The sequence below is a fragment of the Adiantum capillus-veneris genome, chromosome 5 (genome assembly GCF_014529385.1).
Source record: "Adiantum capillus-veneris isolate H3 chromosome 5, ASM1452938v2, whole genome shotgun sequence".
Taxonomy (NCBI): Eukaryota; Viridiplantae; Streptophyta; class Polypodiopsida; order Polypodiales; family Pteridaceae; genus Adiantum; species Adiantum capillus-veneris.
The window spans coordinates 62,773,300-62,845,388 of NC_140935.1; the positions used below are offsets into that span (position 1 = coordinate 62,773,300).

The 72,089-nt window shown below is 41.2% G+C and overlaps 2 protein-coding genes and 1 pseudogene across 2 annotated transcripts; all 3 read left to right on the top strand.

Annotated features, from left to right (window-relative positions):
• Positions 1-22,375: 22,375 nt before the first annotated feature.
• Positions 22,376-33,489, top strand: LOC147457416 (uncharacterized). The gene is made up of 5 exons (XM_086513319.1): positions 22,376-22,595; positions 22,682-22,760; positions 22,843-22,960; positions 33,174-33,301; positions 33,384-33,489. Exons 1-5 carry the CDS (start codon positions 22,376-22,378, stop codon positions 33,487-33,489), a joined length of 651 nt encoding a protein of 216 aa, XP_086369445.1.
• Positions 33,490-47,045: 13,556 nt separating this feature from the next.
• On the top strand, positions 47,046-49,011 carry LOC147457417 (arogenate dehydratase/prephenate dehydratase 6, chloroplastic pseudogene; annotated as a pseudogene).
• A 10-nt stretch (positions 49,012-49,021) lies between these two features.
• Positions 49,022-53,659, top strand: LOC147457418 (uncharacterized). The gene is made up of 3 exons (XM_086512294.1): positions 49,022-49,107; positions 49,206-49,280; positions 51,905-53,659. Exons 1-3 carry the CDS (start codon positions 49,022-49,024, stop codon positions 52,020-52,022), a joined length of 279 nt encoding a protein of 92 aa, XP_086368420.1. The 3' UTR covers positions 52,023-53,659.
• Positions 53,660-72,089: the final 18,430 nt, after the last annotated feature.

Below are 72,089 nucleotides of genomic sequence, written 5' to 3' on the forward strand. Positions count from 1 at the left end.
AGCTGCATTGAGTTATTCAATTTTTTTTGGAGGGGATGAAATAAATGATTTGAAGTTTGAATATAATAAATTTTTAAAAAAATTGATTCTCTTTTATGTACCATTAATTATTTGAAAATTGGCTAAATTTCATAAAAGCATGGCACATTGCATATAGGCAAGGCCACCCCTTTATATAGAATAAAAGTCTTCTGATTTTTCAACTGCAAGAACCTTTTCTTTGTCTACACCCTTCACTTTTGAAACCCCAAAAACGTATTCATTTTTCAAATTCGACCCGGATCTCTGAATCCTAAAGGAAATGAAGCCTCCCCTTGCCTCGTCCACACAAAGCTTTGCCACACCTCTCTATTTTTATCTCCGCTATTCCTTCACACATACTATTTTCTTTGGTGTTTTTGCCATCATGCTCGTACATATCAACTATCTCTCTAATTGTGCCCTTATACTAGGCCATGGCTCTCAACCATGCCCTCAGACGCCAAGGCTCTCTGTATCTTCCACCACAAAGCAGAGTTTGTTCCTAATTAGGATGCCTAGCATTGCATCCTTACAAAGCCACTAAAAAATTGTTGATGAAGCACCATCTCCAAGGACCCCCTACATTCAGATGACATTGATAGCCAAAAAAACTCTCTTGTCTCTACCCACCATAGCTTTGACACACGCCATCAAGATGATCGTGATAGCAAGAAATCCCTCTTTGTCTCTGTCAATCTTGACCCTGACACACGTCATCTCTCTCTCTCTCTCTCTCTCTCTCTCTCTCTCTCTCGTGTACGTGTCATTTCCTCTCATTTTTTCCTCAAAGCCCTTAGGGCATCTTTGTAAATTCCTATTGAAACAAATGGGTTCAAAATTAAGCAAACTTACTCACTTTGGAATTAAGACATTTGGTGAAGGGTTTTGGCTTTTTATTGTATCCAATAAAACAAAAAATAAAATACAAGGTTCATTTTAGTCAAGGCAAAAAGAGTGAAGCAAGTTAAATAAATGCCCCTTGTGCATGCCAAAAACGAGTTAATGAGAACTTTTGATCTCATATTGTGAATGTGTTTTTTTTTTGCCAAACTCACAATTGTGAGCGTACGATTTGTCGGATGATTTGAATGTTGGACGTTGGTAGTCTCATATTGTAAATGTTAAACCAAACATCTTTTTAAAATAGATTTTTAAATCTCTCTCTCTCTCTTTCCCACACACACATATAAATGTAGTCATCTCATCAAAGATTTTTTGTGAAAGAGTACGTGTATATAATGACATGCATGATTCTATAAGGCTCCAATCTCCCTCCATGGCAGATGAGATACATCAAGTTGTATTGTAAGGAGGCATGCTTTTAGATCCCTTTTAATGAGGTTCTCTAAGAACGCATAAGCAAACAATTAACAGCTCAAAGTCTTTTAAAATGTGTATTTCTAAGCTTTATAAGTGAATTTTTAATTAAAAATGATAATTATCCATTTCTATTTTTTGTACCTTATTGTTATGGATAAAGTCTGTGCATTTTTAATCATTAATAGCAATCAATAGCTTAAATTTTGCAATCTACCCTTTACATTAAGGGCTAAGTAAAATGTTTCTTTTAAACACTACCTTCTCTCTCTCTCTCTCTCTCTCACACACACACACACACACACATTAATATTATGAGTTTTAACCTTTTTAAAGTAGATTTGTAACTCTCGTGACCTCTCAATAGTCACTTTTTTGCCTTTTGAAGGCCCATGTGGAGACTTCAACTCGATTCCTTTATGTGTCCACTAGTATGCTAATCACAATACTTTGCATATATATGCACATTAGAATTTTGCCACCTAGACATCTTTCTTTAAACAACATTGCATATACTAAATTTCATAGTACATGCAAGTTTGGCAAAAAGTCAAAATCCTCCCCAACTATGTGAACTCATATTTCTTAATTGATCTTTTTGGGTGGCTCCTATGCTTCATCTTCCTCTTCATTGAATGGGTGATTGGAATGGAGTGAGCTTTGATTTGACTTTTTTTCGATCATTGCTTAGATGTCGTGTTTTTTTTTAAATGTTTACTCACGAGACGATTGGAGCTCTTGGAGCGGGTTTTTGGGAGAGAGCTTTTTTTTAATTTTTATTAATATTACCTCTCTCTCTCTCTCTCTCTCTACATATATGTATATATGTATCTCTAAGCACCCACTTGACCTTGAGAGAGAGAGAGAGAGAGAGAGAGAGAGAGAGAGAGAGAAGAAGAAGAAGAAGAAGAAGAAGAGAGGGAGAGGGAGGTATATGTAAAGGGGGAGGGGAGAGAGAGAGAGAGAGAGAGAGAGAGAGAGAGAGAGAGAGAGAGAGAGAGATTGAAGGAGTGGAAGATAGGGAGAGGTAGGGGGAGACAGAAGGGGAGTGAGAGAAGAGAGAGAGAGGGAGAGAAAAAAAAATTCCGCTCTGTAAACTTTGTTTGGAGCAAGCTTCCAGAGGTATCACATGTAAATAATTGAATACAATAGGGTCATTTTTAGCAGGGCCTGCTTATCCACTAACCATTTTTGAGAGAGAGAAGGTTGAAGTACTTTCTCTTCTCATCTTTATATAGCCACAAAAAATTATCAAATGGAGAAAGTGGCATCAATTGAAATTGGCCTACCAACATGTGCTCAGGTATTTTGACCAAGCAGAATGTTATCATGTATATTGCATTGACATGTGTGAACACACTTAGGGCCGTCTGGACACTCTTTTCCCTCACTAGGAGGTTTTTCTTCGCATGCTTTATATATGTGCCCATCACTCTAGGGCTATCTTATCTTGTAGTCACAGACTTATTTATACATTCTTCATTGTGTGCCTTAAGCTTCTTCTTCATCTCCAAGATGTGCATGCATTCTTGCAACCCTCACTCCAACCATTGGTATCAAAGCAGGTAGCCTCCTCCCGAGCATAGTCACCAATACCCCTCCGATAAGTTTCTTTGTTTTAGGTGAGCTTTGGTGAGTGTCACAAGGTTGATATATACTTTGGGTAAGCTCGTAGAGCTTGGTGTGCTCAAAATTTTGATTCGAGGTCGTTTTGGGCTTTGTTTCCACTATTGCATATGCTACGTAGGCAATCTTTTTCTTTTGTGCAAAATTTTATCCACTGCAAATGTTTGCATACCAAGTCTTCCATAATCTATTGTGGTTTGTGCTATATAGCATGTGCATTTTCCCTTCAGTTTCTACTAAGTTTGGGCATTTTCTACATCAGGTCCAATCTTTCACTATGGCTGGTAGCAATGATGTTTTCAAAATGTTGTCTGCTAGTGACAAATTGGATGGAGACAACTATCCATTGTGGGCTTACATGATGCAGCATTTACTTGTTTCCAAGGGTCTATAGAACATTGTTAAAGGATTTGATGTACACCCAGGTTCTATGAAGGATGTTAAAGGTTCTAGTAGCTCTCCTCCTATTGCTCGTGTTGTTATACCTACAATAGAACAATCTCGTTGGGATAGTAGAGATACACAAGCGCATGCATTGATTACAATGTCTAGTAAGTTCACCATTACTCCTCTCATTCATTCAACCAAAATAGCAAAGCAAGCTTGGACATTCTAGCTGCATTGTATGCATATCGCAATGAGGGCAACAATATCATTTCTGCATAAATAACTAGGATTAAAGGTCGTGCATGAGGAAGATGAAAAGGACGTTTTTCTTGCTAAAATCAAAGATATCAATGAGCAACTTATTTCTTTAGGAGGTGATATCATACCCGACCATTCACTTGTGCAGACTATCCGAGATGCAATACTAGATTTATATTAGAATTTTGCTTCTATTTTGAGGCTTGTTCCACACAAAAATGACAATGTTGTTACTATCACAAAAGTCTATGTCAAGAAAAACAGGGCTAAGTAATGTGCTATTGATCATGCTTTTGTTGCTGCACAAAGAAGAGATAATAATGACAATGCTGTCACTTTGAGTGTTCCTTCTTCAGATAGCAAGCCAAATGCCTTCCATAACAACAATGCATTTGGTAAATCTATTGAGAGAGGAAAGAAAAAGTTGCATTGTAGTTATTACATAGCTACTACTCATATGATAAAGCAATATCTTAAGATAAAGGCTAAAGAGGCACGTAAGAAATAAGCGGATCTATTAAATGCAACCATTGTAAAATTTGCAAATTTTGTTGTGGATGCAGATTGGGATCTTAGTGCGCGATGTCAATATGACCCTTTTTTCCATGATGCATGCATGAATGATGATGCATATTCACGTGTGGCATTTTGACAGTGGTGCTACAAAGCACATTACATCTCATTATGACTTGTTCACTTCTCTTGATGTTGTCCCGAATGGTAATATTGTCACTTGTGCCAACAATGCCTCTTATCCAATTCAAGGATTTGGTATGATTGTACTCACTACATTTAAGGGTAGTTCCTTCAGACTTTTTGATGTACTTTTTGTGCTTGGAATCAAGAAGAATCTGTTTTCTATTTATGCATTAGCAAAATTTGGTCTTGTTGTAAAGTATGTGGATAGTAGATGCTTTGTTCACGACCTTATTTCAGGTGATACTATTGTTGCATCAGGTACCTTTGTCTTGTGGGTTGTACAAGCTCAATTTTTATGATAAGTGTGTGGAAAACTTTACAAATGCATTTACAAATTCTAAGGCTATTTTAGATGCTAAACTATGGTATGCTCATTTTGGGCATATGAGTTTTGCCAAGGTTTAGTGCATACTACTCACGAGTTGCAACTTGTTCACAAAGGCTTTTGTGGCCTGATGTATACCTTTTTCAAGTAATAATTTGTACTTCATGACTTTCATTGATAGTTACTGACGACATACATGGGTATATCCGCTTAAGACTAAGTCTAAAGTGTTTATGTGCTTCAAAGAGTTTTTGCTATTGACTGAAAATGTATCTGATCGTATTGTGGGTAACCTTTGTTCTAATTGAGTGGGCTCATATGTCAAAAAAATTTGGTGTATTTCTAGCTTGTCATGGCACTCCATATAGGGCATGGCATGATAAGGACCATCTATTATTGATCACTTGCATGTTTTTGGTTGCTTGGCTTTCACTCTAATGCTACAACAACACGACAAAAAATTGGATGATAAAGTTGTCAAATGCATCTTGTCGGTTAGAATACTAAGAGCAAGTGTTGTAAGTTATATCATTTGTAGTCAAAACGTACCTCGTCTTCTTGAGATGTTATTTATGTGGAAGATGCAAGTCACCCTTGTTGTCATGTGATAAAGACACAAGTGTAAGCTTACATGACACTTTTCACACCTTGATGCCTCTTTTCAATGGTGGGAATACAAATGTAGCTCCAAATGGGGTAAACATTTAGCTTACATAGATTTCAAGTGGTCACAATTTAGCCTCTTTTTGATGCAGATGTAAATGATGTACTTGATAAAGACATGGCTGAAAATGAGGAAGCTAGAGGGATGCCAAAATGGGTGGTGCATACTTTGCATGACAATAAGTTGAACACACCTTTGTCTTTTACTTATTCAGGTTCTCATCATGATTCTTGTGCATCAGATTGTTATGCTTTGGCGTCTCAAGTATGTGTGAGGATGAACCTCTTACATTTGATGAAGCACAAAGTTTAGAGAATTGGACAGCTGCTATGCAAGATGAATATGATGCATTTGTGAAGAACAATACTTGATCCTCATATTGGTAAGAAGGCCATTGATACAAATAGGGTTTATAAGCTGAAATGTAAGCCAACGGATAGTAGTATTGATCGCTACAAGGAGAGACTTGCTGCTGTTGGGTTAAAGGCCCGTGTGCCCGGCTGCCCGTTGTTCAGCCGCCCATGTACAACCATTCATTTACTCATTCATAATAACTATACTCATAACTACACATTGTAGTGTGAGTACCGCCCCGCCACACACTGTGTCTATCTCCTTCTTCGTGCTGGCTCTCTGTGTGTGTGCTCTCCGATCCCAACAAGTGGTATCAGAGCTTGGTAGTGAGAGCATTGAGAGCTTCATCATCATTGTTGAGTGTGTTGAAACTTGCTGCTGTTTCATTGCCGTTTTTCGGTTTCGTGCACGCGCGCATTTCTAAAGAGCAGAAGGTTTTTCTGAGCTTGGCATTGGAAGGTTCAGCACTCCGCGAGTATTTTCAGCAGGTGTCCTACGGTTTAACCCCCCTTTCGGAGCCATTCGTGCCATTAGAAATCCCATCCGAGCTACAGACTAGGAGTTGCGTTTTTCAGCTCTCTTTGGTAGTTTTCTGCTGCCAGAGCTTCCATAGCCATTACAGGTGCCATTGTTGTAGTGTCTTCCACTTACGTGAGCCCACAGCTCATTTGAGAGTGTGTAGCCTCTTCTTGGAGTGGCCTCATACACACAGATAGAGTGGGAGTTTGGCGACATTGTCTTCTTCGACTACAGGTACAGGTACAGGTACGGGTACAGGTTACAGGTTACAGGGAGCTTTGGATACAGGTTTCTTCTGTGGTTACAAAACATGTATTTTGACTGTGGGATAGCCATGTATATGGTTGTGGTTTGAGTGGGAGCTTCTACTCTTCTGGGCAGTCTGTTTATGCGTGTTCTTGAGCTACAGGTTTACATCATCTATGTATGTTGATGGATGTGGATATGGCAGTTTGACAGACACTCTTTATGCATGATATTGTGGAGATTTGGTTCACTTATACATAGAGCGGGTTTGCTCTTGCTTGCAGTGTTGCGGTTTGAGTACGGACAAGTACTTGGTTGACAGTAGAGATTGGACTTCGTTGAGCTTGTGTATTGGTTATATGCTCACTTGGATCCATTTATGCTCACGGATTTGTGTAAGCTTGGTCAGCTTATGTCTCTATTGTGGTTATTCAGACATGGAGTATGTTTATGCCTCTATGACAGCTCATTGTTGATGCATTTTGTGGCACGGTTTGCCTAAGCCGGTTGAGTTACAGGTGTCACGGGTTTATGCATTTGTTTGTGGATTTCTACGTACGTTTTTTGACCATATTATGGGCTGATTTATACTCTATGCGTTTGCTCTTTGATTGAGCAGCAGGTGTTGTCAGATTTGCAACACTACTTTGTTGTGGCAGTTTGTTGGTTGGTTACAGGTTTCTCATTGTTGCATTCTTGTTGTAATGGGCACTAAAGAGGACACAATTTTCAATATTGAGAAATTGGATGGTGCTAATTTCTCATATTGGAAAGATCAGATTTGGGATGTCTTGGTGCAGAAGAAACAGATTCGACCTCTAAAGTTGCAGGGAGTTAAGCCAGAGAACATGGAGAGGGATGATTGGGAGGAGTTGGATGAGATGTGCAGGTCTACCATTAGGCTTTCCCTTTCAAAGTCTGTTTATTACAATGTGAAAGATGCACAGGGTGGAGCTTATGAGCTATGGCAGCGGATTTGCGATATGTATGATAAGCATTCGGCTGCTTCTATGGTGTATTGGATTAAAAAGCTTATTGATTTGCGAATGGAGGAAGGTGCTTCCATGAATGCGCATTTGAATGAGTTCAATACAATTTTCAGCCAACTTGCTACGCAGAAAATTACGTTTGAGGACAATGTAAAAGCTATGTTTTTACTTGTCACGTTGCCTGAGTCATGGGACACATTTAGGACAGCCATAAGTAACTCGGTTCCTGCGGATGAGTTGACAAGTACTAATGTGGAGTCTAGTCTTCTCACGGAAGAGATTAATCGAAAGAATAATGCAGGTAGTAAGTCTTCTAGTGCAATGGTTGTCAGAGGCAGGACTATGGACAAGTATAAGTCCAACAGGGGTAAATCTAGAAGCAAGTCCCGTGCAGGCACAAGTAAAAAGGATGTGGAATGTTTTCATTGTGGTAGAAAAGGCCATTTCAAAAAGGATTGCTACAAGTGGAAAAGGGAAAATGGAGATGGTAAGAAGAAAGACCATGATGCTAAGGACAAGCCTAAGTCCAATGTCAAGATTGAGTAGTTACATGCAACACAGGGAGAGTGTAGCTCTCAAGATGACCATGTATGTGCTCCGACTAGTGCTACTAGTGAAGAGCTTGGTGATGTGTTGCTTGCATCCTATTTTGATGACGCTTTTCTTCTCACTCATGAGCGTAGTATTCCTATGGATTGGGTCATTGACAGTGGTGCTTCTTTTCACGTTACGCCTCATAGGTCGTGGTTTCATGACTATGATGCTTCGAGCACAGGTACTGTCAGGATTGCCGATGGGCATTCTATGCAGATTCATGGCATTGGGGATATTCATTTGGCTATGCCAAACTCTACTACGTTTGTCTTGCAGCGTGTGTGTCATGTGCCGACTCTTGCAAAAAGCTTGATTAGTGTGGGTCAGTTGGATTCACTTGGTTTCAATGTATCTTTTGGTGATGGAGGTTGGAAGATCACTAAGGGCAGCCTTGTTTTGGTTAAAGGTGCTAAGAGGAATACGTTGTATTCCCTTTGTGTAGCTAGTGTGGCTGATCACATTGTGGGGATCACTGAGCAACCTCCTGCTTCTTTATGGCATCAGCGTTTGGGGCATATGTCACTAAAAGGTTTGAAGTTGTTGGCACGTGCGGATTACATTCCCGTTTCAGATTTTGGTGGTTTTGAGTTTTGTGAGCATTGCCTTTATGGTCGACATGCTCGGTCTTCTCATAAGAAAAGTGTTCCACATAGATCTTTGGAAAAGCTAGCTTTGGTGCATAGTGATGTATGTGGGCCGATGCCCAATGCTTCTCTTGGAGGTGCTATGTACTTTGTTACGTTCATTGATGATGCTAGCAGGAAGGTATGGGCATACCCCATTCGTAAGAAGGATATGGTGTTTGATATATTTAAGCAATGGTTGGCTCTTGTCGAGAACTAATCAGGTTGTAAGTTGAAGTGCTTACGTACGGACAATGGGGGTGAATTTATGTCTCATGCTTTCACAACATTATGTGTTGAGAAGGGTATACGGCGCGAGCTTAGTGCTCCCTATACACCTCCTCAAAATGGTGTGGCAGAGCGCATGAACAGGACTATACAGGAAAAAGTTCGTAGTATGCTTTCTATGGCTGGTTTGTCAAATGGATTTTGGGCTGAAGCTGTTGCCACTTCTGTGCATTTGATAAATCGTTCACCTAGTGTTCCTTTGGGCTTCAAAGTGCCTGAAGAGGTATGGACAGGTTTGCCACCTTCGTATGGTCACCTTCGTGTTTTTGGCTGTGAAGCTTATGTACATGTACCTAAGGCAAAACGCAGCAAATTGGATCCAAAGAGCAAGAGATGTATCTTCTTGGGTTATGGTAGCTCTGGTGAGATGGGTTATCGATTGTGGGATCCTATTGATAGGAAGATTGTGCGCAGCCATGATGTTGTTTTTCATGAGGACTCTATATATAGAGCATCACCGCGAACGGTTGAGGTTCGGCGTGTGATATTTGAGGAGGATGGTCATCGGTATGATGGTCCCATGGCTGCTCGTGGGCAGCCCATTGACCCTCAAGTGGGAGATCAGCCCTTGTTGGGAGATCATGTAGATGTGGGACAGCCAGATGCACCTCCTGCACAGTCTTTGAGGCGTTCAGAGCGGCGTGCAAGACAGCCTCAGCGTTTTGTGCCTTCTATGGATTATGTATTGTTGACTGATTGCGGGGAGCCATCATGTTATGATGAGGCCATGTCTAGTGTTGACAAGCTCAAGTGGGAGCAGGCTATGCAGTCAGAGATGGATTCGTTGATCCAAAATGAAACGTGGGAGCTTACTCCTTTGCCAAAGGGTAAGAAGGCACTACCATGCAAGTGGGTTTACAAGATAAAATTGTGTTCAATGGATGCAAAGCCTAGGTACAAAGCAAGGCTTGTGGCTAAAGGATTCAAGCAACAGAAGGGCATTGATTTTGACGAGATCTTCTCCCCAGTGGTGAAGATGTCTACTTTGCGTATGTTGTTTGCCTTGGTAGCTACAAAAGACATGGAGTTGAAGCAAATGGATGTAAAGACAGCTTTCTTACATCCGGACTTGCACGAGGATTTGTACATGGAGCAACCAAGTGGGTTTGTTATTCATGGTTCAAAGAAGATGGTATGCCGGCTTCTTAAGACCTTGTATGGGCTGAAGCAATCATCTCGTGAATGGTATCGTAAGTTTGATGCATTCATGAGTTCATTGGGTTATGTACACAGTTATGAGGACCCATGCCTCTATACTCGCAAGGCTGCAGATGGTAGTCATATTGTTTTGGTTTTGTATGTGGATGACATGCTGATTGCAGGGAAGTGTATTTCTGATGTGGATGCCTTGAAACATAGGCTACATGAGACCTTTTCCATGAAGGATCTTGGGGATGCCAGTCATATTTTGGGTATGCGGATCACTCGTGATCGTTCTCGCAAGATGCTCTTTCTTAGTCAGAAAGAGTACATTGACAGGGTGCTTGAGCGTTTTCATATGGAAGGGGGGAAGGCCATTAGTACCCCGTTGCCTCCATATGTAAAACTCAGCCATGATGACTGCCCTCAGACAGATTTGGAGACTACAGAGATGTCTCAGATTCCCTATGCGTCAGCTGTTGGTTCCTTGATGTATGCCATGGTGGCTACGCGTCCAGATCTTGCTCATGCAGTTGGTGTGGTTAGCAGGTACATGTCTAACCCGGGCAAGCGTCATTGGGATGCAGTGAGAGGTATTCTCAGATACTTGAGAGGGACTTCGGAGTTGTCCCTATGTTATGGTGAGAAGGATATGTCTGTTTGCGGATATACAGATTCAGACTATGCAGGGTCAGTGGACTCGAGGAAGTCTACTAGCGGCTATGTGTTCACAGTTGCAGGTGGACCGGTTTCGTGGGCATCACATTTACAGCCATGCATTGCTTTGAGCACTACAGAGGCTGAATATATGGCTGCCACTGAGGCTGCCAAGGAGGCCGTATGGCTCTCACGACTAGTGGGAGATCTTGGTATGGCTGGTGATGCTCTGATTCTACATTGTGATAACCAGAGTGCCATAGCGTTGGCACGGAATCCTGTCTTCCATGCGAAGACAAAGCACATTGAGGTGAGGTATCACTTCATACGAGAGGTGCTAGAGGACAAGCGCATAGAGCTTGTCAAGGTACACACTGACAATAACCCTGTTGATCTACTCACGAAGTCGTTAGCCTCACAGCGGTTTGCACACTGCAGATGGCTGATGGGTATGGCTTGACTTCTTTTGCTGTACTTTGGCCACTTTAAAGGCACACTGCCTTTAAGTGGGAGATTGTTGGGTTAAAGGCCCGTGTGCCCGGCTGCCCGTTGTTCAGCCGCCCATGTACAGCCATTCATTTACTCATTCATAATAACTATACTCATAACTACACATTGTAGTGTGAGTACCGCCCCGCCACACACTGTGTCTATCTCCTTCTTCGTGCTGGCTCTCTGTGTGTGTGCTCTCCGATCCCAACAATTGCACAAGATTATGCTCAGCAAAAGGACATTGATTATGAGTAAACTTTTATTCCCACTTGTCGTATGACTATTGTTCTTTTCATTTGTGCATTGGCAGTTTATTTTGGATGGGATGTACATGTAATTGCTTTTTTGAATGGTGACTTGTATGAGGAAGTGTATGTCATTTAGCCTCTGTTGGAATTAGGGTTGCATAAAAAAACACACATCTTGGAGAAGACAAAGGAAGCTCAAGGTACACAACAGAGTGTAAAACTTAGTGTGCAGTGGAAAGATAGATAGCCCTAGAATGATGGGCGTATATACAATGCACGCGGAGAAAAAAGTCCTAGTGAGGGAAAAAATGCCCCGGCGGTCCTAAGTGTGTTCACACACATCACTACCACATGTATATGGTAACAAATCCCTCCTGGAGTGATGCGGTGAACATGCTGGCACATGAGTAAAGGGAAGTGCCATGCCCTGAGGACACAATCAGTCCACAAAGGGGAGTAAGCCCAAAGCTTTGCAAAAACTTTCGAACTTCTCACAAGACAATGCCTTTGTGAAGAGGTCAGCAAGATTGTCATGTGTTGCCACATAAGCCAAGCTTATCTCTCCTATTGAGAGCCTCTTCTTGACATAGTGGTAATGCACCCTCAATGTGCTTTGTGCCTACATAAAAATTGGGTTCCTCGCAGCTGCCAATGCGCTTTGACTGTAACTGTAAATAGTGTTGGTAGTGTCCTGTCCAACACCCAAATCAGCCATAAGGTGTTTGAGCCATACACAATCAACGGTAGTTGTGAAGAATTCCCTGTACTCAGCCTCACAACTAGAAGTGGCCACAATAAGTTGCTTCTTGCTCAACCATGATATATATGAACTGCCAAGCATGAAACAAAAACCACTTGCCAGCCCAATCTAAGTCCAAAAAAGCATGTAAGTTTGGCGGCAATGATCCCCCCTTGGGATAAAACAAGCCAAGATGTAAAGTGTCACTCAAGTAGCGGAAAATCCTCTTCATAGCCTGCCAATGCTTGGATCTTGGGCTATGCATAAATCTGCTGACCTGTGAGACTGCAAATTGAATATCCGGCCTCGTGTTGCATACATAACTGAGGCATCCAACAACAATTTGGTAAACAGTGACATCTTCAGGATCACTAGGATCATGAAGACTCAATTTCAAACCTGTTTTCATGGGAGTGGCAATAGGTTTGCAATCCTCAAGTCCAAACTTACATAGAAATGTCTCTATGTAACTTTTCTGACAAAGGCAATAGAACCATCACACTGCTTAAATTGCATACCCAAGTAATGATGCAACAATCTCAAATCTTTCATCTTGAAAGTAGCATTCAAATCATCCTTGAATTCAACAATATGTCTCTCATTTGGTCCAGTGATCAGCAAATCATCTACATAAAGAACCACAATGAGAAGTACATCACCCTCACGCTTTACATACAATGTGCTTTCTGTTGGACTGTTACAAAAGCCTCGTTTGACCAAATGAGGGTCAGCCTTCTCATACCAAGCACGAGGATATTGCTTCAACCCATACAAAGCTTTGTTACATTTGCACACCTTATCCTTTTGTCCTTTCTTGAAAAAACCGCGAGGCTGCGTTACATAAAATTCCTCAAATATGTCACCATTCAAGAAAGCAGTAACAATGTCTGATTGATGTACATCGCAACCAAAGTGAGCTACCAATGCACATTAAAAATGTAAAGTACTCATAGGACAAGTGGGAGCAAAAGTCTCTTCATAATCTATGCCTTTTTGTTGTGCATAACCCTTTGCAACAAGTTGAGCCTTATATCAATCAATCTCACCATCCAGCTTGTGTTTCAACTTGTAAATTAACTTCGTACCAATGTCCTTTTTTCCAGGAGGCAAATCACATAAATTCCATGTGTCATTTTTTATAAGTGCATCATATTCTGATTGCATGGCAGCCATCCAATTTTTTGAATTATGTGCTTCATCAAAAGACAGATGTTCCTCAACATCATGTAAGCTAGACACAACCAAAGCATAACAATATGATGCATGGCGAGAGCTTGAACGAGTACGACTAGACAAAGGTGCATCCAATTTACTTTCATGCAATGTATGCACCAGCCATTTTGGCATACCTCTAGCCTGCTCATTTTCAGCCCTTTTCTCATCAAGTACATCATGTACATCTGCATCAGTAATAGGCTAATCTATAACATTTTCAGAAACCCCCATAGGTTGTACATTTGCCTCATTGTAATTTACATTCGTACTTCCACCACTAAAAAGAGGCAATAAAGTGTCATAAATGTCCTATGAGCTTATAGTACTGTCTCTACTACATGATAGCAAGGGCTTAACAGAATCTTCCACAAACACCACATCCCATGAAACCAAAATACGCTTTGTTTGTGGATGATACAACCTGTAACCTTTGCTTTTAGCACTATAACCAACAAAAATACATTTGACAACCTTATCATCCAATTTTTTTTGCGTTGTGTTTGTGTTACCAAAGCATATGCCAAACAACCAAAAACACGCATGTGCTCAATAGAAGGCTTTCTATCATGCCATGCTTCATATGGAGTAATAGACTGCAAAGCTTTTGTAGGACACCTGTTTAGTACATAAGTGGCACACATGATGGCAATGCGGAAAAGCTTAACTTTTGACCATACATCGTGCCATTTCTGTGACCTGATTTTCCTCTCAACAACACCATTTTGCTGAAGTGTATAAGGCACTACACATTGGTATTTTATCCCACAACTAGCCAGAAATGCATTATATTCATGAGACATATACTTCCCCCCTCGATCAGAATGGATGGTGCCCATAGTACATTTCAAGACATTTTCAGCCATAGCCAAAAATTGTTTGAAGCACATAAATACTTCGGACTTCGCTTTAAGCGGATATACCCATGCACACCTGGAGTAATCATCAATAAAAGTCACGAAGTAAAGGTAATTTCCCAAGGATGGAGTTTGCTTGAGCCCACAAACATCCTTATGCACAAGTTACAACCTGCATGTGGCCCTAACTAAACCACCGTTGCATCTTATCCAAAATACAGCCTTCACAAACATGTTTGACAAGTGCTTCAAGAGGCGGCAAAGAAGCAATCATATCAAATTTCTGCAAACGCAGCAAACTGGCAACATTCAGATGACCAAAACGTGCATGCCAAAGTTTTGCATCTGAAATAGCCTTTGAATCCACAACTGCATTTGCAAAATTTTTCCCACACTTGTCATACAAAGTGAGCTCAAATGCAACAATTTCATCACTGAAACTGAGATCATGTAATGTACATCTGTCATCCACAAAGTTTACTACAAGACCAAGTCTACCACGTGCAGATATAGACAAAGGATTCTTCTTAATCCCAGGTACATAAAGTGCATCAACAAGTGTGAAAGAACTACCATTTGCAGCAGTAAGCACAATCTTTCCAACTTCCTGAACCGGATAAGAGGCATTGTTGGCACAAGTAACTGAATTCCCGTGAGGGACAGACTCAAGAGAGGTGAACAAATCACGATGTGAGGTAATGTGCTTTGTAGCACCATTGTCAAAATACCACACAGGTGAATCTGCAGCAATTGACATGCATGCATAATGGACAATAGGATTATAGGTACACTCTACACTAAAAGCCCATTTTGCATCAACATAGCATCACAGTCTCCTTTCACAGAAGACTCAACAATAGTTGCATTTGTAGTGGATCCAACATTTGCAGTGGAACCACCCTCTTTCTACTTAGCCTCTTTGGCCTTTAACTTAGGACCCTGCTTGATCAAGTGATCATTAGCTTTAAAAATAATGACAGCGCATCTTCTTTTTACCCTTATCACCAAAATTTCCAGACGAATTGCTGCCAGCAGAAGCATTAGGAACATGTGATTTTCCACTCTCAGAAGAAGAATAAGAAGTGGCTGCAATGTTGTTACCGCCCTTTCTTTGAGCAACAATAAAGCCTTTTCAATTGCACGATGTCTGTTTTGCATGATCTTTCATACTCTAATATCCCAATGAACATGTTCTACTGTAGGTAAAATAGCATGAGCAAAATGAGGAGGACTACTAAAACCTTCAACATCCTCCACAAAACATGGGCATACATCAAAACCTTCAATAATGTTCCATACACCTTTGGAAACAAGTATATGCTACATCATGTAAGTCCACAATGGATAGTTGTCTCCATTCATTGCCTCCATCCAATTTGTCATCAGTGGATAACATCTTCACAATTTCATTGCTTTTTAGCCATAGTAAAAAATTGAACCTCATGTAGATTTTTTTTTGAACTAGGTAGAAATTGAAGCTAAATTGCACGTTTTATATAGCACAAACCACAATAGATTGTGGAAGACCTAGTATGCAAACATTTACAGTGGATAAAGTTTTGCACAAAAGGATAAAATGGCCTATGTGGCATCTATAGTAGTGGAAATAGAGCCCAAAACGAGCCCGAATCAAAATTATGAGCACATCAAGGTCTATGAGTTCTCCTAATGTATTCATCAACCTTTTGAAGCTCATCAAAGCTCATTAAGAAAAGAAATTGATAAGGGGGATACTAGCAATCATGCCCGAGAGGACGCTTATTGCTCTGATACAAATTGTTGGAGTTAGGTTTGCAGGAGTGATGACACGACTTGGAGATGGAGAAGAAGCTCAAGGCACGCACCAAAGAATAAGATAAGATAGCCCTAGACTTATGGGAATTTATACAAAAGCACATGGGATACAAACCTCTTAATGAGGGAAACAAGTGCCCCAATGGTTCTAAATGTGTTCATACACATCACTACCATATACATGGTAGCTTAGGGCAATTTATTTTCTCACATTGAGCATGATTAGCAAGACCCCATCTTCCTTAGCCATGCTCTAGTTTAGCATTGAAACAAGATGCATGTGACCCTGACTGAGTCAAAACCCTAAGCAATACTTGACCTATATGAATAGTGAACAAGGAGATAGTGCCAAAAACCATGGCCAATAGCACTCTTGGAGTCCCTATAAGAATTGAGAAACACTTCTCATGATTGCCATACACTCCAAGGAATGACCTTAACGTAAAGCAAAATAGAGCTATTGTACCGCATGAAATCTTGCAAAGCCCACCAACTAAACCTCAAGTTGAATGTGCTATAGAAAAGATAGCAATTGCACCAGCAGCCTTAGAGCTTATTGAGACCCATCAAGAACACCCATTTAGTTAGAAATGCCACCCTCTAGAGAAAAATCTCTTGAACATCCCTTATAAAGATATAATAACGTTGAGAAGCTAGAAAACAACCAAACCCAAAATGAAAATGATCAAATGCTATACTCAAGAGTGTCAAGCAACCCAATCCTATATTATAGGTATGAGCATGAATTTGGATTTGATTTCTAGGTGGTGGAGGAAGGTGGATCAGCAGATAGAGCCTCCTCCTATTACAAAATGAAGCGTGAGCAAGATCTCATCAAAGAAGGAGCCATCATGTACATGGAGGTAACAAGGATATCAACGAGCAACTTATTTCTGCAAGTGAAGTCATTTCAGACAGTTTTCTTGTGCAGATTGTTCTTGATGCCTTGCCAGATTCTTACCAGACTTTTGCTAGTATTGGAGAATTATGACCCAAGGAAATCCTGAACTTGTCAAGTTTGATTCATTATGCACATTGCTATTGCAAGAGTCACTTTCGAAAAAGTAAATTAAGTGCACCATTACTCCTCTATTGGAATTAAGGTTGCAGAGAAACGCACACAGCTTGGAGAAGACAAAGGAAGCTCAAGGCACACAATAGAGAGAGTGTTACTTAGTGTGCAATGGAAAGATAGATATCCCTAGAGTGATGGGCGTATATACAATGCTCGGGGGAAAAAACCTCCTAAAGAGGGAAAAACTGCCTCAGTGGTCCTAGTGTGTTCACATACATCACTACCACATGTATATGGTAACAAATCGCCCCTGGAGTGATGCGGTGAACGAGAGTTGGCACATGAGTAAAGGGAAGTGCCATGCCCTGAGGACATGATCAGTCCACAAAGGGGAGTAAGCCCAAAGCTTTGTGGAAAGCTTCAAGCTTCTCACGAGACAATGCCTTTGTGAAAAGATCTGCAAAGTTGTCCTGTGTTGGCACATAAGCCAAGCTGATCTCTCCTGCTGAGAGCCTCTCCCTGACATAGTGGTAATGCACCTCAATGTGCTTTGTGTGAGCATGAAAAATTGGGTTCCTTGCAACTGCCAACGCGCTCTGACTGTTAGTGTAGATAGTGTTGGCAGTGTCCTGCCCAACACCCAAATCAGCCATAAGGCATCTGAGCCATACACATTCAACCGTAGCTGTGAAGACTGCCCTGTACTCAGCCTCACAACTCGAAGTGGCCACAGTAGGTTGCTTCTTGCTCAACCGTGATATACATGAACTGCCAAGCATGAAATAAAAACCACTTGTGGACACTCGCGTGTCAAAACAACCAGCCCAATATGGGGATTTAACATTTGCGAGTTTTTCATTTCAAGTTTTTTTGACAATTTTAGCAATCTTTAGAGTTTTTTTAACCAAATATGTGTCATAGCATAAAGTATCTATTTAATGTAATTTTCAATCGTCATAAGACTCCATATATGTGTGGTTGACGGAGAGAGAAAGTATAAATTTTAGAGAGATAGTATTTATGCGAGTTACCATTGGAAGAAGAGATCATAAATCCTTGAGAGAGAGAGAGAGTGACTTCTCTTCTAGAGAGAGAAATTAAAATCATAGAGTTGTATATCACTATGCAGAGAAAGAGAGAGAGAGAGACCGAGAGGGCATAACGACGGAAAAAATGTAAACAAATAAAATCACCATTTCACAACTCATGCCATTAGAGTCAAATATGCTCGCAACGCATGTGATCAGAGTCAAATAATCCACATCATATAAACATGCGATAAAGTAAAAAATCATGCAGAATAGAGACAACACTAATTTCAGAGTTAAATATAATCCACAGCATATATAAATGTGATGAAGTAAAAAATAATGCCAGATAGAAACAATACTATTTTTCCCAAGCAATTGCTTTTTGAAACAACATAAGTTTGAGGATGTAAGTACATTCGCAAAACTACCACAGGATAAGATCAAAATTAGAGTACAAAAAAGGATAGTCGCCATAAATGTAATGGTCACTCTAAAAGGCAAGTAATTTGCTCCCAAATAGCTTGCAAGATGCTTCATATCTTTTGCTTGAAATTTGAAATCCTTTGCTGCATAAACAATGTTTTTTCAAGATAAATAATCACAAGTATAATAAACCAAAATAAATACAGAAAAACACTTTCATAGATCAATATTCTAGTTGAGTGAAAGAAGCATACCAAACCAGTTGTAATTAAATGGAGGGAGAAATCATCCTTGGTTGTCCAAGAATAAAAGCGATGTCCATTGGTGAGAGGGTTGGCTGATGAATAATCATGTGCTCCTTAGGTTCAAGTCCGAGCACTTTTGTGTACACATAGTACATATGTTTGCATGCCAAAAAGGATTTGTTAGTATTCTCTCGCTTCTGAAAATCCGGACACGTGCATGCTGGACTCTGTTTTATATGAATCTCATAACTATTTTTGGTGAGAACTCGGAAAATTACATGCTCTTGAGACCTTTTCACTTCATCCAAAAATATAATTGTCATACTATTACATGCTTCCAATTTCTTCATGGCCTCTTTAGAGATTCCATGCCTCCACTTTTCTTCCTGGAGCTGCCACCACCTTCTTTGCAGTCGCCAGCAAGAGGTTGTGGATTTACCATTGAATTCTCTGTCCGAAATCCACCCGAAATCCACTCTGATGCAGTGCGGCAAGTTCCTGTGTGGAGATATCTGTCCCTCTTGCTACTGGCCAAACATTTGGAGCAGGAGGTAAATCTTTGACTTGTCTTTTGATTGATTGGGTATGCAAAATATCATGATTACAAAACCATAACCATTGCTCGATTGTTTTACCCTTGAACATTCTTTCGGACCATATACATGGAGCAACAAGACCAATTGAGCGACTATGCAAGATATTGTCACAATTTTTTCTCCCTACTGTTCCAAAACATTTTCTTTGGCTTTGAATGGGCATTCTCCTGAGGGCCCACTGAGCGCGTGGCACATCACTCTCAAACACATTGTTTGTTTTAGATGACAAAGGTGTGGTTGTTTCTTTTTGAGATCCAATATCATCATCACTGTCACTAATTTGCAGCGGAATGTTAGAAATACCTGGTCCTTGGATATCAAACTTGATTTTTTTTGGTCGACCGCGATGGTTTCGTTGCTTAGATTCCATGACATATTCCGGCCGATGGGAGCTACTTGTTCCTGTTTTGCCCCTCTTTTTGCGTTGTACTGTTTCTTTGTCTCCATGCAAAATTGGTTGCACATACATGGGAGTCCCTGCAACAGCCTCGTGTAATAGATGGGCCACGTTGGTTGGAGTTGGAGTTTGCTGAGATTCAACTCGAGAAAGCAAGGTCTCCATTGTGGGACCCGTTCCTATATAATGCCCAGTAGTATATCCCAAACGCTTTGCACATTGAATATATGAGTTTATAACATCTGTTACACATGCATCATACAAGGATATTTTTCCCTTTCCACCTTCACCTGCTAACCAACTGGCATGTACACTTTCTGATAAATTAACATTGGGAATTTGTGCCCGCTCCCACGGACTTAGACCACCCTATGAAATGCAAAAAAACATGAATTAAAATTTATAAATTTCATGTATGAAAAGAATTTGAAGCAACAACAATTGTTGCTAAACCTCCCGATCATCCAACAGTATTTGGAAAGGATGTTCATGGTCGAATATTAGAGGAGATTGTAGAGGGTTTTATTGTAAAGAGAGATGGGGAAACTCCTCGAATTCCTCTTTGTAGATTGATGGAAAATGAAGCCATTAGAGCGGTGGGTCCAGGCACTGAGGGCTTGGTGAAAAGGTTTGAGATGTCTGGATACAGTGTGCTTGGAGCTCCATTTCTTGTGTCATTTAAGAAGCCAGGCCATGATCAACATTATGTTTCCGACTTAGACAAAGATGAATGGGGGCCTATTTGACGAGAAATAAGCGATGATTTTGATAATTCCCTTCCCCTCGAGTGGGAAGACTTAAGGGGAAAAAAATTTATCGTTTGGGATGGTAATCACCGGTTGAAAACTTGGATGCGCTTAATAAAAACACGGAAGTGATTTCTTTTTTGTTTAATGTAAAGTTGACTTGTATTACTCTATGTTTTCTAATTTTCTTTTTTGTTGTTGTAGAATTTTCAATGATAAAGTGGAGACATTGTTCTGTGAAATGTCAATTTGTCTTTGTTGATAGAAGTGCAGAGGGGGAGCTTATGCTAGCTTTGCGCTCTCAAAATGAGTAATCACATTTGTTGTTTTGAACGTTATTGCTATTACTTTATCGATGTCATTCTACTGCCATTTAATTTAAGATATTGTGGTTTAGGATTGGTAGAACCACTGTGAGCACAAATTTTGGGCAGGAGATCTTCTTGTTCCAAAAACTGGCTGTGGCAAGCAAAGATTCTTTAATGAAAGACTTTCCCCAAGATTGGATTCGATGGATAGAGGTAGAGCTTGCTTGTGAGAAGAAGGCATCTAAAGGGAGTTGGTACAACGCTCCTGCTCTTTTATTAGCAATGCTCATATGGAAGGTAAATTTTTTTGCCTTAAAGTACACGTTTTATGTAATTTCTAAAGCTTGACATTATTTTGTAAAATCTTACTTTTTTTTTTTCATTTGCTCTACAAAAGGAAGACTTTGACTTGTCTCTTATCAAAGAGATGCAAGAGATCAATGATCCCTCGATTTCACTGCCAGAAAAGGAAATGGTTGCTCAAGGAAGAATAGAAAAAATATTCAAAGTAAGAGCTTATAAGGTAAACACTTTCTCTTCTCCCCGTTTATGTTTGAATTTCTACTAAATTGTAAGTTGACATGTCATTTGAATTTGATATATTTGATTGAAAAATTGATTTGATTTGATCTCGTGCTAATATAACATAGATGTTGGCCATTGCCAACCCGGCCAATGGCCAAAGGTTCTTCTCTTTATTATTTAACTTCAATTGGATAAGAGAAAAGGATCAAGTGGGCCTTACAAGAGACAAAGTCCACTCTTTGGCAACTTCTAAAATATCACCAGAGAGGTAATAATTTTTGGATTAAAAAAACACATGAAATCATCAAATGAATCAATGCATTTATGGTTTGTTTATTGTTTGCTCTATAGGAAAAAGGAAATATTGCACTCTTTGATGCATTGCCGTGTAGATGATGTTACTTCTGAGCGTTATATTAGTGAAATGAAATTTAGAATGTACTTGCGTAAAGAGTGGTATTGGGGAAGTATCTTGAAGCAATGCTTGAGGATCAAAGGGAAAATGATTGAAGAAATGCCGGAGGGCTTTGAAGCATGGTTTCATCACCAATTGAGGGACCACATTGATAAAGCTTTTGTGGAGCTTTGGAGTAAGCTCAACACAAAAGAGTCGGATGAAAAAATTCCAGAGCTTATGGAATCTTCAAGGAGAGTATTATTCAGGTAATACAACTGATATCTTTATGGTTGTCATTCTATTTTTTACTTAGAGTTTGTATAATAAATAAGTCACTTAGAAAAGGAGCTCAAATAAAGTTAACTGCATTTTATGTAGATGGCTAATTCAGCTTTACGATCAAACTTTGTTGGAGAAGTTGCCAATTGTTGTTGAAAGTTGGAGGGACCTCTCTTGTGAGGAGTGTATGTATCCACTATGGATGAGAGATTATGGTTTGATTGCTTGGGAAATTGAGTATTGCCCTTGGTGGCTAGATTACACTCGAGGCACCTACCTACGTGATGAAGGGAACTTATATAAAGGTTATTTTTGGCATTTATAAAAACTACAAAATTGTTAAAGTGCTCCTACTATTTAGATTATGTTTGTGAGAAATATATTTTTGTTTGCTTTAGAGCACGTTCTTGAAAGAAATGAAAATGGTATTGAGGAGATTGGCTCAGCTTCCAAGAAAGCCACCTCTTCGAAAAGAGTAAACAATAGTACAATCTCCTCTATAAAGAAACGATTGGATTTTGTTAGATCCAAGAAGCCCAATAAGTCTCCCAAAAAGAACCAAAAAGGTGCTCAAGGCTCCACAGGTAAACTTGCTTGTACAGATATCTAGCTGTCACTTTCTTTCTACTCAACAATTCTTGATGAAATATTTTATTTTCTGATTATGCAGTGCCTTCCATAGATTGTGATGTGAACGTTATTGGGAACATGCTAGATGTTTACAAAATTTCTCTCGATGATGAGAAATGGTAAACACATGTGAAAAGAAAGACTAACTATGTGTGGTGTGTGTTGTGAATGTTTGAAATACATTTATTTGATCGTATGCAGGATCTTGGATTTTCTTCATTCAGCCCATGTTGATGGGGAAAAGAGCAATGAAGTGGCCTCTCTTTTGTTTGCGGATTTTCCAACAAACTTTAAAGTTGAAATTTTTTCAGAGAACGAGGTATGCATCCTTCAAAACCACAATGGACAGTCTATGATAGTTTTGGAACTTTAATTAAATTAACGATGCATATTATGCAGGTCCCTCCATGGAATCAATTCTCTCGAAAATTAAGTAAAAAGTGGCCGTAATAGCTTCAAAGTATGTGGCAGACAATGGGTGGTACATCACCCTAAGCTCCACTGATCACTTTGGCATTGTGTCTAGCCATGCCATCGAGATGGGATTCAAAATGATGCACACCATCCTTATTTTGATCCCCGATGGTTATGTGCGAAAGACCATTGAGATTGAGAGAGTAAGTAAATTTATTTGTTGATTGAAAAGCATGCTTGTAGTTTTCTTCAATTAGATCACATTCTAGTTGTAATTTGTAGGTGGAAACACTATTGCTAGGATTGTTTTATCGTAAGGGTCAACGTCCTATCTACGATCGACGAGATGGAGAGAGTGTGGACAACAACTCTTTCGATGCCAAGTCCGGAATACTGGTGGAGCGCGTCGACGGAGAGTACATTGGAGGACACGCTCTTAGAGGTGCCGCCGAGCGTAGCCTTGACTTCTTTCGGTAAGAATATATGCTTCCTACTATGCGTTATTGGACTATGTTACATAAAGTAAAAATACACATATTTTTTGCTTTTTTTAGCTGGCTTGTGCGGACATTTACTGCGGAGCACACCTACATTGTTGATATGTTTTCTGGATGTGGTGGCTTGGGCAATGTTTGCGTTGAGTTGTCTAGACACTGTCTCTGCATAGATAGTGATCCAGAGGTCTTCCATCAACATCTTTCACGCTTCAAGGCTCCATGTGTACGTGCTATTTCAGCAGTTGATGCAGATAGTGATGAGGAGACTGATTGGCAACAATATGAGCCCGGATCACATTGCCCTTGATTGACATCAACATTGGTATTATCTATCATTTTTTCTAGTTTGTGATTTTTATGGAACGATGTGTGACCATGGTGTTTGGGTGCCACTTTTTTGGTATTACTGAAGACATGTTGTTGGTGTTGATCGTCCTTATCAATTCAGCTATGATTTCATATTTATTATACTAGATAGAAGTTTGTTGAGAGCTTTGGATTTACCAAAGTAATATACCAACATATGCTTTTTTGCTTATGTTATTTCTTCTTCCCGTGAGCATTCGTTGCTGCACGGAAGAAATTATGGAATGGGAATTTTTTTAGTTTGAATTTTCATACCGTTATGCTACCGAAATTTTGATTGCTTATCAATATCATCATGCTTTTTGTTCATGTTTGAAAACATAATCATGATTTCACGTATACAGAAAAGTTAGTCAAGCTTCACGGAAGCAAGTATGGAATGGAAAATTTTGTTGTTTGTATTTTCGCGCCGTTATGCTGTCGAAATTTTGATTGCTTGTGAATATAATCATGCTTTTTTGTTCATGTTTAGAAACATAATCATGGTTTCATGTATACACAAAAGTTAGGCAAGCTTCACGGAAGCAAGTATAGAATAGGAAAGCTTAATAAAAGTTAGGCAAGCTTTCACAGAAGCAAGTATGGAATGGTTTTATTTTTATTTTTCACATTGTTATGCTGTCAAAATTTCATTTGCTTGTCAGTATTTCTTTACACTGTCGGTCTAAGAATATATATAGTTTTATATATAATATTTATATTATATATATAATATCTTTTTATTTATTTATTTATATGTGTGTGTTTATGTACGTAAGGAGATCTTCAACTCGGTAAAGTGTTTTTAAGTACTTGTTTATACAATATATATAGTTATTTATACGTGTGTTTATGTATGTATGCAGTTCTTCAACTCAGTAAAGTGTTCTTAATTACTATTTTATATGCAAGAGTCTATGCGTGTTTCATTACTTTGAGGTCTTCGCCCAAACAAGTACAACCATCAATATTTTTTAGATTCCTAGTTTAAAATTGGCTTATTAGGCATTCATCCTTGTTTGCAACAACACCTACATGGACAGGAAAGTATATTCTACTAAAAGTAGGGTAAATACTAAAGACATGCTCATCTTTTTCTTGCATTATATAAAAAACTCACATAGATTTTCTTTACATTTTTGGCTTTCTAACAGCTTGTAGTTAAATTTGACGGTTTAGTTTAGCTACAAGATATCAACAATACCCTAAATTATGACAGATCTTGAAGATGTGTTAGTAGACCAGGCCGATTAAAAGTATCACAGCTACTTCAATAATAATAAGTCAGACAGAGACATATGAATTATTCTCGCCAAGGCACTAAAGAGTGGAACACCATCATATAGTTAAAATAAGCATCATATAATTAAAATAAGTTGTTTACATGATTACGTAGGGAATCAAACCTGCACACACACACACACACACACACACACACACACACACACACACACACACACAATACAGCTTGCATCACACTAGTACAATTTATCATGTGCTAGTGCATATTTATTTAACTATATTATTTAGTGCATAATTATTTAAATCTTGCCTCAATCTTCTACCACATTAGAGCCAGAGATGTCGACCAGGTTGATTGTGCGTTTGCAGACAAGCAAATGGTCAATCTCCGCCTGTAAAGCGGCCCTTCGAGAGCTATCTATGTACCCCCATGTCTCCCACTTGCCCAGAGCTTCTCGCATTGTCTCAAAGCCATCATTGAGTTCCTGGTCTCCGGTGTTGCGAGTGCGATTAAGGTGGTTGAACATCCGGATCGCCTTGTTTGTGTCACGCTCTCTTTGTGTAAACGTCTTCTTTTCTTCAAGGGGTGCGTTGGGGGGGAGTTTATGAAGCTCTTCATGGATTTTTGCAACTACCTCATTACCAGTACTAGCATATCCTATAGGCATTGTATAAGTATAGGGAAAATGAAAAAATCTCTCTTGATTAGCACCTCCGATTCACTTGTGCAGCATATGGTGCTTGCCTTGTAACATTTATATATAGGCTAAAGCACCATGCTCTCAAAAAGCATTGATAGTGATGGAAGAGTGGCATGTGTTAGTGACATGAGGGGTCCCACGCAGCATATGCTAACTGCTAAATTGGAACGTGCAATAATATATGCATGATTTGTCAATATGAATATTATAATCGTCTACTACTCCACCACTAACTTTTAAAGTGGGGTGTGCAATAAAATATGCATGATTTGTCACTACGATTATTATTCCCCTATAAGATTTATAAGCATCTAAAAGTGCAATGAGTAGACAACACTAACTGCCTCTCTAAGGGCTCGGGAAACACTATGATTATTATTCTTCTATGAATACTATAGGCATATAATAGTGCAATGAGTAACCACCACAAACTGCCTCTCTAAGGGCTCGAAAAACATTATTTGTGGACCCGGATTTGGAACCTTTTCACACGCATATGAACAGGAAAACTCTCTCTCTCTCTCTCTCTCTCTCTCTCTCTCTCTCACACACACACACACACACACACACACACACACACACACACACACACACACACACACACACACACACACACGTGAGTAGAAAACGTGCACACAACCTCCTTCTTCACAACAAAACTCCACTTTCATCTCAATTAAAATGTGGGATATTTATAAAATATATAAATTAAACCAACACATAAACAATTCTATACCAAGATACTAAATGAAATAATTTGAACCGGCTTGAGAACCTTCTTGCCCAAACTTGAGCCGGACTTTTTTCATTTTGAACCTATCTTTCCTCTCTCCCCCTCATCTCCCACTCTCTCTCTCTCTCTCTCTCTCTCACACACACACACACATGTGAGTAGAAAACGTGCACACAACCTCCTTGTTCACAACAAAACTCCACTTTCATCTCAATTAAAATGTAGGATATTTATAAAATATATACATTAAACCAACACATAAACAATTCTATACCAAGTTACTAAATGAAATAATTTGAACCGGCTTGAGAACCTTCTTGCCCAAACTTTAGCCGGACTTTTTTCATTTTGAACCTATCTTTCCTCTCTCCCCCTCATCTCCCTCTCTCCCTCTCTCTCTCTCTCGTTGTCGGTACTCTCACACCCCGATCCTATCTCTATTTCACAAGTATGTTTTTCTCTCTCCGTCTAATCCTTCTTCTCTCTCCTTCCCTCGGTACTTATTTAACATACCACAACGCCACCTTAGAGAGCATACATATGACTGGAATCCATGCTTCTATAAACTCGAAAAAGCATCACCTGTAGCAAAAAAACACGAATTGATTAACTCGCAAATAAAATTAACCTGCCCAATATGAGTCCGAAAAAGCATGTAAGTCTGGCGGCAATGATCCCCCCTTGGGATAAAACAAGCCAAGATGTAAAGTGCCACTAAGGTAGCGGAAAATCCTCTTGACAACCTGCGAATGCTTAGACCCTGGGCTATGCATAAATCTGTTGACCTGTGAGATTGCAAACTGAATATTTGGCCATGTGTTGCATACATAAATGAGGCAGCCAACAACAGTTTGGTAAAGAGTGACATCAGTAGGATCGCAAGCATCATGTAGACTCAACTTCAAACCTGTTTCCATGGAGTGGCAATAGGTTTGCAATCCTCAAGTCCAAACTTACATAGCAACGTCTCTATGTAACTTTCCTGACACAAGGCAATACCACCATCACACTGCTTAAACTGTATACCCAAGTAATGATGCAACAGCCCCAAATCTTTCATCTTGAAAGTAGCATTCAAATCAGCCTTAAATTCAGCAATATGTCTCTCATTTGGTCCAGTGATCAACAAATCATCTACATAAAGAACCACTATGAGAAGTACATCACCCTCACGCTTTACATACAATGTGCTTTCTGTTGGACTGTTACGAAATCCACGTTTAACGAAATGAGTGTCAGCTTTCTCATACCAAGCACGAGGAGATTGCTTCAACCCATACAAAGCCTTCTTGCATCTGCACACTTTGTCCTCTTGTCCTTTTATGACAAAACTGCGAGGCTGCGTTACATAAACTTCCTCAAATATGTCACCATTCAAGAAAGTAGTAACAATGTCTCATCGATGTACATCCCAGCCAAAATGAGCTGCCAATGCACATAGAAAACGCACAGTAGTCATACGACAAGTGGGAGCAAAAGTCTCTTCATAATCAATGCCTTTTTGATGTGCATAACCCTTTGCAACAAGTCGAGCCTTATGGCGATCGAGATCTCACCATCCGGCTTGCGTTTCAACTTGTAAACCCACTTCGTACCAATGGCCTTTTTGCAACGAGGCAAATCACATAAAGTCCATGTGTCATTTTCTATAAGTGCATCATATTCTGATTGCATGGTAGCCATCCAATTTTCTGAATTCTGTGCTTCATCAAAAGATAGAGGCTCCTCAACGTCATGTAAACTAGACACAGTCAAAGCATAACAATCTGATGCATAAGATGCATGGACAGAGCCTGAATGAGTACGACTAGACAAAGGTGCATCCAATTTACTGTCACGCAAAGTGTGCACCAACCATTTTGGCATACCTCTAGCCTGCTCATTTTCAGCCCTTTCCGCATCAAGTACATCATGTACATCTACATCAGTAATAGGCTGATCTGTAACATTTTTAGAAACCCCCATAGGTTGTACATTTGCCTCATGGAAATTACATTCGTATTTCCACCACTGAAAAGAGGCAACAAAGTGTCATAAATGTCATGTGAGCTTACATTACTGTCTCTAGTACATGATAGCAAGGGCTGAATAGAATCTTCCACAAACACTATATCCCGTGAAACCAGAATACGTTTTGTTTGCGGATGATACAACCTGTAACCTTTGCTTTTAGCACTATAACCAACAAAAATACATTTGACAGCCTTATCATCCAATTTTCTGCGCTGTGTTTGTGGCACCAAAGCATATGCCAAACAACCAAAAACACGCATGTGCTCAATAGAAGGCTTTCTATCATGCCATGCTTCATATGGAGTAATAGACTGCAAAGCTTTCGTAGGACACCTGTTAAGTACATAAGTGGCACACATGATGGCCTCAAGCCAAAAAGAATGCGGCAAAGCTTGACTTTTGACCATACATCGTGCCATTTCCGTCAGTGACCTATTTTTCCTCTCAGCAACACCATTTTGTTGAGGTGTATAAGGCACTGTACATTGGTGTTTTATCCCACGACTAGCTAGAAATGCATTAAATTCATGAGACATATACTCCCCCCCTCGATCGGAACGGAGAGTGCCCATAGTACATTTTGAGACATTTTCAGCCATAGACAGAAATTGTTTGAAGCACATAAAAACTTCAGACTTCGCTTTAAGCGGAAATACCCATGCATGCCTGGAGTAATCACCGATGAAGGTCACAAAGTACAGGTAATTGCCCAAGGATGGAGTTTGCATGGGCCCACAAACATCACTATGCACAAGCTGCAACCTGCATGTGGTCCGAACTGAACCATCCTTTGGAAACTTAGAACACTGCATCTTACCCAAAATACAGCCTTCACAAACATGTTTGACAGGTGCTTCAAGAGGCGGCAAAGAAGCAACCATACCAGATTTCTGCAAACGCAGCAAACTGGCAAAATTCAGATGACCAAAACGTGCATGCCAAAGTTTTGCATCTGAAATAGCCCTTGAATCTGCAATAGCATTTGCAAAATTTTGTCCACACTTATCATAAAAAGTGAGCTTATACAACCCACGACACAAAAGGGCAGATGCAACAATTTCATCACCAAAACTGAGGTCATGAACTATACATCTGTCATCCACAAATTTGACTACAAGTCCAAGTCTAGCAAGTGCGGATAAAGAGAAGAGATTCTTCTTGATCCCAGGTACATAAAGTGCATCAACAAGTGTGAAGGAACTGCCATTTGCAGCAGTAAGCACAATCTTTCCAACTCCCTGAACTGGACATGAGGCATTGTTGGCACAAGTGACTGAATTCCCATGAGGGACAGACTTGAGAGAGGTAAACAATTCACGATGTGAGGTAATGTGCTTTGTAGCACCACTGTCGAAATACCAAGTACTAGCAAAAGTCTGGTAAGGCATCAAGAACAATCTGCACTAGGGAACTGTCTGAAATGACTTCACCTGCAGAAATGAGTTGCTCATTGATAATGCATGAGCCTGTGCATCCTTAACAGCCCAACGAGCTTGTTATGCCCCGTAGGAAAAACAACTCTAACAACAGCAATCCTTGCAGCAAGACCTGTAACATCCTCAACATCACCTACATCCTCAGAACTAGGACGTATATCAGTGCCCTGCACAATGTTCCAGATGCCCTTTGACACAAGAACATGTTGCATCATATAAGCCCACATAGGGTAGTTGTCCCCATCCAACCTGTCCTCAGTAGCAAACATGTTGAACACATCTGTGTTGTTGTTGTTAGCTATGGTAAATGCTACACCTGATGTGAAAACTGCCCGAAAATAGGAGAAATGGAGCGGGAACAACACGTGCTATATAGCACAAGCCATAGAAGACTATGAGACAACTGGTATGCAGAAAACGGCACTGACAAAAATTCTGCACAAAATGACGAAATAGCATGTGCAGTACTGCCTGTAGTGGAAACGAAGGCCGAAATGAGCCCGGATCAAAAATCTGAGCAGACTGAGCTCTACAAACTATCCCAAAATATTTGTCGACCTGTGAACGCTCGCCAAAGCCCACTGGAATCGGACAAAGTGAGCAGGCGTGTACTGCAGCAGCTGGCGACTAAGCCCGAGATGATGCAACCTGCTCTGATACCAATTGTTGGAATTAGGGTTGCAGAGAGACACACACAGCTTGGAGAAGACGAAGGAAGCTCAAGGCACACAATAGAGAGAGTGTTACTTAGTGTGGAATGGAAAGATAGATAGCCCTAGAGTGATGGGCGTATATACAATGCTTGGGGGAAAAAACCTCCTAAAGAGGGAAAAAATGCCCCGACGGTCCTAGTGTGTTCACACACATCACTACCACATGTATATGGTAACATCCTCACATTCATTCAACCAAAATAGCAAAGCAAGCTTGGGACACTCTAGATGAGACAATTATAACGTATCTGCATAAATGGCTAGGATCAAAGATCATGCACGAGGAAGATGAAATGGAAATTTTTCTTGCTAAAAGCAAAGATATTAATGAGCAGCTTATTAGTACAGGTGAAGTCAATCCTAGTCATTCACTTGTATAGGCTATCATGTATACATCACCAAATTTGTATTAGACGTTTGCTTCTATTTTGAGCCTTCTTGCACATGGTAATGATAATGTGTTGATCACTTTGCTCTTACAAGAGGCTATGTTTATAAAAAAAAAGAACTAAGTAATGTGTTGTTGATCAAGCTTTTGTTGTTGCACAAAGAAAAGATAGCAATAACACTGCTACTACTTCCGATGTTCCTTCTCTAGATAGCAAGCCATCTACGACAAATGCTTCCCATAGCAACAATGCACATGGTAAGACTGTTGAGAGAGGAAACAAAAAGGTGTGTTGCAGCTATTGTAGAGCTACTCATCATCTGATAAAGCAATATCATAAGCTAAAGGTTAAAGAGGAATATAAGAAAGAAGTGAATCAATCAAATGCAACCATTATAGAATTTGCAAATTCTATCGTGGATGCAGAATGGGCTTTAAGTGTGCAGTGTTAGTATGGCTACATATCATCTTATAAAGCAATATTGTAAGCTAAAGGCTAAAGAGTTACACAGAAAGAAGGGAATCTACCAAATGCAACCATTTTAGAGTTTGCAAATTCTATTGTCGATGCAAAATGGGCTTTTAGTGCACAATGTCAGTATGATCCTTTTGTCCATGATGCATGCATATATGACGTTACAGATTCACATGTGTGGTATTTTGGCATTGATGCTACAAAGCAAATTATATCTCATCTCTGAATTGTTCATTTTTCTTAATGTTGTCTCCAATGGGAATACTATCACTTGTGCCAAGAATGCCTCTTATCCAATTCAAGGGGTCAGAAACATTATACTCACTGCAATTAATGGCAGCTCCTTCCCTCTTCTTGATGTACTTTTTGTGTCTATTTTTGCATTACCAATACTTGGTCTTGCTGTAAAGTTTATGGATGGTAGATGCACAATTCATGATGATACTATTGTGGCATCAGGTATCGTGTCTCATAGGCTATACAAGCTCAATACTTATGAAAAGTATGTGGAAAACTTTGTAAACGAAGTTATAGACTTTAAAGCTATTTGTGGTTGGAAAAAATCTAATATGGTTGCCTCATTGCCCCCTTTGGAGACACCATCAAATCATGTTTGTGAAGGTTGTATTTTACAATGTTCTATGTTTTAAAAGAAGGTTCGATCCCCCATCCCCTGAACAAAAAATTGATATGGTTGCCTTATTGCCCCCTTTGGGAGACACCATCAAATCATGTTTGTGAAGGTTGTATTTTACAATGTTCTATATTTCAAAAGATGGTTTGGTGTGGGCTACTCAAAATTGCAACTAGTTCACATTGATGTTTGTGGTTCCATGCACACTCCTTCTTTAGTGATAATTTGTACTTCATGACCTTCATTGATGGGTATATACGCTTAAGAATAAGTTTGAAGTGTTTATGTGCTTAGACAATTTTTGCTTTTGATTGAAGATATATCTAGGTGTAGTGTGAGTACCCTTCATTTGATTGAGGGGGAGTATATGTGAAAGAATTTGATGCATTTTTGGTTATTCATGGGATAAAACACCAATGTATAGTGCCTTATACACCTCAACAAATGGTGTTACTCAAAGGGAAAAAAATCACTTATGGAGATGGTATGATGCATGGTCAAAAGCCAAACTTTGCCACATACTTTTTGGCTAGAGATTATCATGTGTATTGCCTATATACTCAACATGTGTCCCACCGAAGCTTTGCAATCTATGACCCCATATGAGGGATGGCATGATAAGAAGCAATCTATTGGTCACTTGTATGTTTTTGGTTGCTTGGCTTATGCTTTTGTGCCACAAAAAAACAAAAAAACTAGAAGATAAGGCCGTCAAATGCATCTTTGTTGGCTACAGTGTTGAGAGCAATGGTTACAAGTTATATCATCTACAAACAAAACATATCTTGACTTTTCTTGTTTTTGTGGAAATGTTGTTCAACCCTTCCTGCCATGTACTTAAGAGAAAAGTGTAAGCTCACAAGACATTTTTGATACCTTGTTGCCTCTTTTCACTGGTGGGAATACAAATGTAACTCCATTTCCACATTCAACCTATGTAGGCTTTGAGTGATTTTACAGAAGATCGTCCTATTTCTGATCTAGATGTAAAGAATGGAATTGGTGAGGATAAGGTTGAAAATGAGCAAGCTATAGGTATGCCAAACTTGACAGTGATAATAAATTGGATGTACCTTTGTCTAGTCACCCTTGTTCTGGTTCTCATTATGCTTCTTGTGCATCAGATCATTATGCTTTGGATTTTTTAGTAGGTGTGATGAGGATGAACCTCTTACGTTTGATGAAGTACAAAACTTTGAGAATTGGATGGCTGTTATGCAAGATGAATATAATGCATGTGTGAAGAACAATACTTAGTCTTTATGTGAATTGCCTCTTGGAAAGAAGGCCATTGGTACAAAGTGGATTTATAAGCTGAAAAGTAAGCCAGATGGTGGTATTGATTGCTACAAAGCAATGATTGTTGCAAAAGGTTATGCTTAGCAAAAGGGCATTGACTATGACAAAACTTTTGCTCTCTCTTGTTGTGTGTCTATTGTTCATTTTATTTGTGCATTGGTACCTTATTTTAGATTGTATGTACATCAATAGGACAATGATGACTTATTGAGGAAGTGTATGTAATGCAACCTTGTGGTTTTGTCAAGACAGATGTTACCATCTACCAAATACCTATTCGTTGCCTCATTTCTGTATGCATTAGAAGGCAGGATATCGAGTTTTCAATCTCAAAAGTGATAATCTTTATGCATATACCAGGGTTGAAGCATTAGCAGGCAATTAAAAGGATCTTTTGCTACTTGAGTGATGTATAGATATTGGGTTGTTATATCCCTAGGGTGATTTTTTCATGTCTTTTCTAACTCGGATTGGGCTGGTTGCATTGACACACAAGTGGTTTTTGTTTCATGTTTGATAGTTCATGCATATCATGGTTGAGCTAGAAGGAACTTACATGGCCACCTATAATTGTGAGGCTGAGTACAGGGCAGCTTTCACATCTACAATGTGAGTGGCTCAAATGTCTTATGGCTTGTTTGGAGGTTGCACAGGAGTCTAGCACTCTCATCTACACTAATAGTCAGAGCACGTTGGAAATTGCGAGGAGCTCAGTCTTTCATGCTCACACAAAGCACATTAAGGTACATTATTATTATGTTAGGGTTTCTCACCTGGAGAGATTAACTTGACTTATGTGCTGACATAGGACAACCTTGCATATCGATTCAAAAAGGCATTCACTTGTGAAAAGTTCAAAGATTTTTGTAAAGTTTTGGGCATGCTTCCCTTTTTGGGCTAAGTATGTGCATAGGGCATGACACTTCCCTATACTTTATGTGCCCCTAGCTTTGTTCACCACATCACTCCAAGGGGGATTTGTTACCATGTATATGGTAGTGATGTGTGTCAACATACTTAGGACCGTCAAACACTTTTTACTGTTACAAGGAGGGTTTTTTCCCCGGTGCTTTATACATACCTCCATCACTCTAGGGCTATCTTATTTTCTATTTGCACACCAAGTAATATATTCTCTATCGTGTGCCTTGAGATTTCCTCCATCTCCAAGTTCTGTGTGCATTTCTACAACCGTAACTCCAACACTCCATTTGTACCTTTGTACTGCCTATGCCGCAATGGTGTACTCCTAGCAATTCTTGTGATTAGCTATCGTGAATAATGTTTGGATCTTTGAGTTCCCACTGATAAGACCTTTCATGATCATCAATTTAGATTAAGCCTTGGTTAGCATGTTGTAGTTGCACTACGGTTGGGTGGTCCGTCAACTTGGAATAGGCATCACTAGAGATTCTAGCTATGATGATATTAGCACTATCCTTAAATTGGAAGTATTTCATGCTTATGATATTTGTATAGAAACTAGGCTAACATTGGAAAGAGGCAAGACTTCAACCAACAAGACAAGGTGGTCAAAATCGTGGTTTTGTATGCTTTTGAGGTACATATGGCCGTTAGAATCTACATAGTAGGCTTTCTAGCCAAAAAGGCCATAGAGCTATAGCAAATTATGCTCACTTGGTGGTATATGGTCATGTAGAGCACATGATTCTTGATGGCTGTGCACACATAGGCAATCCCTCACTCTTGATGTTGGTCAAGGAACACATTGAAGCACTTATAAGACGAGCATAAAACTCATAATTTTAGATCTTTCACTTAAAGTTGAGCTCATTGTAGAAAATACCTATTGCAAATTCTGATAAATCTAGAGAGAGAGGATGGGTCAATATCTGAATCGTAGACTCCAAACATCCAAATTTGTTGTCTAATGGCATTGGAGAAAGGAAAGACCTATTGTACTAGGTCGTGACCTTGCGCTACAAGCATCTAGCCTTAACCCACCTTTCAAAGTTGTGCTTGTAATTAATCAAAGCAGAAGTGATAAAAATTGTGAATCTTGCACATGGTTGGATCTTTTTGTAGGCGCAACAATTGAGTTTCAACCATCTAGCATGTAGGACTCGGGATCCTTGATTCACTTGGCATAAGGCTTGCCTAGCCTTATAGATGTTTGCTAGGCTTCACTGCTCTCAATTCTAGTGAATTAAACTTGGAATGTTACATTATGATGTCAAAGGCGGTGTTTAACTCCAAATGGCAGCTAATTAGTGTAACACTTCATTTTCAAGCTGTCGATAGAGGCATTTACCTCTGGTACTCGCCTCACGTGCATTTCTTCCTCTTGGCTACTTTCTAATTGATCGAGGGATTGGAGGCAACCTCCCTAATCGCAATCGCCTTTCTTATTGCTTTGATCACCCTTCACTCACATCTTGTGGACCAGAGGCAAATTCTCATGAGGTAAAAATTTGGCACTACAGCAATCAAAAAACACTATACTTATAGGGTAGACCTTTCCAAGGGCAAAGGCATGATAACTAGATATAAAAACATTTCTTCTAACCACATAAATAAAGGACATTTGCACTTTTAAATTTAATATTAAGAGCATTTATTGGGGCTTATAGAAAAACTTGTTAAATTCTCTTGTTTTTTCCAAGGAAAACTCGAAATTTGAATGAGATCTTGAAATTTTAGCTACATCAAATCTTAGGACTTTTGGGCAATGCCTAAGCTCTTTTTTGGGCTTTCTAAAAGAAACCCTTAATGTTGGGTTGGGTTAGGGGACTTCATAGTTTTTAGTCCATGATGGAGACTTACCATTCATTTCACATCCGGTCTTGCATTCTATTGTTTTAGAATGCTAAAGTGAAGTTTCACCTTACATAATTTTAGAAAATTTTACACACACACACATATGTTTTCTTTGCATTCTATTGTTTTAGAATGCTAAAGTGAAGCTTCACCTTGCATAATTCTAATAAATTCTACACACACATATATTAATTAGCTCTTTTTATTTCACCTTTCACTTCACAACTTCACATGGCTTTACATTTCTTGCATTTTATATTTTGATTCCAATTAGTGTTAAATTCAAGAAAGTCTTTTTTATTAAGCGGCTACTGATTGAGTTTCCTCCTCACAAAGAAAAAAACCGAAAATACTAGCAAAATTTTTGAGATTTACAAAATGTTTGGACGAATTTCTCACATATTTCATCCGTTTTGCTCTCATTTACCATGGTTTGTAGCTAGCTAGTCTCGATTTTCAATCAACTTAAGACTAAGTTGATGCAATCTTTCCCAAACATCGATACCAGTTTAAACAATTTTATCACTTTCTTATTGTTTTTGAAAGCTGTCGTGATCCTTTCACACGTTTTTCCTCCCTTTGATAGTTAATGAGGAATATTGTGTGTATGTGCGTGCGTGCGCAAGGGGTGGGTTATATGAGAGTGTGTGCAAGGGAAACTCACCCAACCAACACTAGTGAGCGAGGGTGACATAGCGGCCATAACAAAACTGTTAAAATAGGCGAACTTGGTCGACACAAAATGACATGACAGGGCAGGACAATTTTTTGATTTTTTTTAATATAGAAAAGGCTTTATTAAGATAGAAATAAACTTTTATCCCACATTCAGTCAAAGCCAAATGTATACAAAATGTGTCTTTTTGGAGTTATTTTTTTTGCATTTGCTTTGAATTCAAGCATGATCGCAGAATTGGGCTCTATTTACATGCTAAGTGCATGAATTTTTTGAGGAAATTTTGCAACAGAGTATCGTAATTTGAAAAATTACAAAGATTGTTTATGTGTCCGGATGGCTATAAAAAACCACATTGACCCCCACTGTAAGCAAATGCTTGGATTATGTTTATGTGTCACTAGGGGTCTAAAAGGCCACAGTGGCCCATTGTAAACAGATCAACAAGCGATAAAACCCCAAAAATTGATTCCATGTGGCATCGATGCCAACACAATAAAAATTTACCAAAACCGATAAATCACACACACGAGTATGCTAAGCACCTATGCTTGAAAAAAAACAAAAAAAAACAGGAATAAATAGTTTATTAGCACCAAAAAGTAAACACATAATTGCACAATTGCACCTAAGCATGCAAATTTAGCAATGGAAGTGCACAAAAGTGGAAAAATGCAAAGTTATTGTGCAACTAGCGTGTGCGTAAGCAAATTTACTGGCTATAATGCTTAAATCAATGCAAAATTTTGGGAGCTATACTCAAATAAAAGGGGGCAAACTCAGACATTCAATTAGAGATCATAGAAAATCAAAACACGTGATTCTAATCCTAAAATTAATGAAAAATTAGTGAAAGTTAAACACTTCGCTACACACCAATAAGAGCTCCACTAGTTTGCAATTGTAGAATAGTGGAAACCACGACAGGTCAACGACAACCTCAAATTGTCAATCCAAAGAAGGCCTGGCTAGGGCTCGGATTCATCTCACATGAGTAAGAGAGCTCTCGAGTATTGGAAATGGACAAAAGGGTCCTGATAGTACAACATAAGAAGCCATGGAAGGTCAAGAAATATTACACACACAAACACACACATGAATGTGCATCCTCCTACGATTCCTACTACACACACCTCTCTCAACAAGCATATACACACATGGAGCTAACTAAGAACCATGCAAAGCCATGGTATTACAATGGACACACTCCTAATTCCTCCCGCCAAATTTCACAACACCAAATTTGCAAAAATTACATGGAAATATTAAATAAACATAAAATTAGTGGACCTCTTTTGTACTTCTACTCCAATATGATCTTCACTTTCACAGTTGTAATTTGCTATTTGTGTAGTGTGTACAAATCACTATAGAACTCATAAAGTTTATTTCTATATCATTACGTAGAGGGCGTCCTCTTATTTGATTGAAGCCAAAGTTTGCCCAAATCAGATTTCATACAAAGAAGTTACAGCTAAAATAGTGGATCGCTATCTCTTAGGTCAAAGATGAGTTGAGAGATAAATAGATAGAGAGATTTCACTATCGTTCTCGGAGGTCAAACACGACCCATGGGAGCAAAACAAACATACATGGGTTCCTCTTGCAAAGAGGCTTAATGAAAGGAGTGATAGAGATCCGAATACAAAAAACTCGTGGCGTAGGTCACTTAGGGAAAAAGTAAAGGGGAGCTAGGGGGAGTTTGTGGGGAGAGGTGGGGTGCCTTGAGGATCAAAATTCTTGGATGAGTGTATTTTTGCCTCTATAGACAGCCTACTTCCCTTTGGCTCGTGCTTTGCAAACTTTTTGGAGCTCTTACTTCTTCATTTTGATTTGGGCCCCGATAAGCACTTCATTGATCTATACCTTGGTGCTTTGGAGGCGTCATGCTTGCTTTGAGGAGATCTATTCGATCGCCCGTGGTCTTTAAAATGAGGAACCCTTGAGTCGTGCGATTGTCATGATGGAGTTCACATCAAACTTGGTTGAATGGATGGTTTCGTTTAGCTTTTCTAAGGTTGCAAGAAAGTCGTCACCCTGTTTCCACCTTGTTGTGGGTAGGCCACCCATGCAAACTGAGAGGGCAAGCCTGTTACCATATACATGTGGTAGTGATGTGTGTGAACACACTAGGACCGCCGGGGCATTTTTTTCCTCTTTAGGAGGTTTTTTCCCCCGTGCATTGTATATACGCCCATCACTCTAGGGCTATCTATCTTTCCATTGCACACTAGGTTATACACTCTCTATTGTGTGCCTTGAGCTCCCTTCGTCTTCTCCAAGCTGTGTGTGTTTCTCTGCAACCCTAATTCCAACAATTGGTATCAGAGTAGGTTGCGTCCTCCCGGGCTTAGTCGCCAGCTGCTCTAGTACACGCCTGCTCACTTTCTCCGTTTCCACTACATGCAGGTCTGCACAGGCAATTTCGTCATTTTGTGCAGAATTTCTGACAGTGCCGTTTTTTGCATAACAGGTGCCTTACAGTCTTCTACGGTTTGTGCTATATAGCGCCGCGTGTTGTTCCCGTTCCGTTTCTCCTATTTTCGGGCAGTTTTCACATCAAGTGCAACATTTACCATGGCTGACAACAACAACACAGATGTGTTCAAGATGTTTGCTGCTGAGGACAGGTTGGATGGGGACAATTACCCTATGTGGGCTTATATGATGCAACATGTTCTTGTGTCAAAGGGCGTCTGGAACATTGTGCAGGGCATTGATGTACGTCCTGGTTCTGAGGATGTAGGCGATGTTGAGGATGTTGCAGGTCTTGCTGCAAGGATTGCAGGTGTTAGAGTTGTTTTGCCTACGGTTGAACAAGCTCGTTGGGATGTTAAGGATGCGCAAGCTCATGCATTGATTGCGTTGTCTGTGAAGCGCACCATTGTTCCTCACATCTGTTCAGCAAAATCTGCAAAACAGGCTTGGGATATTTTGGCTGGTCTTTATGCAAGTCGCAATGAGGCTAAAATTGCTTTGCTGCGTAAAGAGCTGGAGTCGAAGATTATGCATGAGGAAGATGATATGGACACTTTCCTTGCTAGTGTCAAGGATATTAATGAGCAGCTTATTTCTGCAGGTGAAGTCATTTCAGACAGTTCACTTGTGCAGACTGTTCTTGATGCCTTACCAGATTCTTACCAGACTTTTGCTAGTACTTGGAGACTTATGACCCAAGGAAATCCAGAAGTTGTCAAGTTTGATGCATTATGCACATTGTTGTTGCAAGAGTCACTTTCCAAAAAAAACAGGACTAGGCAGCGTGCAGTTGAACAGGCTTTTATTGCTTCTCAAAGAAAGGGTGGTAACAACAATGCAGCCACTTCTTATGGTTCTGCTGCAAGTGGCAAAAATTATGTTCCTAATGCTTCTGCTGGCAGCAATTCGTCTGGAAATTCTGGTGATAAGGGCAAAAAGAAGATGCGTTGCCATTATTGTAAAGCTAATGATCACTTGATCAAGCAGTGTCCTAAGTTGAAGGCAAAAGAGGCTAAGAAGAAAGAGGGTGGTTCCACTGCAAATGCTGGTTCCACTACAAATGCAGCCATTGTTGAGTCTTCTGTAAAAGGAGACTGTAACGATGATGTTGATGCAGAATGGGCTTTTAGTGCAGAGTGCAGTTACAATCCTGTTGTCCATGATGCATGCTTGTCAGTTGCTGCAGATTCACATGTGTGGTATTTCGACAGTGGTGCTACAAAGCACATTACCTCACATCGTGAATTGTTTACCTCTCTCGAGTCTCTCCCTCATGGGAATTCAGTCATTTGTGCCAACAATGGCTCTTATCCAGTTCAGGGAGTTGGAAAGATTGTGCTTACTGCTGCTAATGGCAGTTCTTTCACACTTGTTGATGCACTTTATGTACCTGGGATCAAGAAGAATCTCTTGTCTGTATCCGTACTTGCTAGACTTGGACTTGTAGTCAAATTTATGGATGACAGATGTACAGTTCATGATCTCAGTTTTGGTGATGAAATTGTTGTATCTGGCCTTTTGTGCCGTGGGCTGTATAAGCTCACTTTGTATGACAAGTGTGGACAAAATTTTGCAAATGCTGTTGCAGATTCAAAGGCTATTTCAGATGCAAAACTTTGGCATGCACATTTTGGTCATCTGAATTTTGCCAGTTTGCTACGTTTGCAGAAATTTGATATGGTTGCTTCTTTGCCGCCTCTTGAAGCACCTGTCAAACATGTTTGTGAAGGTTGTATTCTGGGTAAAATGTAGCGTTCTAAGTTTCCAAAGGATGGTTTAGTTAGGGCCACATGCAGGTTGCAGCTTGTGCATAGTGATGTTTGTGGGCCCATGCAAACTCCGTCCTTGGGCAATTACCTGTACTTCGTGACTTTCATTGATGATTACTCCAAGCATGCATGGGTATTTCCACTTAAAGCGAAGTCCGAAGTTTTTATATGCTTCAAACAATTTCTGGCTATGGCTAAAAATGTATGGAAATGTTCTATGAGCACGCTCCGTTCCGATCAAGGGGGGGAGTATATGTCTCATGAATTTAATGCATTTTTGGCTAGTCATGGGATAAAATACCAATGTACAGTGCCTTATACACCTCAGCAAAATGGTGTTGCTGAGAGGAAAAATAGGTCACTGACGGAAAGGGCACGATGTATGGTCAAAAGTCAAGCTTTGCCGCATTCTTTTTGGCTTGAGGCCATCATGTGTGCCACTTATGTACTTAACAGGTGTCCTACGAAAGCTTTGCAGTCTATTACTCCATATGAAGCATGGCATGATAGAAAACCTTCTATTGAGCACATGCGTGTTTTTGGTTGTTTGGCATATGCTTTGGTGCCACAAGTGCAGCGCAGAAAATTGGATGATAAGGTTGTCAAATGTATTTTTGTTGGTTATAGTGCTCAAAGCAAAGGTTACAGGTTGTATCATCTGCAAACAAAACGTATTCTGGTTTCTCGGGATGTAGTGTTTGTGGAAGATTCTGTTCGGCCCTTGCTGTCATGTACTAGAGACAGTAATGTAAGCTCACAGGACATTTATGACACTTTGTTGCCTCTTTTCAGTGGTGGAAATACGAATGTAAATTCCAATGAGGCAAATGTACAGCCTATGGGGGTTTCTAAAAATGTTTTAAATAAGCCTATTACTGATGCAGATGTACATGATGTACTTGATGAAGAAAGGGCTGAAAATGAGCAGGCTAGAGGTATGCCAAAATGGCTGGTGTACACTTTGCATGACAGTAAATTGGATGCACCTTTGTCTAGTCGTACTCGTTCAGGCTCTCGCCATGCATCATATGCATCAGATTGTTATGCTTTGGCTGTGTCTAGCTTACATGATGTTGAGGAGCCTCTGTCTTTTGATGAAGGACAGAATTCAGAAAACTGGATGGCTGCCATGCAATCAGAATATGATGCACTCATAGAAAATGACACATGGACTTTATGTGATTTGCCTCATGGCAAAAAGGCCATTGGTACGAAGTGGGTTTACAAGTTGAAACGCAAGCCGGATGGTGAGATTGATCGCCATAAGGCTTGACTTGTTACAAAGGGTTATGCACAGCAAAAAGGCATACATTATGAAGAGACTTTTGCTCCCACTTGTCGTATGACTACTGTGCGTTTTCTATGTGCATTGGCAGCTCATTTTGGTTGGGATGTACATCAATCAGACATTGTTACTGCTTTCTTGAATGGTGACATATTTGAGGAAGTTTATGTAACGCAGCCTCACGGTTTTGTCATAAAAGGACAAGAGGACAAAGTGTGCAATTGTAACAAGGCTTTGTATGGGTTGAAGCAATCTCCTCGTGCTTGGTATGAGAAAGCTGACACTCATTTGGTCAAACAAGGCTTTCGTAACAGTCCAACAGAAAGCACATTGCATGTAAAGCGTGAGGGTGATGTACTTCTCATTGTGGTTCTTTATGTTGATGATTTGCTGATCACACTGGACCAAATGAGAGACATATTGCTGAATTTAAGGCTGATTTGAGTGCTTCTTTCAAAGTGAAAGATTTGGGGCTGTTGCATCATTACTTAGGTATACAGTTTAAGCAGTGTGATGGTGGTATTGCCTTGTGTCAGAAAAGTTACATAGAGACATTGCTATGTAAGTTTGGACTTGAGGATTGCAAACCTATTGCCACTCCCATGGAAAGAGGTTTGAAGTTGAGTCTACATGATGCTGGCGATCTTGCTGATGTCACTCTTTATCAAACTGCTGTTGGCTGCCTCATTTATGTATGCAACTTGAGGCCGGATATTTAGTTTGCAGTCTCACAGGTCAATAGATTTATGCATAGCCCAGGGACTAAGCATTGGCAGGCTGTCAAGAGGATTTTCCACTACCTTAGTGGCACTTTACATCTTGGCTTGTTTTATCCCAAGGGGGGATCATTGCCTCTAGACTTACATGCTTTTTCGGACTCAGATTGGGCTGGTTGTTTTGACACGAGAGGGTCCACAAGTGGTTTTTGTTTCATGCTTGGTAGTTCATGTATATCATGGTTGAGCAAGAAGCAACCTACTGTGGCCACTTCGAGTTGTGAGGCTGAGTATAGGGCAGTCTTCACAGCTATGGTTGAGTGTGTATGGCTCAAACGCCTTATGGCTGATTTGGGTGTTGGACAGGACACTGCCAACACTATCTACACTGACAGTCAGAGCGCATTGGCAGTTGCGAGGAACCCAGTTTTTCATGCTCGCACAAAGCACATTGAGGTGCATTACCACTATGTCAGGGAGAGGCTCTCATCAGGAGAGATCAGCTTGGCTTATGTGCCAACACAGGACAACCTTGCAGATCTTTTCACAAAGGCATTGTCTCGTGAGAAGCTTGAAGCTTTCCGCAAAGCTTTGGGCTTACTCCCCTTTGTGGACTTATCATGTCCTCAGGGCATGGCACTTCCCTTTACTCATGTGCCAGCTGTCGTTCACCGCATCACTCCAGGGGGGATTTGTTACCATATACATGTGGTAGTGATGTGTGTGAACACACTAGGACCGCCGGGGCATTTTTTTCCTCTTTAGGAGGTTTTTTCCCCCGTGCATTGTATATACGCCCATCACTCTAGGGATATCTATCTTTCCATCGCGCACTAAGTTATACACTCTCTATTGTGTGCCTTGAGCTCCCTTCGTCTTCTCCAAGCTGTGTGTGTTTCTCTGTAACCCTAATTCCAACAAAGCCCTTCTCGATGTCGGCGTTTTTGCATCCACTCCTCCACCTTGGAGGGAACTTCGACGGTGCCTTCTTTAACCTTGGTGGCTATCGTAGTTGTGTTTGCGATGATGATTTGCTCAACCTCCTTTGCCTTGGCAATGAGGCGCTTGTCATCAATGTGTTTTTGCTTTTCCATGTAGATGAGCTGGATCTCAAGCGCGGTGAGACGCGCTTTGAGTTTGTCATTCTCTTCCTAGAGAAGTTGGAATTTTGACTTGTATACATTCCATCGAATCCACGGGGTGGAGGTGAAGAGGCGGACACGTCTCAGTGGCAAGGAATGACCTCTTTGCATGAGGGGCGTTCTTGAAAATAGAGAGAGATGTTTTTTTTGAAGGTTTCTATGTGTTCTAAGGACTTGCACCCTTGTGTTGCAAAACACAAAGAATTGAGGGTGACGAGTCTTCTGAGGGTAATGGAAAAGTGAGAGGCACTTGATGAGGTTGATGGTGACTTAGAGATCAGGTAGGGCTGAGAAACACCTTGTCAGTTAGGGGGTTGCTGCAGTTCACTTGTTAGCATGAAATGGGCAGCGCTTGGATGCCTAACACCCCCCACACGGCAACCCCTTGTCTGGCCAAGCCCCAAAAGTTGGCGAATGGGGAGGCTGGCAAACAGGTGAAGCTTCTTGTTGTTAGGGTTTGAGAGAGAGAGAGAGAGAGAGAGAGAGAGAGAGAGAGAGAGAGAGGAGTAGAAGAGAATTTTTAATGTCCCTCATCATTACACGAATTTACATAAGGAATCTTGTACATTATCTATTGAAATATTACTTTGCGATGTGAGGGGTGCAATTCTTCTAAACCCATTAAATAGAACACACGATTCTCTTGGAATCTCACAATTTTAAAGCGAAACTATCCTAGCTATATCACACCCTCCAAAGGCCCCCAAATTGCTCCCGAGGCCGCTGCTGCGCTTCTCTGCCTCTGTGTCGATCACTCCCTAGGGCGCCCGTCCTTCCCCATCGCCAATGCTCCTCCCCCTCCCCCCCCCCCCCCCCCCCCCCCCCCCCCCCCCCCAAGATTCACCACCAGCAGTGCATTAGCCAAGAAACTAAGGCTTGTTGTCAGCATCATGCTCTTGACCGCCCCCACCACCCCCACCCCAAAAGGCCATTATTGCGTGCTGGCTTAGGCTCGCTACCCTCCATATCTCTCTGTCCTCGTTCACCCTCAGACATCACATGCCGTATCTTGTCTCTATGAAGGAGATCAAAAAATTGGTCCTACTCTAATGCTTGCGCCAATACACGGACCAAAAAGTCTTTGTCTCTGTCCTCCGCTGGTTCTGCCCGATGTCATGTTTTCCATAGGGATGAAAAAAGTAAGACAAATATACATGGTCTAGTAGAGAGAGAGAGAGAGAGAGAGAGAGAGAGAGAGAGAGAGAGAGAGAGAGAGAGAGAGAGAGAGAGAGAGAGAGCCTCTGTGACTTGGCCACCCCAACTATCGATAGCCCTCCCTGGCTTGCATCTTGATTGACACTTGCGTTTGCCCCGCTCTTCCCCCCTTGCCATTCGCAATGCTTGCCATCCATATCCACACATCAACCAATCAAGGTATCTACTTTACATATCCTCTAATAAAACAAAATCACATTTGCATGTTGCCATCACCCCCCTGCATCATCAAGGCCAATCTCCACAACCCTCCCTAGTGTCCGCTACTTGCATCACGACGTGCGCAATCTCTCCTGTGCTCTGCAAATCGACGCATGAAACGATTGGCCGCCCTCGCCTGCAGGACGATGAAGGCAAACCCACTAATTTCTAAATGAGAATCTTGTAATCAGAAAACAAAACTTTGCGCACGTCCTCTCTCTCTCTCTCTCTCTCTCTTTCGCCACCGCGAGATGTCCCATCAGCAAATGCCTGTTGCTATGCTTCTGTCGGCCCTCACGAGTACGCATGGCACACCTCTCTCTCGTCCATGATGATGCACAACATATCACTCTCTCTCAACCTTCCCCTCTCATCTCCACGTGTTGTCGTCCCCCTTCTCTCTCTCATTCACTTGCTCTTCTGTACTCGTCTCACTCGACTTTTCCTTCGAATTGAGGGGGATTCCCCTTAATCAACCGGTTTATAATGCCCATAGGATGTGGTTTATTAGCAATGTCCCTACTGAAGCAGTATGATTTTTCGCTTTCTAAAAGAAATCCTTAGTGTTGTGTTGGGTTAGGGAGACTTTCATTGTTTGAGTGCATGATGGAGACTTACCTTTCATTTAAGATCTTGCCGTGTCTTTACTTTTCTTGCATTCTATTGTTTTAGAATGTTAAAGTGAAGCTTCACCTTGCATAATTTTAGTAGTAAATTTTACACACACACACATATATGTTTTTTTTGCATTCTATTGTTTTAGAATGTTAAAGTGAAGCTTCACCTTGCATAATTCTAGTAAATTTTTTACACACACATACACATATTAATTGGTTCTTTTGATTTCACCTTTCATTTCACAACTTCACATGGCTTTACATTTCTTGCATTTTATAGCTTGATTTTAGTTAGTGTTAACGTTCGAAGAAGTCTCTTTTATTAAACGGCTGATTAAGTTTTCTCCTCACAAAAAAGAAAACCGAAAATACTAGCAAATTTTTTGAGATTTGCAGAATGTTGGACGACTTTCTCACATATTTCTTTGGTTTTTTTTTCGTTTGCCATGGTTTGCAGCTAGCTAGTCTCTATTTTCAATCGGCTCAAGACGCTTAAAGGCAATCCTTTCCCAATCATTGATACCGGCTTAATTCAACATAACAATTTTATCACTTTCTTATTGTTTTTGAAAGCCGTTTCTTACGAGAATGTGGCCTTGCAAAGTTTCTTTTCTGCCTCTCTTCCTCGTGCCACACGGACATGGGCTGTGTGAGCACAAACATGTGGGTTGTATTTGACTTGTGGTCGGTGAAGGTGCTCCGATACCACTGAACGCGAGGGCTCTGTGCTTGACACCCACGGTTTTGTGGTGGTCGGTATGCGCGTGTCTTGTCTGCGGCGTTGTGTGCGTGTGTATATTTCTGTATCTGCGCAAAGATTGTAGGGTAACGTTGTGCGTGTGTTTACCCGCTGCATCTTCAGAGAGAGAGAGAGAGAGAGAGAGAGAGAGAGAGAGCTGTGCGATGGATTGTGAGGGACTATGCAGCTCATTTTTCGGGCAAAGCATACAAAGTAGCAGTGTATGTACAGATAGGCCTCATCAGCTACATGGTTGGTCTATGCGGATTGCTGCAACACACATTCCGCATCACAGAGGCAGTGGAGATGTGTCTCCATGGACTGGCCACTTGCAGTATCACAGGGATCGGAAGAACATAAATGCAGCCATCAACGGGCGGGTATCATCACAGGTGGGCATGGAGGGTAATGGACATGCTGGGCAACAACAGCAGGAGCAGCAGCAACAACAGCAAGCAGATCTGGTACGCATTAATGGGTACGACAGCTTGGCAGCTCCCAAGGACCTCAACCTGCCCCGCCCTCTCACCATATCTGACTTTGCCCCTGCTCCTATGCATGGATCCACCCTTCGTGTGGCATATCAGGGTGTTCCGGGTGCCTATAGTGAAGCTGCCGCATGCAAGGCATACCCCCAATGTGAGCCCGTTCCATGTGAGCAGTTTGAAGCTGCCTTTCAAGCAGTAGAACTATGGCTAGCAGATCGTGCAGTGCTACCTGTTGAAAATTCACTTGGAGGCAGCATTCATCGAAACTATGATCTCCTCCTTCGCCACCGCCTCCATATTGTGGGTGAGGTACAGTTGCCGGTACATCATTGCCTTCTTGCTATGCCAGGGGTTTCTAAGGCAGATCTCAAGCGGGTCATCAGCCACCCACAAGCGCTTGCCCAATGTGAACACACCCTCACGCGCCTGGGGCTTTCGGTTGCACGGGAAGCCGTGGATGACACGGCTGGGGCCGCACAATTCATTGCAGAGAACAACCTTCGTGACACGGCTGCCATCGCCAGTAGTAGAGCAGCAGACATTTATGGCATGAATATACTTGCTAATGGCATACAGGATGATGCGGGGAATGTGACCCGCTTTGTAATGCTTGCTCGGGAGCCCATCATTCCTAGGGTGGACCGGCCTTTCAAGACCAGTATTGTGTTTGCGAAGGAGGAGGCAACAGGGTCCCTTTTCAAAGTTTTGTCTGCCTTTGCCTTCAGAGACATCAATCTTACCAAAATTGAGAGCAGGCCACAGCGCAAGAAGCCCCTTCGTGTTGTGGATGATACCAACAGTGGAACGGCTCAATATTTTGAATATCTCTTCTACATTGATTTCGAAGCTTCAATGGCAGATAAAAGAGCACAAAATGCGTTAGCTGAGTTACAGGAGTTTACCAGCTTCCTCCGGGTTCTTGGTAGCTACCCTATGGATGTTACTCCATTGGTGGGATCGCCTCCTTTGTGAACTTTGATCCGATGCGGTTCTCTTGTTTGATGGAATTCTTTGACATTGAAAGATTAGTGCTTGCATTCAGCACACACCACACCTACAAGGATACATTTTGCTCTTGTGACAAAGATTTTTGTCTCTTACCATTGATGGGTCGATCTTGGTGTGGCCTTCCCCAGTCTGTTTGTACATAGATGCAAGAGGCCTTCAAGAATTCCTGGGTTTCAGCATAAGGCAATTCCTGGCTGCCCTATTACTCCAGAAACGGCAGCATCAGCATACTCATTGTTAGCATATGCCAGATTCGAATTTGTAGTCCAGTGATAAATTTCTACCTATTTGCAGTGGAGACAAGTGCGATGGTGACAAGGTGCTAGCTGCTGAAGTGATGGAGGTTTTTGCATGGTTTCAACTGCTCATTGATCTACAATGAAACGAGCTGGCAGATATGTTGATGTGGGAGGCAGAAAGTTTGAGTGCAGAGTGATGTCAGTGCTTGGAAGATGCAACTGCAAGTCAATTTATAGACTGGCTTACAAGACAGCACCAATTTCATTGAACACGGGCTGCATGCCACAATGATCTCTAATAATGTATGGTTGGACTTGTGCAGATGTTTTTCATGGGCTTTGACCGGCTCGGCTGTAATTTTCTGCGCTAAATATCCAGGGGACTGTATTTCTTTGAGGCAAGTGTCTTTTCTTTTTTAGCACAAATTGAATGTTTGTGGTGGAATTGCAAGTCAATCTTGTTAATGGTAGAAGCAAAATTGAGTTAACTTCTTTTCCTTTCGATGTTTCATTGGTGTAATTTGGTAGACATACAAATATCATTTTTGCAAGTTGCAATTATTGGCGCTTCAATTTCAGCTTATGTATTGTTGCACTGAGTATTGATGTGTCATAGTGATATGATAGTTCGTTATGTACCCTGTTTTAAGGTGTCATTAATATGGTGCGTCTAGGACCCATCAGGTAGTTTTTGGCTTTTTAAAAGAAGCCTTTGAGGAGAAGAGAGTTAGCAAAACATTTGAAATTCTATTATTTTCATTACTGATTGGACCTACTTTTTTGGCTTTCTAAAAGAAGCCTTAGAGGAGAGTTGAGGTAGGCATACTTTCAATGTTTCCAGTGATGATTGGGACTTCCCTTAATGTCCTTTTGGATTTACTACATTAAATGGTTCTTTTTTGCTTTCTCAAAAAGGCCTTGAAGAATAAGAAATTAAGGAGTGCATTCATAGGACTCAAATGTTTTTTTTTGATATTTTTATTTGTGAAAAAGTGCTTTCATTTAAGGGCCTCATAAAGATCTATGTTCTTTGGTCCTTCTATTTTGTTGTTTTTAGGGAAAATTACCAAAATACCCCTCTAATTTGTGGAAATTCCCAAAATACCCTTGTATCTATTTTAGCTAGATTGTTCACGATTTTCTAATCTTTATTCTTTTTTGACCATGTATATCCGTTTTTAGTGCTTAGCATGTAATTTGTCAGAAATTACCTCCCAAAAAAAGACAATTATGTCTAAAAATAATGAAGCAATTCATCTTCAAAGCCTACATAACTAGCTCAAATTCTAGTTTTAGTATCTTGTATTCATAGACAATCCGTCTTCATATGAAAAGCTATAATTTTTTTAATTTTTGGATAAATTTACTCTCACAACGAGGGGTATTTTGGGAATTTTGGAAAATTTGAAGGGCATTTTGGGAATTTTTGAAATTTGAAGGGTATTTTGGGAATTTCCACAAATTAGAGGGGTATTTTGGTAATTTTCCCTTGTTTTTATTTGATTTCTTTTTCATTCTATTTTGTTTTACATTGCCAATGTGAACATTTCTTGTTGTTTAAGTGGGGATCTTTGTAATATATAAGAAATTTGTGATTATGTGTATATAATGGGCAATATGATTGTATATAAAACACAACAAAAATGACATGTGATTGTAGGCTTTGATTTTAACATACTCCCCAGTCCCCATAAATCTCTTCCCCTCTTAAATTCAGTAGCCTTCATGACTTTCGTCACCTTGTTATTTCACCTTTCATTTCACGACTTTATATGGCTTTACCCTTCTTGCATTCTATTATTTACAAAAATGCCAAAGTGAAGCTTCACCTTGTTATGTGAATAGTTGAAATCTTCTGTTGTTTTGTGATGGGTCTTTTCATTTCACGGCCTTCGATGACTTGAGTTTCCTGTCTTTTTTTGTTTTCTTTGATTTCTTTTAAATCATGGTGCACCTAGTTGAGTTGTGTTGTGGATAGTGAACACAAATTACTCTGTATGAGACTCAACTAGGTGCACTAGTGCTTCATATGAGACATGGCAACTTTTTTGTTGCCTGTACCTCCAGGCTACAACACTTCAAGAAAGGGTTATCCTGAAAATCTGTTGCGTAATTATTAGAAAATTCTAGGAAATTGAGAATCGTGGAACAAAGAGAAGATTGCTGATGATAAATTAGAGAGGAGGCTCTGAAGATTGACTTGTCAAGGTTGGGGGTCGGGGGCAGGCCATCGTGGCCGTCCATCCGGCCCCCATCACCAGACAGTATTAGCGTGGGGACTGTTGGATACATGACATGTCAGCTCTCAGAATCTCAGAAGCAAAGTTGACAGTCTGTACGTCAATATACAATGTCCAGTTCAGCACTCAAAATCTTCGCCTGTCTCCTCTAATCATTGGCAATGATTGCATGGCAACTCAGCGCTCAGAATAATTGCTTGTCTGCTCCAATGATTGCACACCAAGTCAGCAACAGTAGATGTGCTTTGGTCCAGCCACCATCCTCGACCTCAGCCCTCGGCGATGACCTGCAGACGATGACCTGCAGACTGACGTAGGCAGTGGGAATGGTCACCTACCCCCTGAAGGTGGAATCTAAAAGTTTTGGAAAGTTTAGTATTTTAGAATCATCTCCATGTTTATGATTAGGTCCCAAAACATGGAACATGTAAAAGCGAAGGGTGCAGAAACTGATAAGCTATATGACATTGGAAAGACACGAGTCATTGTAAACTTGTCGTATAAAAAGGTCGTGTGGTGGTGTTGCATATGTATATCCCTATCTACATTCTATTTCTCTGTTCTTTAGCTTTCCCTCAGTGCATTGTGAAAGGGCCTGGGGAAATTTGGAAGTGAATTTTGTGGACTGTGTTTTGTTAAAAGGTGCTACACAATTGCAAACCCCCCCTTCCCCCCCCCCCCCCCCCCCTGGCTTTCAGTTATGTGATTAAACACAACTTAAAATTCTTTCCACCCATATTGGATGGAAAAGATGATGGTTTTCTGTAATTGAAATCTAGTAGGGGGTACCAGCTGGAAACAAATCGAAAAATATTGAGAATCTCAATTGATGCGAGCACAGGTGGAGATGTCACTCGAGAAATTGACGGCGAAGGCAGCTCATGGGGTTCAAGTGTCTAGCCGCACACGTGTGGAAGGTGGCAGGTAGGGCTTGTCTTCTCCAGCAAGCCCGAGAGTACTCAGAGCAGACAAGGAACCTGTCAGGTGTGCGGAGCGCAATGAGCGACGAGTGTGCCGTGGAGCTGTGTAGGGTTACTTCTTTTTATATTTGTGTGGACGAAGTGCTGTCATTAAAGTGCACTGGGTGAAGTGGTTAGTGCAACGCCCCTTGAGCAGGGAACTCTCCTGCAAGAGTTCGAACTCTTTCAGGGGGAAGTTTTTGGCTTTCGCCCATACAAGGGTTGGTTGAGGAGTGGAGCATCTCCCAAGATTCCACCAATTGAAATAAACACGAGCGAGTAATAGGTGATGTCTTAAACCAAATATATTCTTCAACCTTGAAAAAATTGACAAATATATCCAAATAACTTACATTGATAGTGTGATACTTGAGTCATGAGCATTAAAAATAAAATATCAGCAAATATCCTTCTTTCAAGACCACATAATATTGTACAATGATGGCCACATGAAGTTGGACATTGCTAAAGCATGTACATCTGCCATAGGGTGCTTAATCCTTCTTTCAAGACCACATAATATTGTACAATGACTGAAATTAAGACTTTGCAGCCTCCAAAAGAGTGATGAATAAGCTCAATTATGAGTGCCCTTTAGAAAATCAGTAATCTATATATTCTTGAGTATTTCCTCCACCCTGCCTTGACCAACACAAAAGATTGCCATCCCCACCTCCATATCCAACATTCAGGTTGTGCTAAATAGCTATGTAGCTTTCGTGAGTTGCGTGTGTGGGATGTCATATGTCCAACTTGGGTACAAGAAGAAGCTCTATATCGTTTTCAATTAGTGTGGAACCAAGAATTACACAAGGTGTTGATATTGGCAAAAGAATTCACGATGATTGTGTAAGGAGTTGTTGAAAGAAAACTTCATGCTTGACACTATCTTGGTCGACATGTATGCCAAATGTGGTGCACTTCATAAGGCACAAAAAGTGCTTGAGGAACTTCCCATCCAGTATGTCTCTTGGAATGTAGTGATTGTGGGATATGCTCAATTTGGGCAGGCCAACAAGATCTAGGCTATTTTCGACGGATGCGAAGTGAGGGTGTCTCTCCAGATGCAATCACATACGCTTGCAACTTGAAGGCAAGGGTCGATTAGCACTGGGCTATTTCCAACAGATGCAGAGAGAGGGCATTCTCCAAATGCAATCACGTACACTTGAACCTTGAGGCATGTGGCATTACACAAGATATTGATATGGGCAAAAAAAATCACGATGATATTGTAAGTCAAGGGTTGTAGAAAGAAAATCCATATAGCACCGTCGAAGGCGGCGACATCATACTAGTTTTATGCTACAAAAGCAAAGTGTGTAAGACATATGTCTCAACATAAGACTCTTTATTCCCATGCCATCAATTTAGGGGCCCCTTCTCCATAACCTATGTGTTTGAAAATATCTCAAATGCTCGATGATTTGATGTGGAATCTTCTACAAGTTTGGACATTAGGAAGATTTGGCACCTTTTGGTGGCCTTTCATACATTTTCCGAGTTGTATGGAAAGTACATGTAAGCATAGGTAGATTCTTAAGTTGTTTTATGTGGATGTGGACAACCCTTCATTCTCAAAGCTTATACATACCTTCTTTGCAAGCGGGCGTCCAAAGTTAGTTTTTTTGACAATGGCAAGGCTATATTCTCTCTCTATTTTTTTTTGGAATACCGACAAACCATGAGTGAGAGTAAAGGAGGATAACTTTCTCTCTCTGGAGGGCGTTTTTTATGTTGTTAAAAAAATTTACATAGAAACCCATGCTCAATACGAGGCATTGCATCCGAAGGTCGCCAATCAAGAAGCCACCCTTTCAAAAAGAGTCATCCTGATACAAGCAAAAAGAAAGCACTCTCTTTGACTTTTTTTTTCTTTTTTTTGTGCAAAACTCACAATTGTGAGTGGATAGTATTAAGAACATCAGAAATATACACCAACCTCCAGCTCAGACTGAGCCTTGAGAGTGAAGGATTACAAATTTTCTGCTTGACAGAGAAATCACAACTACTCCTATGCTTTACTTATTACAAGATGTCATCATGACATGTATTGTTCTAGACCAATCCTCTGAGGCTTGTTTGCCTCCGATCATGCGGATCGTCACTCTGCTCTTTTGTATGATTTCACAAAAGCTTGCGACAGCCAGATTCCCCTCAAATACGCAGCGGTTCCTTGCCTGCCAAATATGGTGAAAGAAGTAGTACCTGATTACTTGAGTGCAGACAAGAAGAACAGGACTTCCCAACCTGTTACTACCAAAGCACAGATCAGTCAAGCAAAAAGAAAGCATTCTCTTTGACTTTTTTTTTTTGGGGGCAAAACTCACAATTGTGAGTGGATAGTATTAAGAACATTAGGAATTTACACCAACCTCAAGGTTAGACCGAGCCTTGAGAGTCGAAGGATTGCAAGTTTTCTGCTTGATAGAGAAATCACAACTACTCTTAGGCTTTACTTATTACAAGATGTCATCATGACCTGTATTGTTCTAGACCAGTCCTTTGAGGCTTGTTTGCCTCCGATCATGTGGATCGTCACTCTGCTCTCTTGTACGATTTCACAAAAGCTTGCCATAGCCAGATCCCCCTCAAACACGCGGCGGTTCCTTGCTTGCCGAATATGGTGAAAGAAGTTACTTGAATGCAGACAAGAAGAACATGACTTCCCAACCTGTTACTACCAAAGAACAGACCAGTCTTGAAGAACTTAATTTTCCATGTCCTTTGAATCCACTTGCATATTTTTCCAGCCATGCTAATGATTGCTTGGCATCCCATGAAAAGGTGGGCTAGGTCTTCACTAGTTATTCTGCACCCCGAGCAACGATCGGACCCGATTCCTCTTTCTTGTATCTTTACGCCCGTCAACAGAGCACCCCACATTACTTTCCACAGAAATATCTTCATAAACTGAGGCCATGTTGGCTTCCAGATGTTCTCCATGACTCCCTCCCACCATTTTGCTGTCCAGTGTCTCTTCCATAATTTGTTGCGGGGGCTACACCAATTAGCCTCGTGCATTAAAACATGGTAAATGCCTTTAGAATGTGGTTTCCAAAAGAGGCTACTCTTGGGCCATCTCCAAGCGTCCCATTCAAAATTGGATTCACAAATTGGCATCATCACCTTATCAAGCTCTTTCATCACCTTGTAGACTAGTAAGATCTCAAAGCCATTCAATTGAAATTGGAAGGCTGAAGAGTCAACAGTTTTCCAACACTTACTGTTGCCATCCTAGAATTTCTCTAGTCGAACGAGCCCCTTATTATTCACATTCCTGGCCATTTCTATCCAATAGGGGCTTTGCGGCGGCCCCAATATTTTAGAGAGCCAAGGGGACCAGTGCAAAATGGAGTTCTTAAAGTATTTGGTTGCTTCCACCCATCCCAAAACCTCAGCTGCTCTTTTGCACTTCCTCATCAGTTCCCATGAGAGTCCACCAAATCTAAGATAAGACCACTCCGGGGCGAGAAGTTTGTCGTGCATCCCAACCCCCTTCCACTTCCCCCTTTCGATCCCAGTTTTACTGCATCAAGCATTTCCTTGGTCATGATAGCCCATGCTTGGTCCTGTTTAGCCAACGAGACCATAAATTTGGCACAAAGGGCCTCAGCATGGGATACAGGGTTAAGAATGCTGAATCCTCCTTGGTCTACCGTGCGAGCAACTACCTCTTATCTAGCCCACTGCCATGACCACGAGGTTTTCGTATTGTTCTTCCAAAGAAATCTTTTCACTGGTTTTAAGAATTCTTTCCAGTTACATTTAGCCATCTTGAGCACGGGGCTGAGGAAAGCAATATACGGGATCATAAAAGCATTAATCACTCTAGTCCGGGCTTTGGAAGGGGAGCAAAACAAACTCCCATCTTCTCATTTTTGAGCTTATTTTTTCAAGGACCCATTGAAACCTTTGCCTATGGGTTACGTCCACCCCTACGGGGGCTCCCAAGTGTCTGAATACACTCCCTTTTGAGATAATCTCTCCTGTCCAGACTGCACGGTCAGAAGAGTCGTTCTCCGACAGGGGATAAGTCTTGACTTCTCTATATTGCACTTGGATCTCAAGGCCACGACAAATGTTTGCACAATCTCAGAGCTCTCCTGACAACTTGAGGGCACGCCTTCAAGAATAGGAGCGAATCATCTGCGAACATTTTGGCCAGTAGCTGGCGTTGCCCGATAATGCCAGATCTTGAATCTCTCCCCGCGCAGTCGTGGCTTCGAGCATCGTAATGAGAGGATGCGACCCGATGGTGAAAAGCAAGGGGGCCAAGGGATATCCTTGCTTAATAGACCTTTAAACCTCAAAAGAGCCCACAATTTTGTCATTACACAAGAGCTCTGATTGGCTGCCAACGCCTAGTGTGCGTATGAGGTGACAAAGGCGAGGTCCAAAGCCCAAAGCTCCCATGAATTCTTCTATATAGGACCATTCTATTCTATCATAGGCTTTGTCGAGATCCAGCTGCAGCAAGATGTACTCTTGCTTGGAGAAGGATGCATACTCTATTCCTACCATAGTTGCCAAGATATTGTCATATATAGATCTCCCTTTAATGAACCCGTGTTGATGGGGAAAAATGATCCGACTCAGGAGGGGGCCAAGTCTGAGAGCTATCACCTTGGAAATAATTTTGTATGCTACTGACATCATTGTAATGGGACCCCAATGTTTAAGTTGAGAGCAGCATATCCGTTTGGGGATGGGCTTGATAAGCCCTCTCTTAACACTTGCATCCAATGACTCTTCAACAACAGCTTGATTGGCCATCTGTGTGACTGGACCCTTGAGATCATCCCAAAATTCCCTAAAAAATCCAGCCGTCAGTCCATCCCAACTGGGGGACTTTTCATTGCCAAGAGCTTTTAGTGCTGCTGAGCATTCCTCCTCAGAGAAGGCCTTTTCCATGCTGTTGGCTTCCTCCTGGGGAACCTTCTTCCAAGTAAAGACGCTCTCTTCCACTTCCTGAGATTGGGTCTCTGGCCGGCCGATAATTTGGCTGAGATAATTGAGCATAAGTCCAGCCATCTCATCTTGGTTTTGAATTGTATTCCCTTTCTCGTCATCGAGCACTTGCACGCGGCCTCGACTCTTCCTCACTTTGAGAGCCCTAAAAAAATGTGCTCGATTAGAAAGCTCTGGTTGAAGAAAAGAGAGCAATCTCGCCTTCCTGATTTCCTTCAGCTGTCCGTTGGCCAGGTGAGATTTGACTTCTTAAGTTGACCTCAAGTTTTGAGGAAACATAAATGCCCTCATAAAGATATTATAATAACGATGAGAAAACCAACCATATCCCAATCATACGAATTCTTGAAACCATGTATCAAAAAATCGAAAGAAATGTCTAAAATAAAAGCTAGCAAGATCAAGATGGCTTTAGAAAGTATCCACCATACATTTGCAAAAAGAAAATATTGTGAAGGATTCTCTTGTATGCTCCACCGTGGCATCTCTCTTCCTCTACCTTATAAGCTTGCTTTTGAGTTTGGATCGAAACTTTAATATTTATACCTTATGATAATTCCATGATGATACTTGATTATATGCTTGGTTATAGAACAAACCTCAATAAGATTGTGTTTACATGAGAATGCAAGAAGACTCAGGCTTTGATACCAATGAAACTCAAACAGCTAATAGGCGTGAAAAATTTATGGGCGTCCATCGATCGGGTCACGAACATAATCAAATAATTAAGACACAGACCAAATTTGAAAACATACTCACAATCTATGGACAAAAATAAAAACAAAATATGCTCATAAGAAATTTTGATAACATTGAAAGATAAACAACCCCCCCCCCCCCCCCCTCCGGAGAATTTCATTATCCAAGGAGAATACAACCTTCTTAGTTTTGGAGGTTTCTCAAATGAGACCACCAGGTTATCCATATATGACCATATAATTCTTCTTTCATAAAGTTCCACCTCATCCATCCATCCACTTGTGCACTTGATTTTTAACTGTTGGGCTCATCATATTAAAAAAAACCTACATGGCATGACATGTGCCTCTTCCACAAGTCCATAAAATCAATCAGATAGTCTATATGGCTCTTTCATTAGCATCAAAAACAAAAAACCAACAAATCTGCCACTTTTTGGATGACACAAGATTGTGCAGTGATTGGAAATAAGCCATCTAAAACAAACACACATTCCATATAGTACTTAATCTAAATCACTTTGTAAAGAGTACACATCCACCCAAACAATGTGCACTAGCTTCATGATGGCTTGTTTTGTTCAAATTAGTCATATACAAGCCAGTATGTGCCTCTGATTTTCGAAGCAGGTCGCATTACTGCGAATCTTGCGGGATGCAGACTTGTTAATCAAAGAGGAAAAGGGAGGGGACGCCATCTGGCAGGCGAGAGAGAAGAAGAGGATTTTTAACGTCAGGTGGCAGGAATGGCCACATTGTAGGTCTGTGCTGTCAGCGCAAACGTGGGGGGGGGGGGGGGGGGGGGGGAGAGAGAGAGAGAGAGAGAGAGAGAGAGAGAGAGGGAGATGGCAGTCGGGTCTAGTTGCATGGATGTAGGAGTGCAAGTGGCGGGCTGCTGTTGTGTGCAAGCGACAGAAGGGTCTGCAGCAGCTGTTTGCTTTTGTGAACGTAGAGCTCTGATGCGCAAGCTGTGAATGGGCTGGATGCAGAGCAGGGGATGTTGGACACAGTTCGCAGGGTGGGGAAGGGGTTGTGGGCGCCGTGTTGTGTGCGTAGCACAGGACAAGCAGGTGATGCAGGAGGGCTATACGCGAGGAAACTGAGAGGAAGGGCTTTCGTGAGGCTGCAGCAGAGAGACCCAAGCTTGGGGCGGGGAGAAGCATGTGAAGCTAGTTCGTGGGAACACCAGGAAAAGTGGGGTGTATGGTTTTGCAATGTGATGAAAAGGCATCTCCGCGGCTAATTAATTAATTCGGGGCAACATAGACGCAGTAAGCCATAAGATGGTGTGTAGAAGTGGAAATGGCCTTCCTCAAGCTATTAGAGAGGTAAAAAAGAAAAAAACTTTGGCACTTTTCTCATATGTTGTGCTCTTGTCCTATTTATTATATATTTTTTCTTCATGGTTATGTGTGAAGGCTATGATCAAGTCTTCTTTTGGCCATTGTGTGACTTTACCCACCATTGCTAGCATGATTGTAGGACCTGCAAGTTTGGATTGACTTGTTACATAGGTTAGAACTTTGACACACTCTACTTGTGTATAAGTAGTTTGCATAAACATTGTAATTATGTTTTGCTAGATTGTAATCCATTCATCCTATATTGTGTACAAATACATTATGGATAATTTTAATTTGTTCCATACGTATGACATCGATATAAAGACACATGAATATACATTAAACCATCAAGATAAAAGCAACGAAATATATACAAGGGGGTTGATATTTTGATGGTTGAATGCATCTGAGATGGTATATGTAAGAATAGTGACTGCTACAGGGCTTTGAAGAAAGAGGAAAATGTAGCCATTGTAGATGCTTCTTCAAATGAAGATTTGATAAATGTTTTTCAAGATGCACAATGGGCTTTTGGTGCATAGTATCATCATGATTGTATCATAGAATCTGTGGGTCATGTGTGGTACTTTGACACTGGGCAACTAAGCACATTACATCTCACCTTGATTTGTTTATTTCTCTTGAGACTCTCCTTAATGGGAATACTGTCATGTGTGTAGAAAATGACTCTCCTCCAATTAAGGGAGGTATGAAAAATGTATTTATTTCTAAAACTAGAAGTTTTTTTTTTCAAATTTTACAATTAGGGGAGGAAGAAAGAATTTATTTACTGCTAAAATTGGATTTCTAAAACAGATTTTATAATTATTTATATGTACCCATAATCAAGAAGAACTTTTTATCTATAATTACAAAATGTGTCCTTGTAGCAAGTTTGAGGATGACAAATGTACTTTACTTGCAACTTGTCAAAAGTGATATTTGTGGCATAAGGAGTACCATGCCTTTATGGCCACTTGTGGGATAAAAGACCAATGTAAAAAGACAAATACCCCTCAACAAACAATGGTGAGAGAAAAAACATGTCACTTATGGAGATGGTATGATGTACGGTCAAAGGCCAAGCTTTGCCTTATGCATTTTGGCTTGAGTGGTCATGTGTGCTTCGTATGTACTAAATAGGTATCCCACTAAAGCATTGCAATATATCAATGCATATGAGGCTTGGCATGGAAATAATTTATCTATCGCATGTTTGGTTGCTTGGCTTATGCTTTGTTATGTGAGCAATAAAGCAAAAGATTGGATGATAAGACTATGAAATGTAATTTTGTTGATTATAGCTTGTAAAGCAAAGGCTACAAATTGTATCATTCATAAACAAAGTGTATTTTGATTAGTCAAGATGTTTTTTTCCTGGAAGATGCAATTCAACACTTGTTGCATCTTCCAACACTTGTTAAAAAGGACCAAGGAGAGTTCCTAGAATGCATATGATACATTGTTGCCTCTATTGAATGGTGGGAGTATGAATGCAAGTCCTAACAAGGCACATGTCCACCCTAAGATGTGCAACAAGGCATAAACATCATGCCAAGTAGTGAACTTTAAATCAAGCTAACTTATTGCCTTAGTCATAAAGACGCAGCTTCTACTTTGACTATTTCATAATTTTTAGTCGACTATGTGTTGTAGAGGGGGTATTAAAGTCATGCATCTCAAGTGAACGTGCCTAGTTTTTAGCGTGTATATTTAGTTATTTGTTTTGTATACTTAACATGATTTAAATAGGCTAGGTCAAAAAACTCACTATGGGAAGTATATAAGGGCTCTTGGGGCTACCACTTTGTATCCATTTGGTTAGAGCTAATTGGAGCAATCCCAAGCTTGGCTTTTGAATCTCTCTCTAGTATCTTTGTTTCTCTCTTTATCTCATACCTATCTGCCACTGCGACTGTATCTTGTATCTACGCCTATGCATTGTGTTATTCGAACAATAATCATTCTTGGCTTAGAACTATGTCCGCCTTATACATGTAGATAACTTGGACGTTTACCCTTGCACACGAGGGGGGATATCTTTAACTTGAGTATCATACTACACCTTAGTGTCGTAACTATTGATCAATGCTACCTTGTAACGATGTGATTTGGGATTGTATGGAAAATTGAGCTTCTTAGCTAACCTATAGTTAAGAAAATTGTGGAATAGATTCATACCAAAATATGCACCTTGTACCCTTTGATAGTGCCGTGCATCCTCGCAAGGTCATGTGGTACAAAGGCCAGTTGCCACATGGAGGAAGGCAAACAACATTCATGAACCTCTTGCATATGGAAAACTTGTGCATTGGTACACCTAGAGGAAGAGTCTAGAGAAAGTAATATTATCTTGTGCATTGCTTTCTCCTTTCCTGCACCTTTTGATTTCCCCTTGAGACAATCCTTCTTTGCATAATTCCTTGATAGATTGTTGAAACAAAGGTTTTTTTTTTCTTTCTCAAAATTTTGCGGAGAGAGAGGTCCTCAATCTCTTGGACTGTTCACTTGTGAGTGTAGCTTAAAGATTTCCTTTGTTATTGACATGAGGTGATGCAGGGTGTGTTATCACTATTGTTATGCATGATGCACTATGCTTTATGCAATCATGATATGCTTGGATTATCATTTTTGGGATCATTATGAAAGTGGGCTCAAGCTAAGGCATGTTACAACGTTTTGGGATCTTGTACCTTAGCCACCTTCTTAAGATATGGATCAAGACCTTCAATGAATCCATAACCTTGTTGAATCTTATCCAACCCGTCCAATTTTAAGATGAAATACCAGTAATGAGGATGCATTTGTTCAATGTCCAACATTGTAGCATTGTACACAACTTCCAATATGACCAATTTCAATCCCTCTCATAGGTTGGAAGGCGTTCATTGTATTCTTTCTTAGAAACAACCCATGTTTAAGGACGTTAATGTGACTTCTATGTCATCCACCAACTTGTAGGCCTTGCCTTCAATTGGAAGACTCATGTGCGTTTCCTTGAATGCATATGGAGTAAGATGTAATCAATGGATATCTCCCCATTTTCTTAGAAGTGTATCCATGACATTTTTGCTATGGTCCTTGTCCTAACTATAAAAGTTTGGTGATTTCATGCTCTTAAGAAAATCGGCCACCACCTCTTTTGGGTGCAAAGATGACAACCAATTAACATAGGTAGGAGGTCCAATCCCTTTGGGGGCTTCCCTGTCGGAGTTGCTACTAGAATAGGCATATTGCCCTTGGATGTAAGTTATGCTTCTACTGTGGCTTGTACATAAAATTAACTATGAGATATGTTAATAGTGCAACCTCTTATTCAATGCATTTGGCATTTGGCATGATCTAATCCATTTCCGTCAACCCAAATCGCATGGTCAAACCATCAATAGACCCTATTCACTATATGGCACGACCATATGGCTTAGAGGGGATCTAGGGCCCAAATTTGGGGGGGCGAGGCGGCTTTAGTCTCAGCCATCGGATCATGCAGTGAACTAGGGGTGGGTTAATTGGGAGTGAACTAGGGGCGGGTAAACTAAAGTGTGATCATGTGCCATGCCAACATGGGCAACCACATGCGCTAGCGTGATGGTAGGGTATTCATGTGGCAACTGGGAGGTCTTGGGTTCGACGCACACCTTGGGAGGCGGGTGAACTAAGGGTGAACTCAAGTCACCATTTTTGCCCCGAGTTCACCCCTAGTTCACCCCCTAGTTCATCGCACAATTGGACGGCTGAGATCAAGGCCGCTCCGCACCCCCAAATTTTGACCCTTGATCCCTCTTGACTGACCCCGTGTGAAATAGCGACGAGGCAAACTACGTGCATCTTTGGCCATGCGCATATAACATCGAACACTTTGTGAGATTCAACATTTTTTGTTAGTGGCATGAGCAGCTCTAGAGGTGTACATGGCGTGCTAAAGAGGCAAAAGTTTGAGAAGCACGCAATTGCATCACTTCTTCTTTGTGGTTGTTGCTACTAACATTGTTGCTATGCAAAGAGGGCCCATGTCTATTGGCACCGATATCGTATGCACGAAGGGAGTGAAGGCGTTCTTTTCCAATGTACCTACCACAATGCTGTGGTAGTGCCTGTATTCAACGATGCAAATGGGGCCGTACGTAGGAGGTGTTGAAGCAAAGGAATCCCTTAGTAGAATCTAATAGAGCAGAAGTCCAATGGTTGAGATCGCTTGGGTTGTCTCAGAGTAGATTGAAGGAGCTAAAAGCGCAAAGGAAAAGTGCACTTCAGAGCAAAAAATAAAGGGAGAGGAACCCTATTCAAGAGTACTTGGAGGGCCATGAAAAAATGGCGAGTGCCCTGCATTGAGACCTACATATAAAAAAATGTTTGTTCATATATGCAGGTCACTCGCCATTTTTTTATATGCATACGCCGCCCTCTTTTCGAAGGTCTTCACAAAGTTGAACGCCAACATTGATTGTTCTCACAAACTATTAGCAAAGTTCGACATCAACCTCACCTAGAAGAGTGAGAAGAAAGAAATGTTTTTTGAATGCCTCAAGAAGAGAATGGCGCTAACTGAGGGGTCCCACTACTAAAGGCTTTGGTTCCTCTCCTCTTGTCAAGTGCAAGCCCTCAAGTGCTATCAACATGAGTTGCAATTATTTTGTTCAGTGTGTGGGATATATCTGGTGGCAAACGATGGTGTATATGGAGGGGCACCCTACGAGGGCAATGGGGGCCGTTCTCGAGCGGTTGTGTTTTTTGAGGGGTGCAACCAAGAGGTATGGACCTGCATCCAATTACAATGGAGCTATAATATGAGTTTGGTAGGGCACTTGGGTGACCTTCTCCTAATAAAAAAGTAGTTTTGTCACTTGGTTTCTCTTCTTCTCCACCATATGAGGCAACTGCCATTCCAACATTGACAACACCACCAAGTGCTACATTGCACCATGGGGCCTCCGTTGGTTTTCTATGAACACACAATGTTTTTTCTTGCAAATTGGGCACACATAGTTAGCATAATTGAATGAGATAGTCGATCAAAAGTTGTAGAGGAGATCATGATGGAGGTTGTAATAGACATGATTGACACAATGATGGAAATTGTAATAGAAAACATCATGGAAGCAATGGTGATGATAGACATGATAGTAGAAGTGAACATGACAATTGACACAATGGGTATAGAATTTGTGGAAGAGATGATGATGGAGATTGCATTAGACATGTTCAACACAATTGACGTGAGAGAAGGTAGGAAAGAGGAAGAGTCCATGCCAAAGAATATGAATATAGATAGGATTGCAGCCATAGGGATGGTCATTGAAGGATTCACAGAAAGCATGATCATCGCATGGATAGATACAAAGGATATGCTGACCTTGATGATGCTGATAAATGCAAAGACCGGAGTAGGAGGGATTGACATGATAGCTCTTCAAAAAGGCACCAATCACACAAACTTTAGCAAGCATTATGAGTAATAACAACCTTTGGCCCCACTCCTACCCCCAACATGCTCAACCATGGGTGCACTGCTCACGACTCTAGCTCAACAATAGTGCAAGGTCCATTATCTGCATCCAATTCCCCTTGCATATGCATTTGATTTGGGATTGTCATTGCATTACAAGCTCTTGCTCCTTCCATTGTGTTGATGGATACTCTACGAGTAACCCATGTGCTGTGCAATTTTGAACACTCTCATGGTTTTGTGACCCATGTCTGAAGGGGCAATGGAGGAGGTGCAAGAACAAATTACACATAGATGAGTGGAAATATGTTTCCATTCTACCATTGACAGAGAGAATGGAAGCATATACTATCTTAGAGGATGAGGATGACAACAATGATATATTTGGAATTCTTGCAAGTCATGATCACAATGTGGCCGTGTATGAAGGAGACCTTGAAGTGTTGTGAAAAATGTTGTCCATAGGAGAGAAGTTTGCAGTCAAGGCAGCTAAGAAGAACGAGGACTTCTACCTTCTAAAATGCACAAAAACAATGTATCAAACAACCAAAGTAGAGAAGAATAAGTGGCATAACAAAAATTTCACAGGTGTAAAACTTGTTGAGGGATTGTATTATGGCAAGGTGTATGGGAAAGTTGACACACACACCCTACTAGATCAGATTCTCCCTCCAATTATGATATATTCCCATCTTGTAAGAGCCATACACTTCCCCATGGAGGCTACCCTTGAGCTTCCAAACTTAATATATAATTACATTTAAGCGTGCGAGGCACTTTGATCTGGAGCAAAAGGAAAGGAGGTGGGGGTGGGCTAAGGGGTAAAAGGTAGAAGGGAGACGGGGGTGGGTTATGGGGTACCAAACGCGTTTCGCTCCTTTAAGGAGCTCATGAGTGGTAGTAGTAGGGAGAATACTGAAATAGAGGGGAAGAGGATTCTCTTTATATAAGAGTGAGGGGGGGGGGGGGGGGGGGGGGGGGGAGGGGGGGTGAAGGTGTACTTTGCAAGGGCTGTGAGTTTGTCCATTGACTAGAGGTAGAGAGTGGTGTAGAGTTTCCCAAAGGTGATAAGTAAGAAAATGAATTTTACTGGGGGGAGTTTAATAGATTGTTCACCGGGGGGGTGGTATAAGTGAAAGGGGGTCTAAAAAAGAAAAAATGGGGGGGGAGGGGGGGGGGGGGAATGAAAAGTGGCAAAGGAGGGGGTATAAGGCAGGGAGGGGTTTAAAAATAACATGAGGAAAAGTGATGAAATGGAATTCCGAACAACTGGTGTATAATGTACAGGACTGGGTGTAAGGTGCTAATTGGGGGGGGGGGGGGGGGGGGGGTGATTTGAGAGTTTAAAAGGAGTAGTTTGATTTCCAAAAAATGTGGAAAAGTGATGAAATGGAATTCCGAAGAACTGGTGTATAATGTACAGGACTGGGTGTAAGGTGTTAATTGGGGGGGGTGATTTGAGAGTTTAAAAGGAGTAGATTGATTTCCAAAAAATGGTGTTCCAGGAGTAAATTACAAGGGACAAAATTTGGAATGTAGGATCACAAATGTGAAAGGTGTGTCCGTGTTGTTGAAGAACTACGGGCTTAGAGAGTCAACCTGCAAAATGAGCGGTAAGAGTTAGGGTAGGTTATAAAGAGTATTCAGTTGTAAAATTGGGTTTAACTCTGGTTTTTGGATTTAGTTAGAAGAGTGCCTAAGTTTTGGCCATTGGTCCAACATACGATGGGTTGGTCAAGATGCGCAAGGGTGGGGGAGAGGCTGCAAGCCGTATGGATAGGCTTACCAATTATTAGGGTAGGGTTTAGTCTACGAGTTTCTGGAGAAAAAGGTAGTTTGAGGGTGATAGGGGAAGGATTTTTTAAAGATGGGGTTTTGGTTAGGAGAGTTGTTCGTTCCTTGTAAGAGATCAAACCAAAGACCCTAAGGAGGAAGTTTCTTGGGTAGCCTCTATGAAGGAGCCTAATGAAGAAGAGGTTTCTCAAACGATAGAATCCATCAGGATTGCTTTCCCTGATGAGATAGCGTCTAAGTTCTGATTTGATAAAGGCTAATTTTTGGTGGAGAGGGTGCCAAGAGATCCAAGGTATATATTGGTAAGAGTTGAGAGGCTTTTGGTAACAATTGGAGTCCAAGATACCATACAAGTGGAAAGTATGTCCCTTGTGGAAGTGGACATCTAGGATGGTTGCTTCAAAAGTGGATATGATGGGTGAGATCTCTATATGTTCTTGTAGAGGGAAGGCGTAGGAAGCGAGAGTTTTGGTAAGTGATTTACGAGAGCCGGTCCAGACCCCGAAGGCATCATCTATGTATCTCTTATAATAGGCTAGGTTTGGACTAGAGATAAGTAGAGATTGGTTTTCTAAGTGGCAAAGGAAAAGACACGCATATACCACTGCGAAATTGGATCCCATTGCGGTGCCCTTAATTTGCTTCCATACTTTGTCTTTGAAACAAAGATAATGGTGTGAAAGAATAAGGGTGGCAAGTGAGATGATGAACTCTAATTTTGGGGTGTCGAAGAAATTAGTAATGGTGCTTCTGAGGGCTATGAGACCGTCAGTCATAGGGATGCTGGGGTAGAGGGAGGTCACATCGAAGGTAAAAAGGAGACAATGGGGGGGGGGAAGGTCTTTGAGTGGAGATCGATGATGAGGGATAGCGAGTCTTTGAGGTGTTGTTTTTGTGAAAGGAGGACAGGATAAAGTTGGAAGTGTAGCCATTTGGAAGCATTTTCAAACAAGTATCCATGGTAAGAGCAAATAGGACGGGCTACAAGTATAGGTTTGTGTAACTTAGGGAGAAATTGGATAGGGCAGGGTTTGAAGGATTTATGGAGTGGTGTGAGGATAAAGGTGGCTTCATCTCGGGTGAGGAGAGTGTATTTGAGGGTGATGGAGTGGAGTAAAGAGGCGAGGTAATTATGTGGTGGTGGGGTTAGGGGTTGGTATGTGGAGGGATCATTGAGTTGTCTATGGGCTTCTTGTTCATACCATTCCCGTGATAGGATGGTAAGACCTAGATTTTTATCCGCCGGTTTAATGACTATAGTGTGGTCCGTTGAAAGAGTTTTAAGGGCACGCTTGACAAATTTGGGAAATTTTGAGTGCGAATTTTTGTAGTGTGTAAGTGTATCTTTCAGATTTATGAGGTTAAGGGATGTGATCTCCTCTAGTGTAGGATCTAAAGAGGGGGGTATCCAAGAGGGGTTAGGGGTTTTGAAAAGGGGGGGTTTGTTGGACATAGAAGATTGAAAAAACATATTGAGTTGTAATTTTCTTGCCAAGGAGTTGTGGGCTTTAATAATGTGTTCCGCAGGGGGGTTAGGGGGAGGGGGAATGTACTTAAGCCCTAGATCTAAGCATTTCTTTTCGTCGATAGAGAGGGGGCGGGAGGTGAGATTATGAACAAAGTTAGTACAAGGGTTATTGACCAAGGTGCCGGAAGAGAGCTTACCAAAAACTATAAGTTTGTAGGCGTGCGGATTTATGAGTGGAAGCCAAAATTTATGCCTCTTCCTTCCTCTATTTGTGGAATCTTTTCTAAGAGGGAAGTTGGGGGCTTCGTTTAAAAAGGATAGGGTAGATGGTGGTGGGGTAGAGATGGAAGGGAGAGAGCGTTGAGTGTTTTTCCAAAGATAAGGGAGGAGGGGGGGCTTATTGAAAAGTAAGTGTAACCAAGAAGTTGGACAAGAATGCCCTACTCCCTCCTCCCTTTTCCTTTTCCCAAATCTTTGTGGGAGCGTTTGTGGTTGTTGTTGTAGTTGTCGTCGTTGTGGTTGGTGCTGTCGTTGTTGTCGCCATCCTGAGAAAGATTGGGAGGTTTGGTTAGTTTGTTATAGGGGAAAGGCTTAGGTTTATGTTTAGGATTGGATGAAGAAGGGATGATTGGTGTGAAGAGGTTATGAATGCGATTGAGGGGGTATTTTGGGTTTGTCGTAGGTTTATTAGGAGAGGAGTAAAAGAAAGGTTTTTTGGAGGGCGGGGAATAGGGAGGCGAGTGGGGTGGTTCTTGTTTATTGAGGAGGGTTGGGATTGTGGAGGCCTTGGGGGTCCTTTTGGAGGTTTTGATGTGTGATGATGGAGGGTGTGTAAGGTGGGAGGATGAGGAGAGAGAGGTTCTCGGGGGGTAGAAGGGAGCTTTGGCCGGGGTATGGTTTTTTAAGGATTTTGGGAGATGGGTGTTAGTGGTGATGGGTGTGGAGATTGAGGGTTTGATGAGAGGAAGAGATTGGAAATGTTTGCGTACTTCAAGTTCTATGAGCTCCTTGATGGTTTGCTCCTTAGGGAGGTGGGTGATAGTTTCTTTCAGGGTGGAGATGGTGCGCTTTCTAGTTTTAAAAGCTTCTTCTTCTTTGGTGGAGGCCAAATGAGAGTTAACTATAAGGGATTGCATTTGAGAGAGGAAGAGTTGGACGGAGGTGTCTTTCCATTGGTTTAGGTATTTGAGCCAATCTCCCAAGGCTAATCGGGGTAAAGTAATAGACGAAATCTTGTTGACGAGGTCTGTGAGGCGGCTTTCTACTTCAAGGTGGTAATTATCCACTACCGTTTGGAGGTTTAGAACAAGGAGTTTTTGTGCTTGGATGAGGGCAAAAGTGCAATCTAGTTGATATTGGATTGTGAGGGCGGTGAACTTGGCGTTAAGAAGGGCTTGAGCTTGGGTATCTTCGAGTTGCAAACGAGGGGGTTTCATGTTAAGACTATTGGGATTGGCATTATTTTTGTGTAATTCTGTTAGGTGTGCGTTGTAGGTAGAGGCTTTGGCTAGCTTTTTGTGTAGCTTGGTAAATTCAAGCAGGGAGAGATTGACGATATCATCAAACTCTTTGGGTTTTGAAAGCGAGTGAGGGAAAGGTTTGGGAGAGGGAGGGGGTGGTGGTTGGGGTTCCTTGGTTGAAGAAGATATCGAGGGTGCGGTTTTGATGGTGGAGAGGGAAATATGAATTTTGGACTGGGACTTCTTTGGAGGGTTTGAGTATGGAGGGAAGGGCTCCGTGTCGGGGTTTGGGTCTAGGCGAACGGGTGAATCTTCTACCCTAAGATCGGCTTGATGAGGGTTGGGGGAGAAGTCAAAAGATTCCTCCTAAAGTTGCTCGAAGTCGTCATCATCCATAATTTTGTAGGGGTCGAGCGTGATGTGGTCAAGTGATAGGTTATTTTCCAAGATGTGTGTGTTGTCATTGAGTGGGTTGTTGAATGTAGGGGTATCTACCGGGTTAGAGGGGTTGTCGAGGTTAGGCATAAGCTTATTGGTGGGCGAATCCATGTTATTGTTGAGGCCTTCTCCGTTATTGTGGTGTGCATCCATGTAGAGGTTACCGAGAGTGTTTGATGGTTGTGGCTGGGGTCGAGGAAGATGAAGAGTCGTCTTGGAAGACGCAAGTGGAGAGTCTGGCGAGAGCCGACTTTGGTGACGAGGGCGAGGGAGAGTGCTCCAAGGTGGTTGAAGCTTGACGGCTGCGGCTTAGTGAGAGGCTTCTCAGCGTATGGTTGTAGACCTTCGGGTAATTGAAGTGTTTTGTAGATAAGTAGGTTGCCGAGTAGGATTGAGACCGTTAAGCTTGAGGGTCATTGTGATTGAGGGCCGATTACTTGCGGGTGCGAAGAGTCGCAAAGCCAATTACTCGCGGGTGCGAAGAGTCGCAAAGTCGAATTCTTACAGCTGCGAAGATTGTGGTGTAGTGTAGCTCACTGGGTTGAAATAGGATTAACTGGCAGTAGGATTAAGTGACAAAGCAAGCATAGGTAAAAACTAATAAGCTTTACAGTGGAAAAAAAAGTTATGCGCCATTAACGGGCTTGAGTAAGCTTAAAGTGTTTAACGCCTTGGAGTGGAAGTTAACATTCAACACAATCTTTTTCTGGTGTCATTTGTGGGTAAACTAGGAGGCGGGCTCTGTGTACAGCAGTGTGAAGATAATCGCATGTGTACGAGGGGTGAGTTGTCGTGCTACGCCATTGCTTGATAATGCTGTGGTGCGCAACAGGTTGTGAGAGCAGTGGGAGTAAGGTAGTAGGGTGACGCAGAGTAGGCGGGAGCAAGGCTAAGAGTGTGCATGATAGGCGGGAGCAAGGCTATGATAATGCAGTGGTGCACAACAGCTTGTGACGTGTAGAGGCTTGGATTGTTAGACTAGCTGGAACTGAGCAGAGGGAGTAAGGTTGTAGGCTGACGCCGAGCAGGTGGGAGTAAGGCTGAGAGAGTGCATGATAGGCGGGAGTAAGGCTTTGACGAAGTTGAGAGTGTGTATGAGGGGAGGATAATGAACAAGTTAACGCCTGTAGGCCTGTAGCGATGGCTTGTGTAAGCTAGGCTTAGGGCATAGGGCATGAGGCCGGGATGGGGTAGGTGAAAGGTTGACAGAGAAGCAGATTACGGCAGAGCGCGATATTGCTGGGGTGGTGAATACGCGTCAGCGCGGTGTACAGCGAAGCAGGTGTATTGGATTAGCCTTAGGAAAAAAAGAGAGGGCCTTTTACTTCAAAGGGTTGAATTTAATTAGCCTAAGGAAAAATAAAGGAGGTCCATTACTATAAGGGGTTGAGTTTAATAACCCCAAGAGAAAAGAATGGTAGTGAACCTTGGAGAGTACGAAGCCTTGTACTCTAAAATTAAAGCTATTCATAGCCTCTTAAGGTGAAAGCTACAGAGAGTACTATGTTATGTACTTAAGCATTAAGGGTTTCAAAATATGGGTCAGGAGCGGGTTTCAGGGACAGAGTTTCAAAAAATCTTATGTTAATAAAGTTGGAGCAACGGGAAGGTAGTCGGAAAGTTGTATGTAGGGGGAAATTTGAACATAATACAACGGACGTTGTCTTCTACGATTACCAAAGAAAATTAACGATAATACAACGGGACGATGACTTATAAGTTTTACCTGAGCAAAAGTTTTGTAAGGGTGACGAGTAAGGGTAATTAGATAAGGTGCTAAGACGAAACAATGGAGAGGGTTAAGGGATGATGGAGTGCGCAACGCTTTCATTTTCAGAAAAAACTTAATATATAATTACATTTAAGCGTGCGAGGCACTTTGATCTGGAGCAAAAGGAAAGGAGGTGGGGGTGGGCTAAGGGGTAAAAGGTAGAAGGGAGACGGGGGTGGGTTATGGGGTACCAAATGCGTTTCGCTCCTTTAAGGAGCTCATCAGTGGTGGTAGTAGGGAGAATACTGAAATAGAGGGGAAGAGGATGCTCTTTATATAAGAGTGAGGGGGGACGGGGGTGAAGGTGTACTTTGCAAGGGCTGTGAGTTTGTCCATTGACTAGAGGTAGAGAGTGGTGTAGAGTTTCCCAAAGGTAATAAGTAAGAAAATGAATTTTACTGGGGGAGTTTAATAGATTGTTCAACCGGGGGGGGGGGGGGGGGTGGTATAAGTGAAAGGGGGTCTAAAAAAGAAAAAATGGGGGTAGGGGGGAGGGGGGGGGAACAAAAAGTGGCAAAGGAGGGGATATAAGGCAGGGAGGGGTTTAAAAATAACATGAGGAAAAGTGATGAAATGGAATTCCGAACAACTGGTGTATAATGTACAGGACTGGGTG

Excerpts from the sequence above, each read along its gene's own strand:
- LOC147457418 (XM_086512294.1), top strand. The coding sequence starts at position 49,022 with ATGAAACGAGCTGGCAGATATGTTGATGTGGGAGGCAGAAAGTTTGAG. Across the intron at positions 49,108-49,205 it reads CTTGGAAGATGCAACTGCAA|ATGTTTTTCATGGGCTTTGA; the intron begins GTCAATTTATAG and ends GGACTTGTGCAG. Across the intron at positions 49,281-51,904 it reads GGGGACTGTATTTCTTTGAG|GGGGTACCAGCTGGAAACAA; the intron begins GCAAGTGTCTTT and ends GAAATCTAGTAG.
- LOC147457416 (XM_086513319.1), top strand. The coding sequence starts at position 22,376 with ATGTTTGTGAGAAATATATTTTTGTTTGCTTTAGAGCACGTTCTTGAA. Across the intron at positions 22,596-22,681 it reads AGGTGCTCAAGGCTCCACAG|TGCCTTCCATAGATTGTGAT; the intron begins GTAAACTTGCTT and ends CTGATTATGCAG. Across the intron at positions 33,302-33,383 it reads ACAGTGATAATAAATTGGAT|GTGTGATGAGGATGAACCTC; the intron begins GTACCTTTGTCT and ends ATTTTTTAGTAG.